A 64,405-nucleotide genomic window follows, 5' to 3' on the forward strand; every position below is an offset into this window, starting at 1 on the left:
TTCCAAATGCTGGCTGAGATCTTTTGGCACGGCACCCAGTGTGCCCATCACCACCGGGACCACCTGCACTGGTTTCTGCCAGAGTATTTGAAGTTCAATCTTGAGGTCCTGATAGCGGCTGAGTTTTTCCTGTTGTTTTTCGTTAATGCAACTGTCACCTGGGATGGCAACATCAGTGATCCAAACCTTTTTCTTTTCCACAACTGTGATGTCTGGTGTGTTGTGTTCCAGAACTTTGTCACTCTGGATTCAGAAGTCCCACAGTATCTTTGCGTGCTCATTTTCCAATACTTTTGCAGGTATTGGAAAATATTATTATTATTATTATTATTATTATTATTATTATTATTATTATTACCTGCCTCTCCCTGTGGCTCGAGGCAGGATACAACGTCAACAAGAGCTAAAGCACTATTAAAACACGTGCAACAAGAATCTATAATATTTAAAAAAAACAATTAGAATGTGCAAATAATCCATTTCTGCGATGTTTTGCAGATGGAATACTGATGGGATGGGGCAAACATCATATGATAAGACCCATTCAAAATCGTTCTCAAACAATTTCATAAACAGTATTTCCTAATGTGATACGGTCATGGTCCTGCTTCAATGTTGGTTTGCCATCTCTACACCATATAGTCCTTATTTAGCTTTTATAGTGTATGGGTACAGATTTAGAAAACATCCACAAATTCAGCATCAAGATTTCATATTTACTTCATAATTTATCCATACATTTAAAAACATTTTAAACTACAGGCAATGCATTTCACCTGCTTTATCATTTGTGAGATATGTTTATTTTCCCATGGAGATTATGATTCCATGAGAATTATGATTTTAAGGCCTCCTCTCACATTCTTGGTTTAATTTTTTTTAACTGTTGTTGTACTTTTCTTAGTTGAGCTGATTTGGGGCTAAGCATATAAAATATTTAATAAGCAACTGAGCAGAGAAAAGAAGTCTAAGAACTCTCCCTGCTAGTACTTTGTCGATTGATAGAGCACTAACATTGGACACAATGCAGTGTAATACACATTTTAACTCTAGTGTTCATATTCAAATCAGAAAGGCTCAAATGTGGTTAATTTTGGAATATTGCCCCCATGTTTTGTATGTGTAATTTTGTAATGGCTTGCCAGTACATGTTTTCAGTTTGCACAATGCAAATTGTTCAATACGAAATTGGTTTCCCATTCTAATTTATACAAGTAATAGAAATTTACAGGTATAGAGGAATCGTAGCTTAGGGCTTTGGGGTGATTTTTTTAATTAGTCTGCAGCTGAAAACAAAATTTTTAACGGCTGGTTCATTTCTGCTATTAACACAATAAGTCACTATGGGCGCATCAACCTATTCGGGATGTAGAGCACAGCTCCTGTAGATAACAAAGAGAATTGAATCCCATCTCTGCCCATGAATTCATTGTGAGAATCTTTCTGAAACCAAATTGGTTCTGACTGAGAATAATGTTTGCACCTTATCTTCCTTCTCTTACATGATTCCTTCGTTGTATGGAAACACTCGAGGTGATGCTATTAATAGAGGGAGTTGGTGTATGTGGGAAAAAAAACCTTTCCTTTTTCCTCACTTCAGTTTTGCTGTATAAACAAGGAAATGCAAACTTTTTGAAAGTTTTCTATTGTTTTTAGAGTTGAGGGTTGAACTTTCAAAAGTTCTTTAGAAAGCTCTATAGAATGCACAAAGCTGCTAGTCAACGTACGTATGGCTGTAGTCTCTTAATTCTTGGTCTGAAGAGGAAAATCTACCACAGACAGATACTGAATCAAAATGAGAAGCATGCAAACAATTTGAGGACCTTTAGCATGCTGGAACAAGTTGACAGTGCCAAGTAATGACCCTAGAACCAATTCAAGATAAGTAGCCTAAGAGCCTGCAATTGTATCCTCTTTCAAGAGCCAGTGTCCTTAGCTCTTGACTTCATCACATGAGGCAGGCAAACTGGCTTTTCAGCCAGACCATCACCTTTGGTAACTATCACATCACACCATATGCATTCTACTACTACTTTATCTCCTTCCCATACTTCTCCCATCCCTAGCTATTGATGGATATAGTCTGCCAATGGCTTCCCATCCTACTACATTCCCACTACCTCTCTTAGGACTCTGTTCCACTAGACATCACCCCTAATCCCCCCAATCTCCCATTCCTTCTCAAATACCTTCTTTCCCCCTTCTTCTTCAAAAGCACAACACATTTAGAGGAGAAAATGGGGCAACAATGTATTAGTAGCCCACAGGTGACTTGGGAATATGAAATGGGCCCATGCACAGTTGCCCACATCTGTTTTAAAGGGCAGAGGATAATGCTTCACGATATTTGTTTCCCTTTGCTATTGCATTAGAAGCTATCTGCCAAAACCTCAACAGCTATCCTGCCTCTGCCACTCTCCTAACTTCCAACATCACACAATACATTCAGGGTGCTTCTACACTGTAGAATGAATGTATTTTGACACCACTTTAATTGCTATAACTCAATGCCATGGAATCATGGGAGTTGCAGATTTACTTCAGCCTCATCAAATCACAACTCTAAGGTTGCCTTGGCATTCAGCCATGGAAGTTAAGCTGCATTAATTCTACAGTGTAGATGCACCCTCAGTTGCAATTTGGAAGCAATATATTACAAGTAGTGCCATTATCCATAGCACATTATTTTGAAGAATAACAAATGTGCTTTCACAAAAAATAACATTTGCCTCTTATTGGTTTAGAAATTATAGTTTCTTGCTAGAACAATGAGTAACAGGAATCCAAAAAATAACACAGGTTATTGAGCAACACAGGTTATTTTTTAAAGTTGTTGATTTTTCTGGGTTACAAAACAAAATATTTTTCCAAACTGCACACTATCCTAGCCTGTATGGTAATATAGGGGCTAAACATCACAATTTGCAATATCTTCTTTTAGTGTTCCAATATTGGCACTTACTTATTTCCTCCTGCTTGGATTCAGATCCTTACTTTGTTTTTCAATCATGCCAATCAGTTGCTGTTTGATATTATATTTTAATATAAAAGGGCAGGTTTTATCACACTGAATATGCACTCAACAGTTGGTGTAAGTGGAAGAAACATGTTCAGAAGAAGGAAAATGTGAGCATACGTTTTGCTTCATTTACATTTTTGGATAATTATTATGCTATCAAACCTGTCAAAAACTGTACACCAGTGTCAGCTGCACACGCCTCAGTGGATAACTTTACATTGTGGTGATGATATTCTTGGCAAGTTATTTCTCAACAAGCTCGTAATGCAAATAAATTCATTTGTCATGCGCTTAACATTATTTGTAACTTTGCTATTACAGGGATAGATTTGCTAATATATTACCTTCCAAGATTATTCTCCTGTATGAAAACATTGGAAAGAGTACTTTATTCTGTGTTGACTTTGATAAGTCTTTTCCTCAGCCTCCCAAGGGGAAAATGCATCATACATTGCAGTACAATTAATTCATGACCATACTCATTCCTAATCATTCTTCTATATATAATCATGGCATTTATCAGTGTTTCTTTGCAGTGTTCATTCATAATTATTAACACTGCTAGTTAAACAGCCTTTCTTTGTCTTCACCTCTTATTCTATTTTATCTTATTTGCAGCTTCTTCCAAGCCATGTAGCTATTCTGAAAACATGTCTAGATATTTCTTAATCTTTTACATGTGGTTGCCAAGATAGGAGGAAAGGAAGTGAAGATATTTGCCCCAAATGCGCTGCAAAGCAAAAGGTCACTTGATTTGACTCTTGTATCTTCTATTGACTTTGGTCCTGCCGTGTAGTTTGAGAAACCAACATATGCATGGATCTTTGGAGATGAGGTGGGGAAAATACAACCAGCACACCCTGGACTATGCTGTGGAGACTCCCAAAGCCCTTCGAGGAGAGTCATAGTCCCATTCTATTCTGCTTTGGTCGGACTTAACCTGGAATACTGTATCCAGCTCTGGGCACCACAATTCAAGAATGATATTGAAGAGCTAAAAGGACCACCTGAATGATCAAAGGTTTGGAAGGCAAGCCCTACAAGGAGCAGCTTAGGGAGCTGTTTAGCCTGAAGACTGGAAGGTTGAGAAGAGACATGATAGCCATGTTTAAGTATTTGAACGGATGTCACATTAAGGAAGAAGCAAGCTTGTTTGCTGAGTCTCTGCTGCTCTAGAGACTCAGACATGGAGCAATGGATTCAAATTGCCAGAAAAGAGATTCTACCTAAACATTAGGAAGATCTTCCTGATGATAAGAGCTGTTGGGCAGTGGACTATGCACCTCATCACAAAGGCTCCTGGATTTGCCATGTCTTGTGGCAAATCCATGGGTTCCCGGCAAGGGGGGGGGGGGAGAACCCATCGCTCCATGTCCTGCATCGTGTGACTTGCCTTTGCCCCATCCCTCAAGAGTAGGATCGCCTCCAGGTCCCCCCCCCCCCCATTGCTGGGAAGGCAACATTGCTCTCCCACTTCTGGACAAAGCCCGGTCAGAAGTCGTGTAATGGGTTCCACCCTGAAAGGGGAGAACAAGCCTTCAATCTGCTCAACCAGAGGTCTTGGGCCTCACCAAACTACAAATCCCAGAATTCTGCAGGAGGCAACAACTGGATTTAAAGTGGATAGATGCACTTGTGCAGTGTTTCTCAAACTCTTCTCCTCCAGGTGTATTCGACTTCAGCTCCCAGAAATCCCAGTCATCTTACCAGCTGTTAGGAATTGTGAGAGCTAAAGTCCAAAACATCTGGAGGAGTAGAGTCTGAGAAATATTGCTCTAGTGCAGTGGTTCTCAACCTGGGGTCCCCAGATGTTTTTGGCCTTCAACTCCCAGAAATCCTAACAGCTGGTAAACTGGCTGGGATTTCTGGGAGTTGTAGGCCAAAAACATCTGGGGATCCCAGGTTTAGCACCAATGCTCTAGTGTGATGACATACTTGAAACATGGTGAAGTCTTCTCTGGAGATTTTTAAGGAGGAGCTGGATTGCCATCTGTCAGGAGCGCTTTGATTACCGGTATGTGTTCCTATATGGCAGGGGGTTAGACTAGATGGGCCTTGTGATCTCTTCCAACTCTATGCTTCTATGAGCTCTCCCAAGCCACTGCTCCCATTAAAAAAAATCAGTGCCATTTACCAAGGGACTTTTATCTACAAATTGTAGCCAACTCCCTCTCAAATGCATGCAAATATACAAAAACACCTTCAGAAATCACTGGACTGCCCTCAAAACCCATAGCTCTCTCAAGGACACAGTTTCCATTTTGCGTGACCCTTAAAATGAGAACAAAAGTGACATACCACAACTTCTGGAGATGATTTTGAAGTTGAAATTGAGGGTGTATTTGAAGAGAGGGCCCAGGGGTGGAATATGGTCCGTGTGTCGTTGCTCAGTCCTGTTGTAGAGAGTAGAAGCACGTCACACTGATGTCACACCTGTCCCCAAATAAACCCTGTATACATCCTCAGTAAAACCTTGTGAATCATCTGACATTTTCTTCTGCTTTTCCCCCCACTGAAAATAGACACTAGCATGCATTCAAGTTGCAGATAGAAAATGCCAACTGGATTTTCAGTTGTAGATTTTTTTAGGATCATTTCTTTTCTATTTAAAAATTCTGCTTTTTACCTCACAGATGGAAAGATAAAGATAACTTCATCACAAGATAATTTTGGATGCAAAAAACAGCTAAAAGGAAAAAGGTTAAGCAGTGTCTCTCTGCCACCACCCAGCAGTTTCCTCCACTAAAAAAAACTTTGGGAAGCTGCTCTAAGAAAGGAAGGAAGGAAAGAAAAAGGTACACAGTGGATTTGTTTGACATCTAGCTTAGCTCTCAGTATTGTCAGGTCCTTTATGGCTTAAATTACAAGATACTCAGAAAGAATAGCATTTTCTCTTCCTTTTGCATTCCAATGCAACATAAGACCTGCAACTAAAAGAAGAAATAGGGACAAACGTTTCAGGAGATTGTGGTATTTGCTACTGTAGTTCTGGGTCTTTTTGAACCTATATCTAAACAACATTTCTGTTCTCCTGGACTATTTTCTGGTAATTCCTGTTTTTCCCTGTTCACAATGTCAAATCTTTTGCTTCAATAGAAGCAAATGGACTTCTTCACCTGAGAACAAGGTGAAAGGTTTGTCTGACACAACTTCCATTGCCTCAACATCTGGCATGCTGCTATTAAAAGCTACTTTCCAACTTATTGAATTTCCAAAAGCAGCATTAAAAACATGTTATCACAGCCTAGATACTAGAAATCTTTGATTAATTTTGCAAAAATCCTTTGAGAAGGGTGACACTGAGAAAAACAGCTTTTCATTTACTAATTACTCAAAGAAAACCAGACAGAGGTTGGTCGGCAATTTCCTCTAATGGGCCATCAAGGTAGCAGGTGTGCAAAAACCAGGCTGCCTGGAGCTGATAAGATGACATAAAGGCAACTAGTGTTAACTCTGTAGATTTGTCATTAGTTCCATTCTATTTTTAAACAAGAGTAAATCATGTGGTATTCATTCATACTTCAGGAAACTGGAGGTCCTTTGTAAATATTCTGTAGTTTACCTAAAAGGAGGACAAACATCATAATCTTGGGAACTAAAGGATACTGACCTTGTTTGAAGTTCTCCATTTCACAATAATCAGAGGCAATTGCCAGCACGGATGGGGTAAATAATAGTATGGTATTGAATAATTGCTTTTTTAATTAAAAAAAGCAGCTAACTTTAATTGTATGCAACTGACAGTTTTACCTTATAGTGAAAAGGTTAAAATAATGAATTAAGAACCTTCCTGTGGTCATTCGAAGGTGTATTACACAGCAAGATCAGCTTGCCCATGTAAACAGGCTCCCAACTTCCATGTTTCAAAGGAAGCACATCCACGGCTGACCGAAAATAATGAGAGAAATCAACCCCTAGGAAGGGAAATTCATTCCTGGAAGAGTTATGGTGGGAAAAAGGTATATCCACTGAAACTTTATTACATATCTTTGTTTCCACAACAAGTACATTTTCTCAAATTCCAATTATCACAGGGACAGAAAGTAAAGTGAAATCTTCTAAACAGGGGCACACACATCAAAACCCTTCCCTATGCTAAAGAATATGCCATTTTTGATCCAGAATGACATTTCTTCTGTGCTTTAGATTTAGGGCTGTTGATTCATTCACCATACAGTTTCATGACTTTTTAGAACTATGAATACCCTGCAGTTGGGGTTGATTCAACCTTGAAGCCCATTCAGGTCAAGCAGTGCAAAGTGTAGGAGATATTACTTGTGTTGTTCTTCCACACTCCCACTGCTGCCTGGGGCAGTGTTTTTATTCTTCTCTGGAGAGCTGCCACTGGTGATAGTTGTACAGAATCTGCTTTTTAAAAAAACTGTTTTGAAATGGTTCTTGTTACCAAGGTACTATATGGGGCATGGGGAAATAGGAACATCTCCTGTGCTGCAGCAGAAGCAATTTTCCTAGCCATGCCACCCATAAAATCTTGGCCCTGCAGATTTTGCCAAGCGAAGTCTTTCAAAAATAGCTGGCTCAAAGTAAAATTAGTATCCATGCCATCTCTACAGATATATTTGCACTGCAGATACCTGGGCCTCCAGGTTCAGCGCTGAACCCAAGAGAAATCACTGTGTCTTCAGGGGGAGTGTGACCCATCCAGCACAGACTGGATCCCTATTTCTTGATCTGCCTTACGACTGACCAGGAGTACCTCTGTCTTGTCTGGACTGGTCTGTGGCGCAGGCTGTTGAGCAGCTGCAATAAATCACTCTAACCATGAGGTCATGAGTTCGAGGCCAGCCCGTGGCAGGGTGAGCACCCATCAATTAAAAATAAAAAATAGCCCCTGCTCGTTGCTGACCTAGCAACCCGAAATATAGTTGCATCTATCAAGTAGGAAATAAGGTACTACTTATAAAGTGGGGAGGCAAGTTTAACTAATTTACGACCTGGAATGAGGAAGTGCCGTCAGAGTGGATGATGAAGCAGTTGCTCCCCCCTGTGGCCAGAATCGAACATCCCCTCAGAAGAAGGTTAAATTGCCTCTACGTCTGTCTGTCTCGGTCTCTGTTTGATGTGTTTATGGGCATTGAATGTTTGCCCTATGTGTGTATAATGTGATCCGCCCTGAGTCCCCTTCTGGGTGAGAAGGGCGGAATATAAATACTGTAAATAAATAAATAATAAATAAATAAAGTTCCAGTTTGTTTGCCCTCATCTAGTCCATTACTGAAGTTAGGCACAGGTTAAGGGGCAGGGCATTTTCCTTGGCATTTGGTGGAAAGGAGTAGTAGAGTTGGGTGTCATCCATATATAGGTGACCTTTCCCAGTGGTTTCATGTATATGTTAACCAGCATGGGGGACAAAATGGAACCCTGAACAACCCCACAGGTCAATGGCCAGGGATTTGAACAGGAGTTCCCCAGCACCACCTTCTGGGTACAGGCCTCCAAGAAGGACTTGCACCACTGTAAAACAGTGCCTCCCAGTCCCATCCCAGCAAGATGACCCAGAAGGATACCAAAGCCAATGGTATCGAAAGCCACTGAGAGATCCAGGAGAACCAACAGTGAGACAAGCTTCTGAAGAAAAAGTCTGTTTTTTTCTGCATTCTAAACAAGTCTGACATCGTCAGAAGTTATGGAAGATGCTTCTTACAAACTTGCAAATTTCGTTTTAGAATAAATTCATTATGTTGCTCATTACAGTGTTTTGTACAGTAGCCCACTGCTGTTACTCATTATAATAGGATAGTGTTGCACCACTCATTACTTATCTATTACATTTCCATCATTTTCTATTAGTGTTCTAAGAGGGAAAGGGCTTATGATTGATAAGATGAAATAACTTGAAAAAATTGGAAAAGTTTATATAAAAGTGTCTTTAATCAACTTTTGAAAGTACAGTAATAAGAAAGCATTGCTGATTATACCAGTGCAGTAATTCTGCTCACTCATTTTTTAAAGCATCATTCAACTTCTTATTTGTAATTCACTACTTTTGAGCTGTGGTTCTGCTTCATCACCAGTTCAGCTAAAAGTGCAGCTGGTGTTAGCACACAGAAATGAAGGAGGCACCATCTTGTTATTCCATTTCAGGGAGACAAGAGTCCTGCAAATTGTCGTATATGATTCCCTAGGTCAGTGGTGCTCAACCTGTGGGTCCCCAAATGTTTTGGCCTTCAACTCCCAGAAATCCTAACAACTGGTAAATTGGCTAGGAGGTATGGGGGTTGTAAGCCAAAACACCTGGGGACCCACAGGTTGAGAACAACTGCCCTAAGTTTATTTAGGAACCTGAAGCAGAAAATCCCCCAAATGCTTTCTCCTGCTCTGTTTCTAGTAGGAAAGTTGCTGTAATAATAACACTTAACGCTATAGTGCCCATTTAAATAGACAGAAAAAGCATCCTATGGCAGTAATCTGACTCTGTATAGTAGCAGGGGCAAAAATGAATCTATCCCTGATAACAATGCACCAGAACCAGCAAAGAATATCCATGAAATGTGCACGTAAAGTTTTACATAGCTGAACCTTTGTGACTCTGGATGTCAGAGGCTTAATGCGTTACTCATATTTAACACATTAAAAGATCATTTCCTTGCCAAAACTCTCAATAAAGACCAATGATTATTTTTCTTTTCAAAATCTGAGACTTTACTTGCACTTCAGCCACTTTCTCACTAACCTCACAACAGATTGTTACAGTACAATTGAATGGAAGCAATGTGATAGATTCATGCTATGTCCCTGAGAACATACGGTATTCTTGAAAATACAGTATCTTGAAAAAAACAATAAAAGCTGAAATATTCTATATATATAAAACCTCAACTGAAAAGAGTTTTTTTTAGAATCTATTTTTAGAAACTCAAAAGAGAAAACTTCAGCATCCAAACAGTCCATCTTTTGTTTATACTGTAAAAGCCAAGCAATGGGACGCCATAGTGCTATTTCCTCACTGTATTATTTTACTGGCTATCCTATAAACATAAGTGAACCTGAGCTTAGTTATTTCAGTATACAGTTTGCCCTTAGTATCCATTGGGGTTTGGTTACAGGACTCCCCATGAATACTAGAATCCATGGACACTCAAGTTAAATATACAATGGGGTAGTAAAATAGTTTTGTGGGTATAAAATGGCAAAATAAAGGTTTTCTTTATGGATTTTTAATATATATTTTCAAACTGTGGATAGTTGAACCCCTGGACTGATTGTGTTCATCACAAGATCAAACCGATAGTATGCAAGAACATCCATAAGTGATTTTCACATATATAGAATAGGTTGGAACCTCCGGTGACTCAGTGTGTTAAAGCGCTGAGCTGCTGAACTTGCAGACCGAAAGGTCCCAGGTTCAAACCCGGGGAGTGGAATGAGCACCCGCTGTTAGCTCCAGCTTCTGCCAACCTAGCAGTTCGAAAACATGGAAATGTGAGTAGATCAATAGGTACCGCTCCAGCGGGGAAGTAATGGCGTTCCATGCAGTCATGCTGGCCACATGACCTTGGAGGTATCTACGAACAACGCCGGCTCTTTGGCTTAGAAATGGAGATGAGCACCAACCCCCAGAATCGGACATGACTAGACTTAATGTCAATAGGAAATAGGTTTTACCTAGAATAGGCTGGCTATTCAATTTATAACCAAAGTATAAGAATGTAAAATATTGATGAAGATGAGTGTGGTTGTGATGATGAACATTAAGAAGTTCTTTACGCAAAAAGAAAGAAAGAAAATGTGTGCAAGATAACACTGCTTTAAGCAAAGAGGATGTTTTGACTGAGATGTCAGGAGATGTTTTTGACTGCGATGATTAAGAGGTTTTGACTGAGAAAGCACTTCTCAGAGAAAGCACTGAAGTTGCACAAATAAGTGGTAAAATTAACAAGCTGAAGAGATCGCGGATTTTTATGGTCTTACAAAAAAACACGTTCAGACACTAAACTGAAATTATGTCTCATTATATGAATCTACTGGAGACCATTTTATAGCCTCACTAAACACAGCAGTCAAGTTTTGTGACCCCTTGTGTATACTGCATCTCTATGAATAATTAAGACCCTGATCCTCAGCATGTTGGCCAGAATAGTCCACATCTAAACTGTTAGATCTACACATCTACTGCATGGACAGTGACAGCTGGTGCTTAGAGGAGCTGGTGGGGCAGAGGGCAGGGTCAATGGGGTCTCTTCCCATTACATTTATGCTGGGACTTTAACCCAATGCTTTTAAACTGTTTTTAGAGCACTTACATTTCAACTACATTGATTTCAACTGCAATTCTCATTGTTAAAAGAAACGTAACTCTTGAACTGTTAGGTGAAACAGTAGACAGGGCTCCCTTTAAGTGGTTCTCCAGAAGAGGGAATTTCAAGAGGCATTGCTCATGTGTCAAGAAATAACGGTTAAAAATCCCTCTTCTATATAAATATTAAAGATACAGAGGCCTTGCCAGTTTTTCACATAGCCTCCCAATCTGACTTCAGTGTGTAAACACTAGTCTTCACATTTTAGTTCAACTTACTCAAAGTCTGAAGAAACCTGCGCATAATAGCCAAAATCTTGTTGGTGATATATGAACATGTATTCTTGTTTTAAATGCATGTATGCTCTTTTTTGGATGCTCTAGAAATAATTATTAAGTACATTCTTGTGAACCATGTTTTGACATCACCCTAAGCAGCCGTCATGTCCATTTACTGGTTGGGAGGTGGAAGACATCTAGCTAGCACCCAGTTACAGTACTGCTGCTTGAGGACCTCCTGCTCTCTCCCCTTTCTCAGGCTAGAAAGAGGCTACAGAAGTATTCCCTCGACATTCAGAAGGAGAGACAAAGACCTGCACAAAGAAAGGGTTACTCCTTTCCACATAATTTAATCTGCTGGCCAGTAATTTCCCAAGTAAGTACAGGAGAATCTGAGGCTTCACACAGTAATTACATGCCAACTAGGGTTCCCAGGCTCCCCTCTTGTACAGAGTGCTCTATATTTATGGAATTACATTCTGATCCTATAGGGAGGTCATATGGGATGCCCCAAATTCTGTATTTCTTCATCCAATGAGAGTGTGTGCCACCCACATTCCCAACAGCCTGATCACTGAACATTTGTGTGAAATAAAATAACCTCAACATATACAAGTAATGAATCACTTGCCATCCACCAATAGCAATAACCGTCGTCGTCGTCTCACTCGTTCAGTCGTTTTCGACTCTTCATGACCTCATGGACCAGTCCACGCCAGAGCTCCCTGTCGGCCGTCACCGCCCCCAGATCCTTCAAGGTCAACCCAGTCACTTCAAGGATACCGTCCATCCATCTTGCCCTTGGTCGGCCTCTCTTCCTTTTTCCTTCCATTTTCCCCAGCATTGTGATCTTTTCCAAGCTTTCCTGTTTCCTCATGATGTGGCCAAAATACTTCAACTTTGCCTCTAATATCCTTACCTCCAGTGAGCAGCCATTGGGCATTATTTCCTGGAGGATGGACTGGTTGGATCTTCTTGCGGTCCAAGGCACTCTCAGGATTTTCCTCCAGCACCAGAGTTCAAAAGCATCTATCTTCCTTCGCTCAGCCTTCCTTATGGTCCAGCTCTCACATCCATAGGTTACTATGGGGAATACCAGTGCTTTCACTATGCGGACCTTCGTTGCCAGTGTGAGGTCTCTGCTCTTCACTATTTTGTCAAGGTTGGCCATTGCTCTCCTCCCAAGAAGTAGACGTCTTCTGCTTTCCTGGCTGCAGTCTGCATCTGCAGTGATCTTCGCGCCTAGAAATATAAAGTCTGTCACTGCCTCCACGTTTTCTCCCTCTATTTGCCAGTTGTCAATTGGTCTGGTTGCCATGATCTTGGTTTTCTTGACGTTTAACTGCAACCCAGCTTTTGCACTTTCTTCTTTCACCTTGGTGATAAGGCTCCTCAGCTCTTCCTCACTTTCAGCCATCAGGGTGGTATCATCTGCATACCTAAGGTTGTTAATGTTTCTTCCAGAAATTTTAACTTCCAGAAATTTTAACCACTACCCACTTTTACAAGAGCAAAAACTCCCACTTTCAAAATCACCAGTAACCATCATGAGCCTTTTCTGTGCTTGGTGATTCCTGTGAAATTTGTGATCTTTAAGGAACCAGTGAGCTCATTAGAGGTTCTTTTTTGCGAGATTTGGGACACCCGACCTCACATGTTCCTCGCCAGCCTTGAGTGGGCAACAGACTGCCGTATATATATATATATATATATATATATATATATATATATCCTAGCCACTATAATTGTCAGCACAAGGGTTGTGCTGTCAACTTCTATACAGGAAGCAGTTGTGCACAATTATGTATTGGTAGATTTTGAAGTACAGGAGCTCATCGCGAGTCTCCTGTGGCCAGGGCCGGCCCCACTCATGCGGCAGCTGACGCCGCCGCCTCGGGCGCAGGCCCGGGGGGGCGCCGTCAGGCTGGGCGGGAGGCGGGGCACCGCCCTGACGGTGCCCCGCCTCCCGCCCAGTGCGCCCTGGCCCGTCTGGCCTGCTAGAAAAGGCCAGACGGGCGAGCGGGAGTAGCGTGGGAGGCGGGGCCAGCTCTGACGCCGCTCCCCCCCCCCGCCCAGCGTGCCTTGGCCCTGCCTCCCACGCAGCGTGGGAGGCGGGGCCAAGGCACGCTGGGCGGGGGGGGGAGCGGCGTCAGAGCTGGCCCCGCCTCCCACGCTACTCCCGCTCGCCCGTCTGGCCTTTTGTAGCAGGCCAGACTCAGCGGAGGTTTCTCCAGGCCGCGATTGCGGCCTGGAGGAACCTCCGCTGAGTCTGGCCTGCTACACAAGGCCAGACGGGCGAGCGGGGGTAACGTGGGAGGCGGGGCCAGCTCTGACGCCGCCCCCCCCGCCCAGCGTGCCCTGGCCCCGCCTCCCACGTTGCGTGGGAGGCAGGGCCAAGGCACGCTGGGGGGGGGGGGGAGCGGCGTCAGAGCTGGCCCCGCCTCCCACGTTACCCCCGCTCGCCCGTCTGGCCTTGTGTAGCAGGCCAGACTTAGCGGAGGTTCCTCCAGGCCGCAATCGCGGCCTGGAGAAACCTCCGCTAAGTCTGGCCTGCTACACAAGGCCAGACGGGCGAGCGGGGGTAACGTGGGAGGCGGGGCCAGCTCTGACGCCGCCCCCCCCGCCCAGCGTGCCCTGGCCCCGCCTCCCACGTTGCGTGGGAGGCAGGGCCAAGGCACGCTGGGCGGGGGGGGGGGGGAGCGGCGTCAGAGCTGGCCCCGCCTCCCACGTTACCCCCGCTCGCCCGTCTGGCCTTTTGTAGCAGGCCAGACTCAGCGGAGGTTCCTCCAGGCCGCAATCGCGGCCTGGAGAAACCTCCGCTAAGTCTGGCCTGCTACACAAGGCCAGACGGGCGAGCGGGGGTAACGTGGGAGGCGGGGCCAGCTCTGACGCCACCCCCCCGCCCAGCGTGCCCTGGCCCCGCCTCCCACGTTGCGTGGGAGGCAGGGCCAAGGCACGCTGGGCGGGGGGGGGGAGCGGCGTCAGAGCTGGCCCCACCTCCCACGTTACCCCCGCTCGCCCGTCTGGCCTTGTGTAGCAGGCCAGACTTAGCGGAGGTTCCTCCAGGCCGCAATCGCGGCCTGGAGAAACCTCCGCTAAGTCTGGCCTGCTACACAAGGCCAGACGGGCGAGCGGGGGTAACGTGGGAGGCGGGGCCAGCTCTGACGCCGCCCCCCCCGCCCAGCGTGCCCTGGCCCCGCCTCCCACGTTGCGTGGGAGGCAGGGCCAAGGCACGCTGGGCGGGGGGGGGAGCGGCGTCAGAGCTGGCCCCGCCTCCCACGTTACCCCCGCTCGCCCGTCTGGCCTTTTGTAGCAGGCCAGACTCAGCGGAGGTTCCTCCAGGCCGCAATCGCGGCCTGGAGAAACCTCCGCTGAGTCTGGCCTGCTACAAAAGGCCAGACGGGCGAGCGGGGGTAGCGTGGGAGGCGGGGCCAACTCTGGCCCCGCCCCCCCGCCCAGCGTGCCCTGGCCCCGCCTCCCACGCTGCGTGGGAGGCGGGGCCAGGGCACGGGGGGCGGGGCCAACTCTGGCCCCGCCCCCTCACTATTCGCCCTGGCCCCGCCTCCCACGCAGCGTGGGAGGCGGGGCCAGGGCACGCTGGGCGGGGCCAGGGCGCCGGTGGCGGGGGCGCTTTTCAGCACCCCCGCTTTACATCAAAAAATATCTCCGGCCGGCCCTGCCTGTGGCCATGTTCCCAAGGTGAATTCAATAATGTAGGCAGCTGTGTTGATTACCAGGTGCACGTCTCTGTGGAAGCTAATGGGTCCTAATTGTGATTCAAGCCCAAGCATCCCAAAATGTTTGGCACTGCAACAGAGATAGCTCATAACAATATAGTTGCTGAGGAAATGGATTCTCTCTCCACTACCTCCACCATCATGGTGAAGAAGCTCACAGGGAAAAGGGAGGGTAGGGAAAGAAGATAACATTGTTCCTGCTAATAAAAAAGTGCTAACAGAAAATGAAACAACCTCAGGGTCTTCAATAGCACTGGCTCTGCACTTACACAAAGAGGGCACATTTATCACTTGTCTGCTCAAGTGATATCCCACACACATCATCACTAGCATTATCAGTTTATTCCATCCACAGTTTCTGGTGTGTCAGACCAAAATAGTATCCAGATCATGCTCATCTATCTTGAACTTCAATTTAAAAATAAAATGATGAAGCTTAATAATGAAAACCTTGCTATAAAATATTGATTATTCTTAGGAGACATTAACAGGGGTCCAGAAGAAACAATACCGAAAAATAAGACTGACCAACACACATTTTGGTGCCTCAAATATTAGCCCTGCTTCTGGGTATATTTAACCTGCTGGTTCCAAAAATGGCACCTGTTTTTTTCACTCTCAGGTCTAGTTTTTGGGATACAGACATATGCTATCTACCAGTTGCCATCTGCTTGCTATCTGCTATGATAACCATATCTAGGAAACTAGAGCCGATGTTATCTATCCAATGCAGTTTTCTGAACCAGCACTCCAGATATCTCCAGAAACAGGCCTAAAAACCAAGACCATTATTTTTGTTGTTGTTGAGCTATGTAATCATAGCCACTATGAATTTGTCCCATATTGCAGCTGTTTGCTCTACATTGCTCCATTAGTCACCCCATGTGCATAGCTGACCCACTTTGCTTTGTAAGGCAAAGGACCAAATGGAACCCATTCCAAAGTCCACATATTGGGTCGACTGGCACTTGAATGTCATTTCCTCCACCACACCTAGCCAGTGCAGTAGTTTAGATTAAACTGTGAAGCATATCTTGTTGCTTATTTCATTTGCATCCCATGTTTCACCCAGCAACAGAGCCGAGGCAGAGTACAGGTAGGTAAAAACCAGATACAACTAAATAATAGTGATACAAATGTTTTTAAATGACTAAATTACTTAGGTAAAAATAACCATAATTTTACACTCCCTGTGATAATGAACTCTCTCAACATCATCCTAATGTTTAAGTAGAATCTCTTTTACTTTAGTTTAGTGGAGTCCCCGGTGACGCAGGGGGTTGAACTCTTGTGCTGGCATGACTGCTGACTTGAAAGTTGGGTTGCTGACCTGAAGGTTGTTGGTCTGAATCCAACCTAGGGAGAGCGCGGATGAGCTCCCTCTATCAGCTCCAGCTCCATGCAGGGACATGAGAGAAGCCTCCCACAAGGATGGTAAAAACATCAAAACATCCAGGCATCCCCTGGGAAAAGTCATTGCACACAACCAATTCTCTCACACCAGAAGCTACTCAAGTCGCTTCTGACATGAAAAAAAACCTTTAGTTTAAATCCAGTTCATCATGTCCTAGTCTCTGGAGCAGCAGAAAACAAGTTGGCTTCATCTTCATGTGGCATCCTTTAAAAATCTTTAAATATGTCCATCATTTCACTTCTTAACGTTCTGTTAGTAATGGTGGCAATGGACAGAACTGAGGGGAGTAAGAGCTCATTACATCCCCATGCATAGTTCTTTTCTCTGATAGAGGAGGGCAGCTGAGATGCTGATGAGAAAACAGCTGGGATTCTACCATTTGTGCTAGAGGAAGTTGCATTGCTTTGCCTAATGACAGAACCAGCCCTGTTCATTTAAGAATTGACAGAAAGGGAACGAGCAGAACTCCAAACTTTCTGAATACATTACTGATATGTGCTCTGTAAGACACAGTTGGCTTCATAGTTACTGTTCTCAGTTGAGGTTCTCATCAGGGTGAATAAGATTTCAGATCTGGTCCTAATTACCTTGCCTTGAGGCAGCCTCCTACATGTCTTTCTCAGTATTTTGTGCTGATGTTGTCATCTTCTTCAGCTTGTGATTTCTTACTCTAATTTGTGGCCTCGTTATTTGTACATATGATTACTGCACTGCGAAACTCCAGTGACTGTGGTGCCATTGTGAATGAGCCATCTGAAAAACAAAATGTAAGTTACAGTTAATACATATAATCAGAGCTGGGTTTTGCCTTGACAAATTTAACTTTTTTACAATTACTCTACATTTTGAACATGTAAAGTACTTGTCTTATTAAACTCTTATTAAACATGCTTTTATTAAACTATTATACGAATACGTTCTTGCCAAATTACAAAAAGTATTACACAAGTTTTAATGTAATGCTGAATTACATTTTAAAAAATTATATGTGTAAGGAATGCACATTTAAGGCATGCACAAAATTATATTATTAATTCTGAAACAAGGCATGTCCTTGTTCTGATTTTTCAGGAGCCAATTTTCTGCATATTTACAAGAAACATTTTGTTCTTTTGGTGCTTTGTAGTATCTGCCATATATTGAAACCCCAAATTTTGTTATGTATCTCTGGAAGCTATTTGGCATTGACATACTGTATATACTCGAGTATAAGCCTAGTTTTTTTAGCCCTTTTTTAAGACTGAAAAAGCCCCCCTCGGCTTATACTCGGGTGAGGATCCTGGTTGGCTTATATTTGGGTCAGCTAATAATCGAGAATATATGGTACATTTATTATTTTTCTCTATTATTATTGGTATTACTACATCTATTATTTTTCTCTATTATTATTACATTTATTATTTTTCTCTGTTATTGTTGCTACTATTACATTTATTTTACTCTATTTTATTTTATTATTAATACATTTATTATTTCACTCTGATCTTATTATTATTATTATTATTATTATTATTACATGTATTATTTAACTCTATTATTATTAAAAGGATACATAAGCCCATTTACATTGAAGAAGATGGGAATAATTATTTAATCAGAGTTAGACAGTCTTATCTTAAATTAGAGCTTGATGTAAATATTCAAAAAGATTTAACCTACTGATGCCTCAATTAATTTAATTTTTTGATATCTATTTTTATTTCTGAAATTTCCCACCCTCGGCTTATACTTGAATCAATGATTTCCCAGTTTTGGGGTTTTTTTGTGGTAAAATTAGGTGCCTCAGCTTATATTCGGGTCGGCTTATATTCGAGTATATAGGGTACATCTTTTACTACATTGTTGCACTTTCAGCAATGTTTTCCTGCTGGGATCCCACAGTTTCTGTCTCCGCCTTCACCCCCAACCATCTCCAAATGAAGTTATGTTATAAGAAGGAGCTAACTCTTTGTAGTACAATGCTATCCTTGTGAAAATGGTTCTCACTTTTTGTACTTGGGATCCCCTTCTAAAACAGAGGAATATACCAAGCACACTATCAAATTACTCCGTCATGACCAGTTACTCCCCTGGGAGGAAAGCAGTATATAAATTAAATAAAGAAATAAATAAATATTGTCAACTGTGATTGGCAATAACCCTTCCAGATATATTTGGACATCCCTAATATTCTCTGGTGGACTATTGTTAAAATATAATCAAGCCTGATCCTGTCTGGGTTCTAAAAACAGTTGTGACCTATAGCCTGTTAGTGCCACCTAAATAGACTCTTTCAATCAGCTGTTGAAAGGTGAGTCAAAATACCTTTTCATTTATTCTGTAGGTCAACTTTAGCTGGAAATAGCAATGGGATTCATACCACAATCAGCATGACACGGTTGAAAAATGTCTACCTCTTTCCCTTTTCCTTTCCCACATGGAAAAACTGTGTTGCTTGCTAATTATTTTATATTGTTTGTTTTTCGCAAGTGCATCCCAGTTGGTTTTCAAAGAAATCATTTGGTCTTGGTGCAGTGATTTCCAAGGTGAAACAGCTTCCACATTCAAAATCTCCCACTCACTTTGGTGTGGAAATTTTTAAGTCTTTCTGTTTTTCTTACAATATGTCCTCTTCTCCCACCATCCTCTGTCCTACAAGTGTTGAATTCAATTCCAATTAAGCAGTTTTTGACATCAGTTTTATGATCTAATTAATATTTCTGATGATTCTTTATCAAGTCAAAGGACATAATGCATCAATCTTCTATTCTAGAAAGCTCCTATCTGATTTTCTGATATATCAGTAAGAATTTAGGATATAATTCATGTGCTATAAGACCAGATAAATCCACAGATGCTCAGTGCGGGATTTGGTTTATTTGGTATTTATTAAAATGTGACTGGAGATAAGATATAGATATATAGATATAGATGATAGATGATAGATACATAGATAAATGGTTATATATATATATATATATCCATTTAAACAGCCACAGTAGTTTTCTAGATACGAAATGTTAGGAGATGACATGCTCAAGTACTTCCCATTACTCTAACTATGTAAATAAACAATGGTAATAGCTATGTTATACACATTTATTTTCTTCACATCTTTTCAGCTTTCAGTCTACTATATCACAGCCAATTTTAGATTAGTAATACACATACATTTGTATAAAAGACAAATGTTACAAGTCTTCCTTCCACATACATTACTCGTATTTGCCTTCAAATCAGCTTCAATTTATGGCAGTCTTAAGAATGAGAGATCCAAGATCCCAGTCATCAACTGCCCTCTTCAGGTCTTGCACACTCAAGGCTGTGGCTTCCTTGATTGAATCAATCCACCTGTTGTGTTGCTATCTTTTTTTCCTAGTGTTTTCAACTTTACTAAGCATTATAAGTTTTCCAGTGAGTCACATCATTTCATCATATGCCCAACATACAACAGCCTCAGTTTAGTAATCTTCATTTTGTAATCTTCACTTCAGGATCTTATCTAGTTCTTTTCCCACTCTTAGCTTTTTGATTTCTTGACTAGTTTCTATTTTTGTTAATGACTGAGCCAAGGAATAGGGAAGCTTTAACTATTTCAATATAATCGCCCACTTTAAAATTGTGATACTACTTTCTAATCATTATTTCGCTTTCCTAATATGCAGCTATAATCCTACTTTTGCATTTTCCTCCTTAACTTTCATCATCTAACTTTCATTTAACTTGTTTAAATGATTTAAAATGCATAAGTTTTATGTTTTATTTTATAGATAGTTTTATTTGTTATACAGTAGAGTCTCACTTATCCAACACTCGCTTATCCAACATTCTGGATTATCCAATGCATTTTTGTAGTCAGTGTTTTTAATACATTTTGATATTTTGGTGCTAAATTTGTAAATACAGTAATTACTACATAGCATTACTGTGTACTGAACTACTTTTTCTGTAAAATTTGTTGTATAACATGATGTTTTGGTGCTTAATTTGTAAAATCATAACCTAATTTGATGTTTAATAGTCTTTTCCTTAATCTCTCCTTATTATCTAACATATTCGCTTCTCCAACGTTCTGCCATCCCGTTTACGTTGGATAAGCGAGACTCTACTGTATATGCTGTTTGATTTGTACTGTTTTAATATGTTGTGAGCTGCTTTGGGTACCATTTTGGGAGAAAAATGAGATATAAATAAAGATTTATTATCATCATCATCATCATCATCATAAATTGTGCCAAATCTGCAAGTATTATAGTATCATTTGCATACCTTAAATCCTGGTGTTCAGTATCACTGCATGCTGTGTGTGTGCCTTTAAGTTACCTTTTGATTTATGGCAGGCAAGGAATATTCAGAGATAGTCTTGCAAGTTCTTTCCTTTGAAATATAGTCTAGATCACCTGGCATATATTGGCAGTCTCGCATTCACATATAGGCAGTCCCTGAGTCACAAATATCTGACTTACAAATGACTCATAGTTAAGAACGGGGATGGAACAATAGGAAGTGAAAGAAATCTACCCCTAGGAAGATAAATTAATTCCTGAAAATGTTATCATGGGGAAAAGGTGTCTCCATTGAAGCTTTATCACCAATTCTTGTTTCCACAACAAACCACGTTTTTCAAAATCCAGTTATCACAGGGACAGAAAATTAGGTGAACAGGGACAAAGACAGCAAAACAAATACCACAGGGGTGTTAACCCTTCACTGTGCTATCCAAGAAGAATTATCATGGGGAAAAAGTGTCTCCACTGAAGCTTTATCACCTATCCTTGTTTCCACAACAAGAGGATTGCCTGTACTAACCCGGGCTGACCTTGCTTAGCTTCCATGATCATACAGAAGCAGGTGCCTTTAGGAGATAGAGGCCGTCTCACTATCATTATCCAGTCTGATTTTTTTATTTAAGTGTTAAATCTAAAAATCCTAAGAAGACTTTATGTATTTTTTTCTTCCTCTACTGGGGAACATTTCTCCTTGAAAAAGTATACATTTGGGAATTGTGTGGCTCAGTTGTCTTTTAATGTAATTGCCCCCACCATCAGAGTTCTATCAGGAAGAGAGTGCCAGTGGATGTAGGATAAATTGCCTAATAATGTATGTTGTAGAGTTAGGTGTCCCCAAACTTAGGCCCGCAGCCCTCCAAGATCGTTTACACATCCCCTGCTCATAACATTAGACTTAGGGTTGGCCTAAGTCTGAAACAACTTGAAGGCACACAACAAAAACAGTCCTAATTAACTTGACTATCTCATCAAGCAGGCCCACACTTTCCATTGATGCACTAGTAAGTTTATGTTGGTTATATTGTTCTTCATTTTAAATATTGTATTATTATTTCATTGATTTTTTTTTTTGCACTACCAGTAAGATATGTGCAGTGTGTAGAGGAATTTGTTCATGTTTTTTCAAACTAAAGTCTGGCTCCGCAACAGTCTGAAGGAACATGAACCGGCCCTTCTTTAAAACTTTGAGGATCCCTGGTGTAGAGAGTCACTAGAAAACCTAACTCAGTCATTATATTGTGATCAGGAAATAGTAGATGGTGTGTCACATGAGCACCAGTTACTCATCCCTAGTTGTGTGTCAGGAGCGATTTGAAAAACTGCAAGTCACTTTGGTATGAGAGAATTGGCCATCTGCAAGGACGTTGCCCAAGGTACACCCAGATGTTTGATGTTTTACCATCTTGTGGGAGGCTTCTCTCATGTCCCCGCATAGGGAGCTAGAGCTGACAGATGGGAGCTCACACCGCTCCCTGGATTCAAACTGCTGATCTTTCAGTCAGCATTCCTGCCGGCACAAGTGTCTAACCCATTGTGCCACCGGCAGCTCCCTAATCCCTAGTGAGCTTCTAAGAAAACAAGAAACAACTGTAGTCAACTAATAGGGTACTGGTCCCTGGAGAACTGAGACAGGAGGAAAGATTGTTCCATCTCCACCTGGGAGCTTGAAAAATATTAATGGATCGTATTCGTTCAATTTTCTGCCTTCCCCCTATCCAGGCAACATTCATTTCTGGTTTTATTTATTTCCAGATTTTCAAAGTAAATATATTTGTCTGTTCCAACAAAAATAAGAAAGGGTCCTATAGAATGATAAAAGACTAACAAATGCATGGCAATAGTCCCAACTGTGGTTAAAAATCAATCAAAAATTTTCATTGTAGACATCGTATGGATTGCCTGTATGGATTGCCCAGGTTTTCTTTGAATTGACATGCTCATAATTGATTTATATGTCAATAAATCATCAAGCGGCCTCCGAGCATGCAAATCAGCCTTAAATTGCATTTTCAATCCCAAAATTGTACCTTCAGTACTTTTGTGTAAATATTTCTAGGAGCAGTTCCCTCAAGCTTTCTTTATTTCAGCAGCCCCAGGTGGTGCAAATAAAAGGACCTTTCTGTTATTCTTGTTAAACATTTGGAAATTAGGTATCAAGAAATATATTGATCACATCGCAGATCACATAGTGATTTACAGTCAGTGTACCTCCAGCCTGTGGATCCTAACATTGATTCTGCCCATTTCCACAGACTTTAACAAGAGGTTCTGAGTCATGAGGCTACTAGAGTGCCAATGCCAGGCATTGATTTGTTCATCTTGCGCTAACAAAACTGTTCTGCCATAGGCAGGAAAAAAAGAATAAAGTGTGTGTGATGTGTTTACTGAATTGCTATTTGGGGCACCTCTACATTGTAGAATGAAGGAGTTTGACACCGCTTTAACTGTTATGACGCAATGCTATGGAATCATGGGAGTTGTAGTTTTCCAAGATTTTTAGCCCTTTCAAACAGTGCTGGTGTATAACCCAACTACAACCCCATGATTCCACAAATTACGCCATGACAGTTAAAATGGCATCAAACTGCATTAATTCTACATGTAGATGGATGCACCTTTGATAACTATACAATCTACATAATATGTACCTTCTGACCTTAGGAATCGTTGATTCAGTAACATATGCACTCTTTGGTATGCCTGTTCACATATTATATTTTGAAAACAGTGCTCTGTGATCCTGCTGCTCCAATGCCAGTGTGAGAGTGTTTTTGGAAAGCATGACTGATGAAAAAAATTCTGCTGCCTAAGGCTGCTATAATAATAATAATGATAATAATAATAATAATAATAATAATAATAATAATAATAATAATATAACAACAACAACAAAAACAACTTTATTCTTATACCCTGCCTCCATCTCCCCAAAGGGACTTGGGGCGGCTTACGTGGGGCCAAACCCAGATAAAAACAGCAAACAAGATAAAACACATCAAAAGAAATACAGACACAACAATAAAATTTTACACATTGACATAGTAAAATTAACGTAATGACCATAATAACACATGAGTTAGACACTTGAATAGAGGTCATAAAAACAAACTGGGTAAAGTGCACCTAGTGAGGTAGTTGGCTAAAGTGCTACAATCAATGAGAGAGTAACTTGGTGTGGGGTGGACCCTGTGGCTATATCAGACTGGTGGAGCCATATAAAGTGCAACAGATAAGGAAATGGTCGCGGGTACAGGAACTATCATGGGGATGGGGAATTCATTCTCCAAAAGCTTGTTGGAAGAACCAAGTTTTTAAGCTGTTCCTGAATGCTAGCAGGATGGGGGCTTTCCTAATCTCCCTGGGGAGCGAGTTCCAGAGCTGGGGGGCCACCACGGAGAAGGCCCTCTCTCTTGTCCCCACCATCCATGCTTGTGATGGAGGTGGAAGCGAGAAGAGGGCCTCCCCCGACAAACGAGGAGATCGTGCAGGTTCGAAAGGGGAAATGCGGTCACAAAGGTAGGCGGGGCCCAAACAATTCAGGGCTTTGTAGGTGATCACCTGAACCTTGAATTGGCCCTGGAAGGTGAACGGCAGCCAATGGAGCTCCTTAAACAGGGGGGTTGACCACTCCCTGGAATTTGCTCCTTTAGGCTATCCCTCAATAATGGTTTTCGTTCAAACACATTGTGGGGAGGGAAATAATATTTCTGGCTTTTAAAAGTTAAGATGTAGAGCACCTAATAATAGACTACACTTTAATTAGAGTTAGTATGCTGTAAATGTAATCTTCAGCATAAGCTGCTACTGCCCTCTTGAGGCTTATAAAACCTGCACAATATTACATTTCCAGTTCTGCACAAACATATCTGGGAGAAGGTTCTACTGAAATGGAGGTAAAGATCAATTTTAAAGACAGCAGTGGGAATCATACTAAGGATTTAAATCTTAATAAATGGATTTGTGTCTGCAGGGATTAGAAGTAGGCAGTTCCATAACATCTGTACCCAGGAAAGGACTGCCGTTGTGTTATTATATACAGGAGCCAATGAACTGACTGATGTGCAAAGGGACCAATACAGAATAAGACTAATGTGCACCAGTCCCATTGAACATTGATCCTGTTGTGCATCAGGATGCCGGCTTAGAGAGTGCCATTGTGCATTGGGACAGTCTTGCTGGTGTCCCGTTACATGTTTTGCAATTAACTAACAATATTTCTTAGTACTTTTGCTATGTATCTAAATATATGTATAGTTACATAATGTGGCTAATGTGTTATGGTGTTAGTTTCTTTAAAGACAAATCTGCCCCAAAGCATCAAAGAGTCCTGCCATAGTAACATTTATGAAACCATAAATGCCTACAGTTCACTTCTTCAGATGTAGAAAGTGTGATCCCATATTTTATGTATGTACACAATACATATAGGTAGAATTGTAGACTGTGAGGTTAGAGCAGTGGTTCTCAACCTGGGGTCCCCAGATGTTTTTGGCCTACAACTCCCAGAAATCCCAGCCAGTTTACCAACTGTTAGGATTTCTGGGAGTTGAAGGCCAAAAACATCTGGGGACCCCAGGTTGAGAACCACTGGGTTAGGGGAAAATTAATCATGGGTGATCTCTCACGTCCGTGTATGATTGCCTTCCAAGTGTAGAGTCTTGGTGGTGGGTCCATAGGTGATTGTACATTTCTATTCTTGATTTGCATGTTATTTCGCAGTGAAGATGTTAATTTCCAGATGGAAGGCGGTCCTGGTCAGGGTTGGTTTGATGTACCTTCCTCTTGACACGTTTCTCCCTCTTGATCTCCATTTGTGCCTCTTTGAATTACACAACACTGTTGGTAACAGCTGACCTCAACGCTCAAGGGCCAGGGCTTCCCAGTTCTCAGTGTCTATGCTACAGTTTTTAAGGTTAGCTTTAAGCCCATCTTTAAATCTCTTTTCCTGTCCACCAACATTCCATTTTCCATTCTTGAGATGAGCGTATAATAACTGCTTTGGGAGAGGGTGATCAAGCATTCAGACAACATGGCCAGTCTAGCAAAGTTGATGGCAAAATATCATTGCTTAAATGTTGATGGTCTTTGCATCTTCCAGAACATTGACATTTGTTCGCCTGTCTTCCCAAGAGATTTGCAGAATTTTTCAGAGGCAATGCTAATGGAATTGTTCCAGAACTTGGGTGTGACATCTGTAGATGGTCTACATTTTGCAGGCGTATAACAGGGTTGAGAGGACAGACTACATTATCATCAGTATATTGGAGTTCTCACCCACTCTTTCCTGTTCTGTCGCCACTCTTCAAATTATTTGGTGTATTCAATACACTATTTTAGGTTTCACCCAAACCTTTCTAATCATATACATCTGTATAAATAGAGATGGTTGAAAATGATTTTCTACCACCTATCAGCTACTTCACTTTTAATAAGTGGTGCCCTGTAGATAAGTCACACAGCAGTGTTTGGGCATTATTATTTTTTGGACTATAATGTACTACAATTGGACTACAGTAGCCATGCTAGGTGGGGAATTCAAAATTGGAAATTTAAAAAAATTAACTCATCAGATACACAATACTTTTTGCACTGTACAATTACAGCACTGATTTCACTTTCAACTGCCATGGTCCCAATTGCAAATTTCAGAGTATACTGTTTTCATAGAATCATAAAATTAGAAGGTATCCTGGAATCAGCCCAGTTAATGCAGGCTTTGCAAGGATGTAAAGATGGAAGTACCTCCAGTGAAGAACGCACAAAGACTTTTCTTCTGCCAAACAGCTCTCATGGTTTAGAAGAGCAGAAAGCTTTTTACGTAAAGGATTTTCAGATATTTGAAGTAAACATTTCTCCACTTAATATTTTCTTCACCAAGATATAAATACCCAGCTCAAACACTTCCTCACAGAATTCTACCCATCCCCAAAAGATCTTGACTTTTTTATACTGGATAATATAGTACTCAATGCAAGACCCAACACAGACAATATGACTTAATGCAAACAAAGCAGAACTATTTTCCTTCTAAGATTTAGCACTATCTCTTTGATGCAGATCAAGACCATAGAACAACCTGCCAGAAGAGTCCCAACAGCTAAATGAGCTGTCAAAATTTGAAAACCACCTAAAGGCCTCTCTCTTTCGGCAGGCCTACCCAGCCAGTTTTAATCATGAATTTTAAACTTGTATCTGGTGTTTTAATGTCTGTGTTCTGTGTATTTTAATATGTATTTTGTAGCAAGATGTTTTGGTGTGTATCTTTTGTAGAAATACATTTAATGTGTGTATTTATAGAATCTTTGTGGTGTTTGTGTGTTTTAACTATGCTGTAACCTGCCTTGAGCCACGAGGAGAAGCGGGTAAGAAATAAAATTATTATTACTACTACTACTACTACTACTACTAGCTGTATCTGGCCAGATGTTGTTGTGGCCCAGTCTGGTTCAATGGAAATGAAAGGATAGAGAAAGAGTAGATTTCAGATATATGTGTTTTCACTATGCTTGTGGGTAGGCAATATTTGTGGTGGTTCCATTGTCTGTGCAGATATGGAAACTGTCTGGTTTGGCGACTCTGGAACACAGAACATATTACTATCCACGTGATAAGCAATCGGTGTCCTGATGTAAAGCGTAGAATTCTAAAGATTGCATCTGAGTGTAAACATAGATAGATGGATAGATTTAGATCTCTTTCTCTGCCCTCCCCTTGGGGAGAATGACTGGCGGCATAGCTTTCTCATTGGCCACACCCCCTGTTATTTTCTTGCTGGGAGAGGCCAGTGCCTCCTCCTCCCTATTATTGAAAATCTGGTACCAGTATTTAAAAACTCTAAATCAGGACAGTAAATAAAGAACACCACTCAGAAAACAGAGGAATACCAGACATGAAACAATCAGGGCCAGCTAACACCTCCCAACAAAGGATTCCCCCAGGCAGGAAGAAGCCTGCAAGGCTTTCAATGCTAAACAAGCTGGCCAATTGCAACATTCACACTTGGCTCAAGCAGAAAATAATTCTTTCTCCCACCCTGGACCTTCCACAGATATATAAAGAGAAGCCTCCCACAGGATGGTAAAACATCCAGGCGTCAAACTGACCGGCAAGGAGGTGGGCCTAACCATCCCTTGCAACCCCACCCATGCCAGTTGCTAAAGGGAGGAGACTGCTTGGCCATTGCTAGCCCCGCTGCTAAAGGGAAGAGCCGTCTGGTACGACGGTTGCTAAGGGAGGAGACTGACTGGCCACTGCTAAGGGGCATGGTTTTATCTAAGGTGTGACAGGTTTGTGATGGTAGGTATGTGAATACCTTAAAACACTCATTAGTTCAAATGCTACATTGTGTCCAAATTTTGTAGCAATCGGTGTAGTAGTTTGGGAGATATATTGCATTATTATATTGCATTACCCTTTTTTGGGAGCTACATCCTATCACTAGCTCCATTTCAGCTTGTCTCAATTCATGTCCTCTTTCTCTTTACAGATGGAACTTACACTAATACGAAACAACCTACAAGGTGGGCTCATATATTCTGTAAGTAGATGCCTTTTACGAAGCCACAACATAAAATTGAGGTTTTGATTTAAGCAGTAACAGTTTTCTTCATTGACCAAATGGGTGAGTCATCAAACCCATGTAGTGTGGGAAGAAACAGCTTTGACGATGAAACGATCAGTTCTGTACTTAAAAACTTTATTATTAAAAGGTGAATTTGCTTGTTTTTAAGGAAACACATCTCAACTGAGCATTACCAGATTTATTACAATTGCAGTATGTACGGTGTAATACTGTTTTAACGAGAATCGCAAACTGCATAATTTATAACAAAACAGAAACCAAACCAAACAAGAACCACACAATGTCATAATAGTATATGGCTATCATAAAAAGTCTTCCTTACTTGTGGAAAGAGGCAGCAATATGCTTTTAGTTTATGGTATTGTAGTGTGTGTATTTCCCCATAACTATACTCTCCTGACAGGTGCAGGATTTCAATTTTTATCTGTTCTGAAAGCAGCCAGATATAATAGTGTTTCAACTAACTATCACTTACAAACTTTGCCAGAGATTATCAAGAGAATGTAAAATCTGAATAACTAGCAAGTCTTCATCCATTTTTGTTTGTTCAGCTTCTTTAGTTAGAAACGAATTCTCAATCCAAACACAAGAACAAAAAAATCCTCTTATTAAACCATCAATGTATAGCTGATTACAGAAAATAAATACTTTCAGATTTCCAAAAATATGGATTTATCGTCTTTTATAGTCAGTTTCTTTGTTCTTTTCTAGCCCAAGGGAATAAGGATGAAAAATAACATCAGGGAAAATCACAGTAGCCCAGAGATGACAATGGACCTTTTTAAACATTATGTTTGCAATGTCTTTGCAGTGCAAGCCAGAATAAGATTGTGCACCATTAAGATATAAAAGATAGTACAAAATTATAATCAGCAAACTAAAACAAATTACAATATAATCTTTGAAACCACAAAAACTTTTGTCTGATTAAATCCCAATTCATTTTGCTTTTCAAAACTGTTGCTTGTACTTAGGCCTTTTATAATAAATGGGCTCTCTTGAAAATTATGTAGCTTTAAGATGTAGCTAGGCAGCTCGCACACATCAGAGCATCCATTTTGCAATTACATAAAATGTAAAATGTAGCTGAAACAGTAATTCAGATATTGTCAGTATCACTAGCACTCCACACACTCCTTTAGGCAGCACTTGATACAGCAAGTTTCTTCAAATGGTCCATGAATACTTGCAGACTGACATCATCTGTAAGAATGGGTGCTCCAGATTCCTATAACGAAAGAGATTTTTTTAAAGATCTAATGCCACATTCACGGATTATGAAGACCTAGAATATTTCATGTGAATATATACTATGGAATCCAAAGTCAGATGAATACTGTATAGGGTTAAAATATCCAATATATCTTCACATTTCCCTTGATTTGATACCTGACTGATGGGTGAACCCAAGGTTTACTGTAGTATCAGTCCTGTTACCACTACAACTGATCCAAGAAATCATAAACAAGATATCAAGGACACAGGCATTACCCATTTTAGCACAGCTTAAGCTGGAATATAGTATAATGCATTTGCCATGTAAATCACTGGCCTATTGACAACCAGCACTGTAGTGTTAAGCAGCAACAATTCTCCATCAGGCATTCAGTGCTGTTGTGTCCTGGACAGCCAGTGCTCCTATAATGGCTGCATATAATTAGACAGAACATTATGCACAGTTCCCTTCCCTTCTACTCCTTGTCTAATAGACTGCAACCCATCTCTCTCACAAATGAACAAAGTACTAGGTGTTAGAAAGGAAAGGAGAAAATGGATGAGCTACTGCCAAGAAGGATAGAGCAGTTGCACCTTTGCATGCTTGCTCCGGCTTCAACATTTTAATTTCATTGCACAAACTGCCCCTCTCCCTCCCCATTTATTTATATATTGCCTTTTGTACAATAAAACTGTTAATTGCAAAAATACTTTTATATTTGTTTTTATATATAGGAAAAGTCTTGAAACCAAGCTATGAATGAGAATTATTTCTGAGGATAGCAAAAAGCATTTCTATAACTTGGACTGTAAACTATGGTATACTATATTGTTTAACATTAATTTTAAGTATCTTTGTTTCTATGTTAAGGGGGAAAAAACAGATTTGACATAAACAGCAGCATACTTCTATTGTCAGGGTTTCACTAACCATACTGAAACTTACCTGTCCCCAGGCATACATATTGTTATGTGTCTGAGATGGGTTAACTTTGGAAAGCAGAAAACGGGCCTTTGGAGAGAAAAAATAAAATAAAATTATTCTTCTGAATAATTATTACACTCACCATTTACATGTCAACATGAAAATGTTATGGCTTCATATGGTAGGAATGATTATATTTCTGGCCTGCTGTTTGCACACTGCCTTGAAGAAGCTGTTTAAGTAGCCTGCAGTAAGTGACTGCCAGGTTATATTTTTTAAAATACTTTGAGCCTATATTTAGATTGAAAACACTGGCCACCATACATTTCTGTGTCTCAAATGTTAGACTTGTTTCTGGGTATATTTGACCTGCTGGATTACTGCAATGCACTCTATGTGGGGTTGCTAACTGGAGCTAGTTATAGGGAGTCGATGATGCCTCTAACTAAAGCAGCTCCATTGGCTGCCGATAGGTTTCTGGTCCTAATTCAAAGTGCAGGTTATTACCTACAAAGCCCTAAACAGTTTGGGCTCTGCCTATCTTTGCAACCATATTTTCCCCTATGAACTGGCATGGGCTCCAAGATCTTCCGGGGAGGCCCTTCTCTCGCTCCCGCTACCATCACAAGCAAAGTTGGTGGGGACGAGAGAGAGGGCTTTCTTGGTGGTGGCCCCCCAGCTCTGGAACTCCCTCCCCAGGGAGATTAGATTAGCCCCCATTCTGTCCACCTTCTGCAAGTACTTGAAAACCTGGATGTTCCAGTGTTACTGAATGACAGTTTTAGTCCCTGATCAGGTCTGCCTAGCCCTAATTTATTCGGTTTTTTTAAGCACTATACTCCCAGCCTGGCCCTATAGTCTGCGTTTTGCACAAGTCCTTGCCCCACCCTCTCGAATCTGATCATGCCCACCATGTCCTGTTTACTGTTTGTTGATGTTGGTTGATGTATTTTTTGATGTTTTTACTCTGCTGTTTTTAATTATTTTAATTAGATTGTTTATGTGTTATTATGTTTTTAATTGTGTTTTAGCATATAATCTTTGTTTATGCTGGTCTTGGTTCCCATGTATGCTGCCCCTAATCCCTTCGGGGAGATCGTGGTGGGATATAAAAATAAAGTTGTTGTTGTTGTTGTTATTATTATTAAATAGTATTTTAAGAAGTAAATCAGAGTGGTTTCTGTCCGCATTTGCTTGCATGACAACGTTGCTGGGGTATGCAATGTCTCCCCTTCCTCTCCCCCATTCTCCTGTTTCAGTGGGGAAGGTGAGATCCTTTGAGTCTTAAGGGGTTTGCATCTGTCCTTTTTCTTTCTAAAAAAGCATTTCTCAACTTCACACAGTTGATAAATCCCCAGGGACATCCCAGTGCTCAGCCAGCAAGGCCATTTTTGATGTAGTCTTACTTGTTTTAGCAGCATGTTTCTATAATTTTAAACTAGCATTAATTTACCTGACTACCACCATGCTCTGTATCAATGTAACGTGGCATTGGAAATCTGGAATGAAGAATTTCCTGTGCATCATCGGATGGAGCCTGGAGCAAGTGACGGAAGTTTTCATACTCGGGCATGTCTTGATAGCCTGACTTGCGCCATTGAGCTATAGTCTGTAGAATAATAATTTAAGAATAAAGTTTTATTATTTCAAGAACAAGCTGTATATTACTAAGAATTTAGATTGGAAAGTAGAAATCTCAGGGAAGAAGTCAGTTAATTTATGTTTTACCAGTAATTATCAGTTACTGAAGGAATTAATCAAAAATGATATTCCAGTATGAAATAACAATCACATAATTTTTCCAAAAGTTTTCAAGCAACAGTTCTCTTACTCTCTGTGTTTCATATGCTTGTCTTCCATTATATTTGATGCCTGGTCTCAATGTCAATGTCAATGATTTATTTGTAATGTTTGTTTGCCTTCGATTGTTTTTCACTTATGGTAACCCTAAGAAGAACCTAACATGGAATTTTCTTGGCAAGATTTGTTTAAAAAAAAGTTTACCACTGCCTTCCTTTGAGGCTGAGAGAATGTGCCATGCCCGGGGATCACCCAGTGGGTTTCTATGGCTGAGCAGTGATCCAGACTCTAGTTTCCGAAAAGTCCTAGTTCAACACTCAAACTACTACACCACACAACTTACAATCAGTTACATTATCCACATTAACTAAAATTGTTTAAGAATATGCATTATTTATTGACAACTGAACATACTTCCATGACTACAGCTGGTAAAAATGTATTAGCTGTCCAGAATTCACATTTCAAGTATTTAAGCAAAATCTTTGATAGATTGTTCAAGAACAGAAGTAGGCATCCTGCCACAATAATCTTGATGCTATGCGGCCCTTACCTACAAATGTATTTTGTAAGAGACTAGCGGAGAAAAGCAAAGTAGAGGACACAGCTCATCCATGGTGTAAAACAAAAGCCCAGAGAAGTCTGTAAAATGATCAGACTGAGGTACAATAGAGTCTCACTTATCCAAGCTTCACTTATCCAAGGTTCTGTATTATCCAAGGCAGTCTGCCTTTTAGTAGTCAATGTTTTTGTAGTAAATGTTGCAATGTTTTGGTGCTAAATTCGTAAATACAGTAATTACTACATAACATTACTGTGTATTGAACTGCCTTTTCTGTCAATTTATTGTAAAACATGGTGTTTTGATGCTTAATTTGTAAAATCATAACCTAATTTGATGTTTAATAGGCTTTTTTCTTAATCCCTCCTTATTATCCAACATTTTCGCTTATCCAAGGTTCTGCCGGCCCGTTTATCTTGGATAAGTGAGACTCGACTGTATATTCAGAAAAAATTTGTAAAAAGTTCCACACACCTAACAAGCCTGTTCGCCCCCCTTTTCCAGAAACAAGTAGTCTTAACAACCTATTTTTAAATATTGACACTGCACTGGAAATTATCTGATATATTCCTGTCTGCACATGTGGGGGTTACATTTATTTATTCTTAATAAATATATCCCAAAATCAAAATACGGAAATTGGTGATTTGATCTTACCTCTCCATGATAAATAAGGATCTGGAAAAAGGTGTCCATGAGCAGAATGCGATCAGGCAAAATACTACTACTGTCTAAAAGAACAGGCTAACAGAAAGAAGAACAAATGTCAAATAATCATGCAGAATAATCAAATTATGTTTAAAAACTCAGTCATGTCAGATATATTTAAAACTTATACAACATTTAGAAGTGATTATAATTTCCCAACCACAAAGCTCAAATGTGAACCTTATACAAAGACTTCCAAATTGAGTGAGGCATCTCCCTCTGGTGGCCACCCGCCTTCTCCCAGGTTCAAAGTATAGACTGAGGTAGGCAGGCTGCTTTGGACAGCGGTGTTGTGTCATGTTCAAGAAACACAATTCTCATGTAAAACAAAGGGTGTGAGCACTGTGTATCTTGTTTTTGTCAAACACCCCCATCGTCTTTTGGAATGGAAATCTCTAATCTGTGGCCAACAGCTCAGTCATTTTTTGGTTGGCTCGATTATAGGATCTTTCAGTTGGCAGAAGAAGAGGGTAATAGGATTCCGTTAAGTGAGTTTCCTGAGAAAAGGAGTTTAATTGGAGAGAACTGGGAAAAGATCGCTCTCAGGTTTAGGCATGACTTTTAGGGATTTAGCATAAGGGAGAAAATCCCTTGAAATGGCTATATACTCATAATCGATAGCAACTGTAGCTAGAGCAACTTGTTACAGCTGAAATGCTACTAGACTTGTAATTCGCCCCTCCCGTCCCCTTTAGTGTACCTCCCCGGTCTCCCCCCCCCCCCCACCTCTGTTCCATACCTGCTATATTAATCTGTGTTTTTATACTGTGATTTCAAACTATTTTCTAATCTGTTCTTTTATAACTGCTTAATAGGGAACTGTGTTTTCCCCTTCCCAGGGCGTTTGTGCCCCACTTTGTGCTGGTCATGGACCATAATGAAGAAAGACTGATTGACCGCTAATCATTTTCAGATTTGCCTTTTGACATGTATTAGTTTCTTAATTGTTCTATTTTTTTTTAAAAATGACTGCTGCTTTGGTTGTGGCCAAAAATGGGCAATCTGTTTGTTCCCCCTCCTCAATATACACAAATGATACAGGTATAAGCAAAAACAGTCCCCTTTGCTTTCTTCTGACTAATTTGGCACTGGCATACCTCTGGGGGTCCATTGAAAGAATAGGCGTAGAGGATTGGCTGAACCATTATAAGTGATTGAGTCAGATCCTGTCGCATGAAATGATGTCGATAATAGGAACTTTCATCAGGACTGTTGTTGAAAACTTGTAAGAAAGGCGATCTTCTTAAATGGAACATAAACTGTAAAATAGAAAGTCAAAGAACAACCATGAGGAAACAGTGCAACAAGTGAAAATTTAAATTATTCCAAAATGCCAGAATGCACCAAGATTTTCTATGCAATAAGTTTTCTTTTATGGAAACCCTATTTTGCATGAAAATTATGCACTTTTGGTGCCATCACCAGCCACGTCCAAATTAGACTGTGTATAATACAGCCATCTATATTTCAAAATACAAAAAACTTACACCTAAGAAGCGGATTCTTAAATACAATGGAATTCCAATGGCTCACTAAAAGAAAGCTGTTACGTTGCCAATACATTTTACTACTATTTACTCTGAAAGGAGATGCAAGACCAATGTTCACAAAAGGTACATTTGTCCTCCCAGACTGAATCCTCTGTATTGACAAAAGACAAAACCAGAAAATGCACAGATCGTTTGAGAGCACATGATCCCAAGTCTTGATTTGCATGTTTTTAAAAGTAAGTAACAATGTATTTGTACCCATCAAGGGCATTTAGCATTATGCAATGAAGATTCAATTAAATATGAATATTCTCTATTTCAATTCCTTCCTACCTGTGGATAAAGAGAGAATGTTTCTGAAAATCTGAAGGAGCTTGGATCATCCTTGTGATACTCTCCAAATTTCTGACACTGAAAATTGAAAAAAAAAATGCCAAGAGCTTAGTGTGGCACTTTTGTTATTGTTACAAGATATTCAGAAATAGTATATACATGTTTCTTTTAAGTCGGCAATAAGTAGCATGTGGTCTTCTATATGTTGTTGGACTACAACTTTCATTATCCTAGCTAATACCTATGTGCCCAGAACTAGTGAGAACTACAGCCCAACAATCCTTGAAAACTCGGTACTTAAGCACCATATCAAGAAATTGACAGATCCAGGGAACTAATTTGGGTCAGGAACTACGTGCCTATTTGAAATATAAGTAAGGTTTTCATCAGCATTAATGGATATTTCCTTCTACTACAAACAGCAGGCTTTGGACAGAATAATAGTTTTCAAGACAGACACAAAAACCAGATCAAGACTGTTACAAGAGATTAAGAGTAAAAAGGGCCGTGGGCCAAGAGATGAGGGCGTTCCACCAGCTATTAACTTTCAAAAATAAATCATTTATCCAATGTCTAATTGCACAAATGGCATCGTATCAACAACCTAACCAGGTCAGACACAGAGTGTCTCCCAGCTTTCTGTCTGTGTTCATCTATTTATATTTTAGAAAGAGAATTCAAGAGATCTTCCGGGAGAGTGTGTAGGTTAAAAGCCCACTTTTTATCTTTCTAAAGGAAATTTCTAGGACAAAAGGTAAATGACACCAAACATATCTAAGCTTAGAAAGAAAACTAATTTAAAGCATTTCTACAGCCTTACCAGTCTGATAAGCTGTCTGTCCAACCACCGAAGCACATCAGGTCCTTCCTCAGTCTCGGCCCGATACACTGCCAGTCTGGCCATAAGGATGGCAGCTGCCTCCTGGTCAAAAGAAGCAGCGATGTTTTGAATCTGTGTCTGGGCATCTGCCCAACTGCAAAACAATAGCAATTATTTTATCACATTTCAGAAGATACTTAGCAATTCAACAGCAATTCAAATACAGATTGCTTTCCCAAATCTTTAAAATTAAAAAAAAAATCCTCACACAACTGAAGTATAAAATACTGAGAGAGCACATTACATAGCAAATGCAAGCGTTTGAACCCCATGCCATGAATAATTCATCCTTCTTTAGAAGAAATAACAACCAAGGTAAGTCACTGCTTGCATTATCTCCCACTCTGGTAACTTAATATTTGTTTTTTTTAAAAAAAAAATAGGACATATTAATTCTAAGAACTTGTAATTTTGCCATAATGTACAAGCAATAGATTGCTCTATTGGATGTTTTCTCAAGCATAGCAAAACTTAATCTTACAGTAATAGCTTTGCTCAAGGTAATATAATGTAAATTAATAATATAGAATGTCATATATAATACAACGTGGTGTAACATACATAGTATATATTTGTTGCTGTGCATCTTCAAATGGTTTCTAACTTATGGCAACCCTATCACAGCATTTTCTTGGCAAGATCTATTCAGAGGGTTGCCTTTGACTCCTGAGACTGATTTAGTTTGACTTTCCCCAGTGGGTTCCCATAGCTAAGCAGGGGATTGAATTCTGGTCTTCAAAGTCCAATCCTCAAACCACTACATTATGCTGCTCCAGACATAACATATACATACATAAAATCGACATTGGTCTAGCAGAAACACTTCCACTTGGTCAAGACTAGATACCTGATTTTCATTCATATCCATAACCCATCACCTCCCTTTGCATTATAACCAGTATTATCCCAGAATGTTTCCCAAGTCTTTAGGAGCAGCTTTTGAGGGGATATAGGGGCTGCCATGTTGAGAGGAAAGTAGCAAAATTTGGAGGTCCGGCTTTACAGAAACTGAAATACAGAAAGCACTATTGCATACTAATACGATACTATTGAAATCTGTATTTAAATTAAAATAAAATATAGTTGCTTAGATGGTGTGCTTATTCTAGATCAATACATCAGAACCTAAAACTTACTTTCTGGCAATAGTAGTGACTCTAATACGCCTCTGCCCACTTGAATGCTGGTATTGAGTCACAAACTGAATGGCGCCCCGTCCACCCTGAGGAATTGGAGCATTGTGCTATTTGAAAGGGAAAAGGCCAGTAAATTAAATGAAGAAAAACAATAGAACATTGTTCAGAATTATCATCAGATACAGTTCTTCATCACTGCCAATCTTTTTTTAAAGGTGAAAATCATCTGACAAATTGATTTGAAAAGTGCTCTGTAGGGTGCAAATGTCATTTATACAAAAAGGTAAGTGAGGTTTCTGTCCAGCTTCTGGAAACAGCTTTCTGGCAATAGATTCCCAGAAAGAACACTTTAGGAAAAGGGAGAAGGGGAGATCCAAATATTAATATGGAAGATTCTGAATATTAAAATCAGGTTTAGTATAATTAAGTAATGTATTATGCTTCTCTCTAAATAGCAATAGCTAAAGTAAATGCATCCATTTGAATAGTAACACAACTGACCATTAGACTACCTTCACTTGAAACAAAAATATTTTTGGAGCTCTTAAAAGTAAAGTTGTAAGAGGTACCACAATCTGTTATTCTGTTCTAAACCATGTGTTCTATCAAATGTTTCTCTTACCTGATTAACCACCTCAAAATACAATCCTAGAGTTGTGTGAGGATGAAGTCCACAAATCTTCCACTGACATGTACCTCCTGTTCCTATTTCCTAGAGAAAAAAATTAAAAAACACACAAGCAAAAGTTTGAGATGTGTGACAATAACTACTAGAAGCCCCTGACTGAGTTATTAGGCTACAATAGATTTATTTATTTTTGACAGATTGTCACTCTCTGTAATGAGATGACAAAATTTGCAGCAGCTGCTCACCAGTGACACCAGGAGGAGGAAAACAGAAGGAAATTACAGGATTCTTTGTCGAACGCTTTCATAGCCGGGATTACAGGGTATTCTCTCCTGACGTTTCGCCCACATCTATGGGAGGCATCCTGCCATAGATGTGGGCGAAACGTAAGGAGATAATACTTCTGAAACATGGCCATACAGACCAGAAAACATAAAACAACCCTTACATGATTCTCTTTTTACAAACCTGTGTGGCAAAGGGTGCTTCTCTATACAGATTCAAGGCAGTAGCTGTATTACAGTCTAATCCAATGCATGTTCATTCTGATGTTTACACTTAATTTGGTTAAGAATGCTAAGATTGGTGCATTCATTTCATAAAATAAAAAACTGTAGCATCTATAAGTTAACGAACTTTTCAATATAACAGTTAGATGTTATTACCACACATTCAAGAAAAAGACCAAACTCTCTCCTGCAAGATGGCAATCTAATGACTAGATATGTGATTGTGTAAGCAAGGAATTACCACAAGGGATCAAATAATCCCTATTTAATAAACTCTAAAGCATCTTACCCCTCACCAAAGTATTTGTCAGTTTGACAATGCATTGGTTGAAGATATATATTGCATTTTTATCTAATATGATACGCTACAACCAACAAGATAAGATTGTAATGACACAATGTTTAACAAGAGCAGTATAGGTTGTGTCTCCGTTATCTGATCAGAAGTTTTTTGGATTTTTTTTCAGATTGTGGAATAGGACTATTTGAATTATGAATGGGGGAAACTATGTTACTCACACATCTAGTGCCTTTCAAGCTTCACCTTCAAGGAGCCCATTCCACCAATGGAGTAGAAACCCAATAACAGTCCTCACTTTCCTTGTTTACTGTGAAAGGACTAATTGAAGGAAAACCTCAGCAGGCACTGGACATGTCACTAGCCCCCTGTCCCCAAACATAGAATTGGTGGGTGGCAGCAAAAAGGTTTACGATTGAAATAATTCAGATTTGGGATTTCCAAGTAAAGGCAATTCACCCTGTATCTAGAGGATTTCTACATAAGAAAAGACTTTGATTAAAAAGGGCATCAGATTTTGTAAACCAGCCACACAATTTGAAGTCTGGAGGACTTTGGAAAACTTTACATTTGAAAATAACCACATACTAGTTTATACAAGATTTCAGGAGGAAAGTTATATTGCACGGTATTGTATTAATTGATTTATACTATACCTTTTCCCAAGGATGGTACTGAAGGTGGCTTAAATTTTACCAGCAGCATAATTTCTATAGCACATTGTGAAGGGAAGAGTTAAGGAAATCTGGTTGGTGCCAGCCAAACACAGGTCAGGGAATACTGTAAAAGGGGGACTATAGGGAAGAAAAGATACAAAACTAAGGTTTCTCTGAGAGAGGGCAGATAGGTAAAATATGGCTTAGAGACAAGGAAAAGCTGCATTAGAGACAGGACATTCAGCCAGGAGGAGAAGCTGGGTAGAGTTTTAGAGAGCTGTGAATAATTAAATCATTCAGGGCTTAATGTGTGGTATAAATGTGTCTCAATAAACTACCGCTTGTTGATTTTTTTCATAACTGTGTCTGGCTGTTCCTATTTTTTACAGAGTCTGATCACTGTAATAAAATTTTGATTAGTCAACTTACATTTTCTGACACACAAGGTCCTTTAGAATTGAGTGATACACAGGGTCCAATAGCTCCAGATATCTTTATTTCTCTTGAGGTCTACACAAATCAAAAAAAGAACAATAAAATCAACATCTTCCTATAAAATGCAGATAATCTTATAGCCTGGCATACCTATAATTTCATTTTTCCAATAATAGCAGTGCTAGCAGTAGCTGAGCTGAAAGAAAGTGATGCAATCTGCTCACAGAGTAGAACATAACTAGACAGTATTTCTTTTAGTGAAACAGCTTCTAGGATACTGCTGAACAATTGATTGTCATTCCTTTTCTTATCTCCATTCTCACGTGAAGCATAAGGTTCTTTAATGGCACAGGGCTTCAGGAGCTGCAGGTGAATTCCTTGCATTATTGTGTCTTTGTGCCAGGCTAGGAATCCATATGTTGCAATTCTACAAATGACTCCTTTGAATCCATTTGCTCCCACTAAGTATATATAGAAGTGCACTCTTAAACCATTCAATTGATCAGCCAAATGTCACCAATGTACACCTTCTTAAATGCATTCCTTCCATTAAAAACATTTCTGGCATTTATATGCCCTGTTCCTTCTAAATGTTTGTTGTTTGCTATTCAGTTTTTAGCTTCATACCCTCTCTTCAGGGAAGAAAATGATGGGCCACCTCCTAAAGGAGGAATCTAATCTAGAACACCTGCAAATATATTCCATCTCTATAATTCTGCAGACTGGAATATACAGAATTAGAAACTAAACATTTTGCTGACTCAGATTGTCAGTCTAATTTCAACTGTTGGTGTTTCTATATCAGAAGAACAAAAATAGCAATTTATACCAGCTATTAACAGTATAGTCAATGATAGAAAATGATAGTAGTTGCAATCCAAAAACATCTGGAAGACCACATGTTCCCCACCACTGCTCTACAGGGTGATGTATTTTTCTGAAAAGATTGCAGAAATTAGTTGACTTATTTGCATGGCAAAATGTGTAGCTCCTTTAAACGATGGTTCCACTCCATTATTAGCTTGCTTCTCAAGGTGCTTCCAGCAGCATAGCATACAGATGAAAATATATCATACTATTCTCTTGATCTTGTATTGTGCTTCCCAAGTGTGATACTGGCAGGAAGAAATTATATAGCATGTGCAGTACTGTTTCCCTATTCCAGCAAAAGAGAAAGCTTTCTATTGAGCATGCAACAGGTACTGTGAGTAGAATCTATCAGACCTAGCTATAGCATGCCACAGCATGCTAGAAGATAAGCTATGCCTGCTAAGTGATCCAAAATACACCCAGTTACCTATTGTGTACATTAGACAGTAGAAACAAGAAAACATGAACACTCCTGCTAAGCAATGAATGCAAGATCACAGTCATTCTAAATTCAAAAGCTTATTTTCACGATAAAATCTAGGGCTAAAGGTCTGAACTGGAATGGCAACTTACTGTTAGCAATATTAAATATCTTACGGCAACAGTTTTGTTGTGATATAGAACAGCAGGTATTTTAAAATATTTGTAGTAAATGCCAAATCTTACCTTAATTTCTAAGGTGCCTCCAAATCCCATCTTGAATTGCCCCTGCACATCTTTGGTAAACACACGCTGAAAAGTTTGTTTGAACAAGGATGTATTGAAAGAATCTCCCATTACCATGTAACCCCTACATGAAGATAACAAAAAACTGTAAGAGTCGCAAAATAGAGCAGTTATACTGCAACTCAGGCCTAGACATTAAAATGTCGGACGGCACTATTTCTATATGTTCTCACACTTGTTCTGTGAAGTCCTCCACTGCACCTTATATCCTTATGATACTGCCCATGAGCACACTATTTTTATAAATGGCCAACACATTTAAACAAATACTGTTGTAATTTATGAAAGCAGCTAATGTATTAATCTGCATTCTAAGTCTTCTTCTGGTCAGTCATGAACATGAAATAATAATGGCGTAATAAAGAACTGACAGCATGATTGAAGAACCATTCACAAACTCTATGGCTTTTGTATAACAACAGCTCAAAGGCATTACAAAAGGCTTGTACACAACAACAGAAGGGAGATCAGTGGAAGATCATATCCTGGTAGTCCCCTCAAAAGGCTTCCTTGAGGACCACAGAACCATCCTAAGAAAGGAGACTGTAACATGAACTGCTCAGGGGCTTGCCAAAAGCTGGGCAGAGTCACCTGCTATACTGCCCCTTGTCCCTCAGCCCCTGAAGCTACAAGCCAGGTCCTTCTCATGGGTCCTAAATATTCAGAAAAGACTGGAGATGTCAAACAGCTGTTCAGCAACTATTTTGCAGGCTTCTAAGGTTCTAAGTGAACTGTTTCAATTCAGAAAAAAATTAATTATATGTGGAATACTTGATAGGAATGCAAGACATGGCCCTGGGCTTTGAAAATCCCTTTCTAGACACATTAGGATGCCTCCTTCCTTGCCATTTTTTCAATGGGAATTAAAGATCTTTGAATCCCAATGGTTTTTGGGAACTGATTGGTTTACAAGATATGCAATTTCTTAGCTTATTGTGTATTATTGATTTTATCCTTAATTTTTAAAGGAGCATGTTTTAATTGTATGGATAGTTTAACAGCATTTTAAACATGATTTTTGCATATTTTTCTGCATTGTACTTGTATGTCTTTTGTATCCTGTAAATCTGAGAAAAAGGCAGGGTACAAATAAATAGCAATACAATGCTGGTTTAACAAAATAAAAAAATCATTTTTCTCTATAGACTCACCAAACTCTCATAAAATTGAACTATTATGCATCAACTACTCTTTCCTGGATGGGAACTACTTTCTATCTTATTCAGTAAGACTTCAGGAAAACCCATCAATATAACCATAATCCAAGGTGACTGGAATGCAAAAATGAATCACAGATTGTAGAAAATAATTGCCCTATGATCAAGAAGTTCTATTCTCTCTGTAGGAGACCAGGAGTAAACAATAGCACTGATTATGAGTTACTAAATGAGCTCTAAATGACCCACCCAATATAATATAGGAAACATATCACACATTTCCAAATACAGTACATCATTCTATGGCAAGTGTTCATGTGCAATTTACTTTTAAAATTGCCTTCTAAAATAGCAACATACAATAAAGAGATCTCAAAACAGGATTTTGCAAAGTAAGCCCATGAAGTATTAGAAATTAGTCCTCTTGTGGAAAAAAAAAACTGTCACTTTCACAAATTACTTTTCCTGAAACAAATTTAGCAACAACTTTGCTTTCATGTAAAGACTGGTGTAAATAATATATACAAACTCACACAATATTTAGCTATTTTTCCTGGCAGGTTTATTTCAGCAGCATTTCCCAAGTACACAAAAATACTGTTTTGCCTTATAGCCCTTCATATATAATCTTAACCGGGGATCACATACCCTGTGAAGTTAGGACAGCATTTCATCTCCAGGAGACCAGTCTGATCCAGTGCACATGCATAGATGTCAATAACATGGCCTGTTGTAGCAGCACGATTTGCCAGACCTTCAAAATGCTAGACACAGAAAATGTTAACACAATAAATAGGTTGCTTAAATATCATATACAGCCATTTCATAACAAGTTTTCTGGGCAACCCATAGAAATATACAGATAAATCAATTCATATCCCATATTAGAGATGCTAAAAAAATTTCTTTGAAGATGAAATGTATTTGCTAAATTGAATTTTAATAGCTAGCTGGAGTAAATGCAAAATGTATACCGCATGTTTTAATTCATAATAGGTATTTTAATCTCACCTTTCAGTAGAAAAGGATTTCAAAATAGCTTACATACAACAATAAAAAACATTTATTAAATGAATTTCCGCTAAAAATAGATATACCAGACATCATTAGTAGCTGTATTCTGCATTAATCCATGTGGAAAATTGCCCTGAGTTATACATTGGAAGAAAGGCATAAATGATAAAATAAACCTTGTCTGAATATTTTTGTCCAAACTTAAAAAGTCAATGAACTGAAATCTACAGAAAAAAATTGAATCTAATAATACCTAAAAGGTGTAATTCTAGGAAATTTAGGGAAAGTATTGCATTTACATAGAATATGCACTCAGAAGTACTTAATCAACTGTTCTCCTATTATGCTTTTTAATGAATTATAAATGAAACCATACATATCAATCCCATCTGCATATTTCTAATACCTTCAACATTTTCCCACATTTCAAAAATAGTATGTTTTCTACAAGTCACAACAAATTGCAAATTTGATAAATGTAGGTTTCATATTTAATTTTTAAAAAAAATCCTGAAATAATAAAACAAAACAATGACTACATTTAACAAAATCATTAGTAGCATGGCCATGAAAAACAATAAAAAAAGCTTTTTGAATGTGTTAGCTCTGTTCTTAAAAACTTGACATCAGTTGCAATTTATTATTATTATTAATAATAATAATACCCTGCTTTATCTCCCCAAAGGGGACTCAAAGTGGCTTGACATAAAGCATTACTATACAATTTAAAATATACAAATATGCAACCATTAAAACAGAATTAAACACAAACAGCACTAAAAAATTAGAGTTAAAATCCATCAAAGCCTATTCAAAGTTTAAAACCACAGCACCTCCCAACTAAATCTTAAATACCTTCATCTTTAAAAGCATGTTTGAATAGAACCTGTTGCCAGAAGGATAGCAGGGAGGAGGCCATTCTGGCTTCCCTGGGCAGGAAGTTCCACAGTTGCAGGGCAGCCACCGACAAGGCGCTCTCTCGTTCCCACCAACCAGACTTGAGATGGGGGTGGGACCAAGAGAAGGGCCTCTCCGGAAGATCTCATGACTCGAGCAGGTTCATACAAGGGAAAGCAGTCAGCCAAATAGCCTGGACTTGAAGTTCTCAAGGAACTTAGCTCCATGGGTCTCTAGCCCCTACTTGTCAAGTTTGAAATAGTAGCATCCCCACCCCTTGCCTCTCCTTATGAATACATGGAACAAGAAGCATCACTGAGAAGGAAACTTTCTTCTGATTCAATGTCCATACTACTCAAAGCCCTAAAAGAGTCGAAACAACATTTTGAACTACTGATTTCACAAATTTCCCGTATTTACTCAAATCCAATGCACCATCAAATTTAATGCGCACCTCAATTTTCAAAGCCCTGAAACCACAAAAAGTATTTGCTGTTGAATGTAATGTGCAGTGGTAAAAAGGTGTGCTCTTTGTAATCTGGCCAAAAAAAGGTATGCATTATTGTTGCTGCCTGCTTAGAATTCCTTCATTATAAATAATTGTGTTAAAACACCAAAGTTTCCAGAGATGGCAAAGAAAACCTTGGAGTGCATCTCTGCAGTAGAATGAATACACTTTAATGCCCTTGGTTCAATGCTATCGAATCCTGGGGCTGTAGTTTGACAAAGTTTTGAGCCTTCTCAGTCAAAGAATGCTAGTGCTTCACTAAATGGCAAATCCCAGGATTGCATAGCATTGCGCCCTGGCCATTTAATTAGAGATAATGAGCTCTCCCAGAGCTCCAATTTTGACAAGGTCATTTAGCCAAAAAAGGTGAGCATTAGATTCGATTAAATAAGGTATTTGGACTCTCAGCCCAATGATTGTCAATGTCCTGGCTATTGTATTCTGGACCAAATGCAGTTTCAGAAAAATAAAGTAGTCCAGAACAAAGAGAAACTTATTACAGTGGCCAGAGTCTTCTTAAAGAAAAGCCATAGCAGATGCAATCTAATTGCTATTTTCAGAATAGTCCTATTATTTGTCATATGCCTAACATCTTCTGGACTATGTAAAAACCACCCAAATCCAATATTCTTCTACAGTTAAAGAAAATATATCCATTGACTTTTATTTATTTTAAATTAAAGTAAAAGTATTTTTAAAATTTCAAAAGTATGGCTCTGATAAAAATTAAATTCACACTCCAGATCACTTTACAAATACAACATTAAAATTACATAACCAAAAAAAAATCAAGTCATCTTACCTTAGTAGCCTTTTTGACATATTTGGCATTGTCTTTCTCAATGTCATGCCAAGACCTAATAGGGAGCTTAAGTTCATCCCCTACAACCATTCCAGGCCCTTGCGTTGCTGGTCCACCAATAAACATCATTATCCGGGCACCAGTATTGGGAAAAGTACCCTGCAAGACAATAAATATTTAGAATTCATTATTCCTATTCTAAAATATATTACAGGGTGATGACGAACTAAGGTAAGTTATGAACATCTGTAATCAATTGGAATTGGTGACTATGATTACTTTTCTACAACTACAAACAATAACAGCTGGATCAAAAAAGCTTCAGAAAAGACAGCTTCTCTCCAATTCCAACTGAAGAGATACATTTGCAAAATTATCCAGTTTTGAGTCTAGCTCGCACTGGTTTATTTCTTAAAGACAGAAAGATCTGTAACCCTTTATCCCAATTTAGATAAAGAGAGAAATTATTACCTCTAGCAGGCCTACAGCAATGGAAAGCGCCACTCCAGAAGACCTTAAAGGTCTCTTCCCCTGAGGAACAGGCCATGGATCACGCTGCAGTTCACCCAGAAGATCTGTGAGATTCATGTCAATTTTCTGTACTGGCTGTAAGAACCTGGAGTCAACAAGAAGAATAAGTTAAATAGAGATTATTTTATATCGTATTCCTCCAAATCCAACAAATATATCGTGAAGTTGCAATATTTCTTGGGTTTCTCATGGGTTTTTAAAATATCCAATCATGTTTCAGTTGTTGTGTTTTCTGAAAATCCCAGCACCTACTGCAACATTTTATTCCAATCAAGGAAGTTTCTTTTTTAATTCTGTCACATATCAGCATTTTTGCACTATAATTTTATGGAAATATTTGTTTTAATTCAGATAGAATAAAATGTGTCCTTCAAATTATAGGAGCAGCTAAGCAAATATGATCCAGTTTAATAAAAACTTTGGAAGTATCTAATGCAAATCTAAGAAACTGGTACAAACAGTCCCTTAAAGGAATAGAATTAGTGGACAGAGAAGTGATAACAAATATCAAAAACCCAAACATTTGTACTGCAAGAACTCACGCTGTTTTAGATCAATGCAAAAAAGTCTATAGTATTTTCAAATGATCCTAAACCATTTAAATATGTGAAAACCACTGAAACCCAGTAGCAATGTACAGTCAATAGAATGTATTAATTTGCTTTTAATGGTGCAACTCACTTTATAGATTTTTAAATCTTCGATGTTTCAGAAAATATGAAATATACAGTTCCACAATTTGCATTTCTTTAGTTTGGAGTTGATATCTTATGAAGTTAGCATGTTGTAATTTTGGAAGTACCAGTTGAGTATCCCATACTTTGCATTCCAAAACCTGAAATATTCCAAAATCTGAAACTACCAGATTGTCCACATGAGTGACTGTGATAGTGACACCTTTGCTTTCTAATGGCTTTATGTACACAAACTTTATTTCATGCACAAAATTATTATAAATATTTGTTCAAAATTACCATCAGACTGTGGACTGTGTGTAAAAAGTGTCTATAAAAAAGAAAGGAATTTGGTTTAGACTTGGGTCTCATCTCCAAGATCTCGCTCTCTCTCTCTCTCTCTCTCTCAATCTATATATATGCAAATATTCCAAAATCTTGGGGGGAGGGATCCAAAATCCAAAACACTTCTGGTCCCAAGCCTTTCAGGTAAGGTATACTCACTACTGAGTGTGGTGAGTATTAGGTGAAATTTTCAAAGCTCTGCACATTCAAGAAAGAAGAGACACAAACAAACTTTCAGGTTTTAGCCATTCTCTAACAGCAACACTGGCTTCTTGCAATCTATTGGCAATCCTACCAAGATATTCATAAACAGTATTTTCTTTAAAAAAATTAGTTCATAGTAACATGCACTATAAATTTGACAGGTGAAATATGTATAGTTCTCTATAGAGCTCTAGCCTTTAAGAAGTACTTTGACTAAAAATTATAGAACAATGCTTTAGCCATTTTTCATTCATTCATTCATTCATATTTGTAGGCTGCTGTTTCTTCTAAAAGTCTCAAAGGAGAAAAAAAAGATTGCAACTCCAGCTCTGATAAAATCTGAAAGCTGTGCCTGTCTCCTTGAAAGCAATAGCTGAAGTAACAAAATGAGGGTAAGTGCAAAGAAAATTATTCTTATAATTTTAATAAGAAACTGAATACCTGTTAGATGGTGGTGGTTGCTGTACCTGAGGACCACGACCCACTTGTGAAACATTCATTTTTGTCAGTCCTAACATTTCCTGTGAAGTGTATTTTACAAAATAAAATTAATTATATGCTATATGTTCAGCATATCCACAATTATGACATTTTAAGTACCCTATTTGTTATTCAGTTAAAGCTTTTAAAACAAAATCAGTTTTTTAAGAAGTTAGAAATGTATCCATCTTTAAATATGATAAATATGGAAATACTTGAACTGTACAGGGTCTGATCAATATTAGCAGGGAGACTTTTTGGTTTCCACTTCAAATACAGAGCAGGTTAACAAGACCATTTTAATATTAATTTTATATTTACCTGAAGCTGTTTTGCAGACAAATCTTTTGTCCCTCTGAAGACATAACTTTTGGAAATCCCTTCACAGCCAAGCTCATGGACTTGCACCATTCTCCCAAATGTAATCAACCCCACCAAAGCAGTTGGAGGTAGGAGACTTAAGGACATTTGCATGGATTCCTTCAAGGCTTGTAAGTCTTCATCTTCCATACACGTGTCAACCACATAAAGAAATATCAAAGGCATCTGAGGTCCACGCTTAAATAAAAGTGAACAACATTGTAGCATTATTACTTCAGAAAGTCATGAAACATACTTGTTAAGACCAAAGACAATCAGTGCTGTTCCTGCAAAACCAATTTCAGAGTGGCTGCAGTCAAAATAACCAAAATGAAAATAGATGGATCTAATACTACACAAAATCATATGTGCTGATTTCTGCAAACAGAACTTAACTTTGCCATGCTACTACATCGCCTAACAATCTGATTAGAATATCTAATGCCTGCATTTCCAGTTCTGTAATTGCCAGAATATATGCAGAATTCCATCTAAGGAACACCCATGCTCCTCTATTTCTCAGCTACACAACAGCTCTGTATTACATTACAACAGAGTATTTCTGAAGGCCTAATTCTAGCCTATCCTACTAAACTAACAAGACGCCACAGAGCCTTCACAGTTAGTCCATCCTAGATGCTAATTTCCTGACTCCACACTCTAATTACTCTGATTGTAATTATGATAGTTACCTGTACTACATATTCAATACTAGAAAACTGAGGTAAGAGTTCTGCAGGCTGGTTCATCTCAGATATGCCAGCATACGTAGGAGGAAACTAGAAAAGAAAAATGATTGAATTAGAAGAAATTTTTGAACACATTTTGAAACCCAGTTATCTATACTCATATTTGTATATCCTTCCCCCATGTGTTAATGTTGCTATAACTCATAATTTAATCTTAAAATGTATTAATCAGAAATAAAGTTTATATAAAATTGATCTTACCTGATTTCTCTGGTAACAAAAATTGCAAGCCCATAGTTTTGCTCGGTAATCCACTTGGCTACAAAATAAAATGCAAAACACTTTAGTAAATTATGAATGCAAATCAGACATATTCAGGAAGCTTCATGTTCAACACGAACACATAAAATCTTGTTTCATCACTGCTTGCATCCGCTCTAGTTATAAAAGTCTTTCTGCTCCAATGAATTTATTTTAGCTGCTCCTTTTGCCACCCTACTATTTATTCAATGACTTTATTGAAAAGTAAGATTACAATTAACCAGAAAGTTAATAATTTATTATTCATAATTTGTTTTATTATTATTAGTGTAAATCCCTCCAAACATATATATTAGAAAAGTGAAATATCACTATTTTTAAAATAAATATGTATATTGTACCTTTCCATATATATACAGTGGAAGAAGGAGGAAGATCACTTAGTAAAACAAATTAGACTACTTAACTGAGCTACTGCAGGTTAGATATGGGATGTAGAATGTTGATACTTCGACAAAATCTAAGCAGTTTTAATATAAGCTATTTTATATGTATTTTTTCAGTCTGTCACCAGAAGCATCTGTGTATGAGTCTTTAAAGTCCTTGAGCCCATTTTAAAAGAAATCACAATCCTAAAGATCTGAGTACTAGTGCATCTGTGAAGCTGTTTTTAAATTCTAAATCCAGTGGCATACTACAGATAGCACTACAGTGTCCATGCAACAGAACTTCACCACTTCTTACCTCTTTCCTCCTGGAAACTCTCACAGCTCTAAAACTGACTACAGCTTTCAATAGTTTTTGCAAAATTCCAGAGCAAGAGCTTTCAACATGAAGCAGAACCTGTCCACTTCCACTGGATTCTACTGTTCCACCAATGCATGACCAAGTTAGATCTTACACTTTGGCATCAAAATAGCCATTATGTGCAGGAAACCAAAACCATGTACTAGTCCCCAAAACAACTTTTAAAAAATCATAACCATGTACCAATGTGCAAACAAGACTTAGAATTTATTGGGATTACCATAATGGATTTAGTACAGCACGACAGGTAGTTCTACTGCACAAGACTGGCTCATACTGAATGGGTGGTAAGTCGGGTCGCTCTTTTAATGGAGTAAACAAACAGGCCACTGGGACCACCATTCTTGTGGCTTCAAGTCGACTGGAAGGCCATACATTCCAACTGAATCTAACGCCATCTCTGTCTTCATTCTGCTGAATGAACTCCAAGAAGGTTGTCATTATTGTTGTTTTATTTCTGGGGGGGATGAAAGAAAGAAAGAAAAACAGACAGAAAGAAAGTCAAAATATTAAATGCAAGCTGGAGACCAAGTTTGATATTAAAAATAAAAAATGCTTTTGCTTATCTGTCCTTTAAGTCATGTAACTATCTGCATAACAAGCTCATTTGGAAATGCATGAGACCAATTTCCATTTATCATAGAGTGGAGAAAACAAAGAATGGTAGTTAAGAATTTCTCATTTGTTTGCAGCATGGAGGGACTGTTGTATCTCCAATGTAATTATATAAATGGGAGTGAGCAGGTGTGTGAGCACACCTGTCTCAAGAGAGCATAACACTTAAAAACATAGCAACAGATGATGAAGAGAAAGCTCTGGAACATGTTTACCTGTAAAGTGACTTTGTCTTAAGAAGTATTATCTTAACACAATAGTATAATGATTACCACTCCCATTCATTTAAAAATGACTTCCAAAGAAGAATACATTCACTCATCCATAATTAACAAGTTCATACTAGCTTCCACTGTATTATACACCACAGGCTCATCTGTGCTTACTATTGACGGTTGCTATACTACATGTAACTTGGTAATCACTTATTACAAGTTGCAATGGTTATTGCTACAGAAAGTATCATCTATAGCCCTTCTTTGGACAACATAAAATGGGAGAAAAGTAGCTAAGATAATATGCCAGTCCTGCCTATCGCATTAATAAAATATTCATTTTTTTAAAAAAATCAAAACCACAATTCAGAGTGGAAGAAAGAAAAGATTAAAAAAACTAAGCATACACAGGTGCTTCCAAGATTACTGACACCTGTTGTATCTTTAGTAAAAGCTCCAAGACATGTCCACTCACATCCCAGTCAGCAGCAACTATTCAACTGCCTTTGCAGTTTTCTCTGTTACTCTCCAAGAACCAATCCAAACATTCCTCACATAGTCTGGTTTACATTTGCTATTTCAATATCATAACATTCTCAATAGTAACAACTGAAGCTGTGCTTATAAACATCAAGTAAAAGCTGTTATTATAACATTGAAATTGAGAGACCACCACCAAAGAACTTAAGAAGAACATATATATCATCATACACCTATTATTGCAATAGAATTTTCCCTATAGATTTTGCGTATGTTAAACCAACAGCTCTTCTTTAACTATTTTAGCTTTTATCTGTGAAATGCTTTTGAATTTAATTCAAAAATGCTTTACGGTTGTTAGCAGCTGTGTAGTTCATATGAACTAAGCTATAAATGAAACCACTATAGAAAATAGTGTGTTGTAAGTGAAGAACATCTCAAGATGATACAAATGTAAAGATAATGTGACAAACTCAATTGTAATCATATAAATTATCACAAATGGAGTAAGATTCTCAGCATCAGGTATTTCAGCAGTTAAGACTTCAAATCACCCCTGAAGATCATTGAAATACTGTATATAAGAAGTCAAAATCTATCAGGCTTTCCCCAAAATAATATAATATCCACTGAGCACTTGAAGATATGTCTCTTTTTTTCTTGAAAACTACCAACCAGCTGCAAACATGTGCTGGCATAGGAAGGATCCCTAAGAGAATAACAGTAGTGCAACTGCCAATTTTTTTTTTTTAGATGATACTAGACTCTTTTCAGACTGGGTTCAAGACTGAAATAATCTTGCTTGAACTTCCAGCAAACATTTATAGCATCAACCATAGTATCCTTCTGGATCACATCAGTGGGGTGGTACCCTGGTACACTGTACTTCAGTGGCTGTACTCCTACCTAAAGGATTTAGCACTGAGAACTGCACTGGGAGATGATATTTTAGCTCTAACAATTGTCATATGGGTGCTTAAGGGTACCATATTGTCCCTGGTGCTATTGATGAACTAATTGGAGTAGGCATCAGGAGATTTGGACCAAAGTGGCAACAATATGCTGGTGACAACCTAGTCTACCTCTCAGTCAGATTGAAACCACATGCAGTCATTCAAATTCTGAACTAGCCCCTGCTTGAAATATGGGACTGGTGAGAACCAATAAATTTGAAAGGTAAGGACCTTTTTACTAAATACTCCCAATGGCAGCGAGATAAGCTACTTGTTTTGAATGGAATTGCACTCGTTGTGAAGGATCAGGTTTGTAGCCTGGAGACACTACTAGATCCATTTTCATCTCTGTAAGTACAAGTCACTGCAGTTCAGAGTGTCTTTTACATGTCTTGACTGTATGCCAAATATGGCTGTTCTTGACTACAGTGCTCTAGGCATGGACAATCTCAACCAGTAGGTTGCAATGAACTCTGTATAGGGCTTTCCTCTGACTGGTTTGAAAACTGTAGCAGATGCAGGACACTTCAGCCTGGTTTCTCAATGGGTGAGTTTATGAGAAACACATAACATCTCTGCTGAAAGAACTGGACCAGCCACCTATCTAATACTGGAACATATTTAGATATTTGTTATTAGTTTATAAACTCTTATACAACATAAGAAGTGTGTTGTTGAAGGCTTTCATGGCCGGGATCACAGGCTGATAGACCAACTTCTCCCTTATAGACTCATTTAATTATCTGAGATTATTTGGAAGGGCCCTTCTAATGCCCATCTGAAGAAAGATATTTAGAACAGTGACACCGATAATGTGGAAAGATTTTCCATCATAAATTCAGTATGTTACAGTTGTTTTTAGTTTCTATTGGTTGTTCAATAATATATTTATTTAAATTTAGCACAAACTTATATCTCCTTTTTGGACTTAATAAAGAATCTACATCAGTGATTCCCAAAGTTGGCGCTACCGCCCCCTGGTGGGCGCTGCAGCAATCCAGGGGGCGGTGATGGCACCTATTAGTACACGGGGGTGGGGTCAGGGGAGGGGCGGAGCCTCTTCCCCAGTGCCAGAGACAGGGCTGAGCCCTGAGGCGCCTGTTAGGACACAGGGGCTGGAGCTAGAGGACATGGCTTCTTCCCAAGAGCCCGAGACAGAGCTGAGCCTCTATACCTCTCCTGAGAGGCCTTTTAGGACTAAAGGGCAGGGCTAGGGGCGGGGGCCTCTTCCCAAGAGCGCGAGACAGGGCTTAGCCTCTGTATACCCCTGACTCACTTGTTAGAACACAGGGGCGGGGTATAGAGGTTCAGCCCCGTCAGGCACTTGGGAAGAGGCCCCGCCCCCCTGTGTCCTGGCAGGCACTGCAGGACACGGATAGAAGCTCAGCCCTGCCTCAGAGCTTGTAACTCCACCCACCCCAGTCCTGGCTGCCCATTTGTGGCCCCGCCCACCTCCCCCTCCCCCTCCCAGCCCACCTCCCCCTCCCAGCCCTGCATCTTGGACTAGGGGAGAGGCTCAGCAGCGCCCTCTTGAGCAAGAGCCACGCCCACCCCTCTAAGCCATGCCCCCCTTGGTATACACCACTTTGACAGCTTTGGCTCTAAGCAGTATATATAGTGATTAGTACATAAATATAAAAACTATTAAAGTATAAGACCCAAAGTAAGTGTGCATATGAGAAGCAGGGCTTTGGAAAAAGAGGAAAACAAATGCTAATGATAAGATACTACATGCATGAGAAAAAAAAGTTAAGGACTTTGACAAAAAGGTTGAAGAGTTGTCAGGCACCCTATGGCTTTTAGCAAGAATATCTATTAAGGAAATTCTTTGGGTACATGATGTCGCATTAAATGAAACTAGGGAAGTTGGACATACTTCTCAGGATCCATTTGTTCTCAATGTTGTGGATTATTTTTATCGATATGTATGCCTTCCATAAATATTTTACCGTTAGCTATAAGAACAGCAAGACTACAACAATTCTCTAAAATATGAGAAATTCTTGCTTTAGAAAAACAATACATGTCAATTAACTTGCCGAATAGAATGTGTTTGGCAGATCTGCATTTACTTGTATAATCTTATGGTCCATAACTGTATTTGTGGTCAGTTTTTACCCCCGCAATAGGCCACTATACCATTCCATTTTCAGCAGAAAATGACTTCCATTGCAATTTGCAAGTTTGAGGGGATCTTGGAGGGTTTGCCAATTGAAATGCTTAGATATTGTGTTTTTATGATTATGTTTAAATGCGGCATTGAATCTTGCCGGAGTCTGTAAGCCGCCTTGAGTCCCCTGCTTGATGAGAAAGGTGGGTTATAAATGAAGTAAATAAATATTGTAGAGACTTTGGGGATCAAAGCAAATCTGGGTGCCACAAAAAGGGTGGTGGCTGCATGCAGCCCATATTTTCCCCATATTATTGCTGCTGCTAAAGTATTTTTTAAACAAACATTGTGGATATGTACCCATAAGCTTGTAATAATGTGATTTGGTCCTTATGACCTTCAGCAAGGTCCTTATCTTGGACTAACCTGATATAACTTAACCACAATTTTCACAAATACAGATTTCATATGTCAGCATATGGCCTAGATCTGAAAACTGTAATACTGTTATCACATAAAAAAGAAAAAAAATGTACATCTATTTATTGTACTTTGATATAACTCCCCATGCTGATCAATTACTTGAGGTTTTTATGATAGCATCAAGAAGGTCAATGCTATCTTTATCCATGTTTTCTTATTTAACTTACAATGCTTGGGTCATAGATCAAATCAAAATTTAAATTATGATGGAAAGCTTTCTCCTATAAAAACTGATAGGAATAATGAGAGCCCTGTCATTTTTATCTAACAGGACATAAAACCATTAAATTAACTGATTTGAATATACTCCAAAACATATAAGACAACTTTTGCTTGTTCTTTCCAAGATGCTATATCAACTTCATTTTTATAGACAAATTTGATCATATCTAGATGTTATTTTTTCAACTGTATAAATAAGACTTACCTTACTTATTGTTAAGTAAAATTAGTTATTTTGTGAGTTCTGTAACTGTTTCTTTTACAAATCTCATAATGCTAACATTTAATCTCAGTGAATTAAAATGTAATTTAAAATCAAGGCTCTTGGTGTCATTAAGAGATACTGTGTACCTATATTTTTTTTCCTAAGCGAATTTGTTTCTGGTAAGCAAAAGATGAAAGTAATGGTGGGAAAACATAAGAAAGTCACACTGCCCAGGCCCTCGCCTTAATATTCTAAATTAGATGCAGAATAAAAATGTGATGTGGGGAAGCATCCCCAGACAGTTTTAAAAACACTGGCATTTCCACTAGTACTTTAATATAACAAAAATGTTGGAATATCTCACAAAACTAAGCAAATTTTAACAAAAATATTCACTTATGATGGTAAGTCATACTACTGTACTTAAACAAATACTATGCATGCATGGTTTACGCTTTTTGAAGTGATTGCACATTGTTTTATTGCCTACTTAATGTTCTACAAAGAGTAAGGTACACATGATGTGTTGATTAGAAGATTAGCGTTCAGCCTTTTAAGAAATGAGATTCACCTTTAACCCCAATCTATCATACAGAAACCCATGTTTTTATTCACTTATTTGACACATTCTTTACCTTTCTGCAAACCTACCCAAAAGCAAATCTAGTGCATTACTGAGTGTTCAGCAATACTTATATGGTAATTACACACTAATTTTACATACACACATTAAAGATATCAAATCAACATGTTGTTGTACTATAACTCATCCTTCAATATTAGATCTACATCTGACATAATATATTATTATTATTATTATTATTATTCAATGCACACCAACTTGGTTTCATACACAAAAATATTACAAATATTGGATGTGTGTAAGGTGTGCATGAAAACAAATGATTTTCATGCTTAGATTTGGATCCCATCTCCAAGATCTCTTCTCATTATGTATATGCTTGATGTTGGCATGTGCCTTCAAGTCATTTCTGAGTTACAGTGAGCCTTATCCGGAGTTTTTCTTGTCCAGATTTGTTCAGAGGGGTTTGGCTTTTGCCTTTCTCTGAAGCTGATGGAGTAGGACTTGCTCAAAGTGACCCACGGCCAAGGATTTAAATCCTGGTCTTCACAAACCTAGGGTGCATCTGTACTGTAGAAGGCAGTATGATGCCACTTTAACTGCCATGGCTCAGTGCTGTCACTGCTGTGGAATCATGGGAGCTGCCAAAGAGTGCTGGAGCCTCACCAAACTACAAAGTACAGTGTAAATCAGTGGTTCTCAACTTGTGGGTCCCCAGGTGTTTTGGCCCACAACTCCCAGAAATCCCAGCCAGTTTACCGGCTGTTAGGATTTCTGAGATTTGAAGACCAAAACATCTGGGGACCCACAGGTTGAGAACCACTGGTGTAGATGCACCCAAAGTTACTTTTGGTCTCTCAAGGCGTCCAGGACGGACAAAGAGAAAAGATGGAGGAGTGGTGGTGGTATTATTATTATTATTAGCATTTATAGAGACGGTGTGAGGGGCACACCTACACTATAGAATCAATTCAGTTTGATATGACTTCAATAGAATAGAAAAGCTTTATTTGTCATTGTGCTATTGCACAATGAAATTACATGCCTTCCCCTGCACACACCACAAAACAACACACCCATCCCTCCACAACCTCCACACAGTCCCTCAAATATATCTATTCTCGAATATTTTTTATGCACGGAGGAGTGGAAGGTAAATCTTCTTTCATTACCCCTTATTATTCTCCAAACGTCTATGAATCCCTCCTTAGTTATTACCTTATTAAGTTCTGTTATATTTCTTTTCCCCTTTTCTTCTTTCGTGGGGTGCGATTTATCTAATTTTCTGTCCATAATTCCACTGAAGTCCCCTCCTATCATTACATATCCCTTTTAAATTTCTTCTATTTCTTTACAAAGCAATTCACAAAATTCCTTCTGTTTTGTATTCAGTGCATAAACACTAACCAAAGTATAAGCCTCCCCTCGCATAGAGACCTGAATCATCGCATAGCTTTCCATTTCATATTTTTTTAACTTGAGTTCAACATAGCCACAGCTCAAGGGGCCCCTCCACACAACCATATAACCCAGAATATCAAGGCAGAACATCCCACAATATCTGCTTTGAACTGGGGCCCCTTCCACACAGCTGAATAACATCCCACATTATCTGCTTTGAACTGGGATATATGGCAGTGTGGACTCAGAGCCATTCCACACAGCCATATAAACCAGAATATCAAGGAAGATAATCCACAATAGCTGCTTTGCATTGGATTTTCTGAGTCCACACTGCCGTATAATCCAATTCAATGTGGATTTTATACAGCTGTACGGAAGGGGCCTCAGATAACCCAATTCAAAGCGCATATTGTGGGATTGTCTTCCTTGATATTCTGTGTTATATGGCTGCATGGAAGGGCCCTGGGTTATCTGAAGGCCGTTCCACACAGCTATATAACCCAGAATATCAAGGCAGAAAATCCCACAATATCTGCTTTGAATTGGATTTTCCGAGTCCACACTGCCATATAATCCAGTTCAATGTGGATTTTATACAACTGTACGGAAGGGGCCTCAGATAACCCAGTTCAAAGCACATATTGTGGGATTTTCTGCTTTGATATTCTGGGTTATATGGCTGCGTGGAAGGGCCCTGGGTTATCTGAAGACCCTTCCACACAGCCATATAATTCAGAATATCAAGGCAGAAAATCCCAAAATATCTGCTTTGAACTGAGTCCACACTGCCATATATTCTACTTCAAAGCAGATAATGTGGGATGTTATTCAGCGGTGTGGAAGGGTCCTAGGATTAAAAACTGTTTGTCCTTGTCTTTGTCACCCTTTACCATCTGCCAGATAGCAATAATTAAAAAAATTTATGCCAGGTGAAATGGATCTCCAAAATTACTCTGAGGGCCCTTCCACACAGCCCTATATCCCAGAAAATCAAGGCAGAAAATCCCACCATATCTGCTTTGAACTGGGTTATCTGAGTGTGGACTTTTCTGCCTTATATTGTGGGATATAGGGCTGTGCGTATGGGCCCTGATAGCAACTGCCATGGCTCAATGCTGTGGGATAATGGGAGGACGTTGTAGTTTGATGAGTAACAAGAGGAGGCTAAAGACTTTGATAAACTACAACTCCCCTAACCACATAGCCTTGAGCGAAGGCAGTTAGAGCGGTGCCCAAAAAACATCAATTCTACCGGTCTCTTCGGGCACCGAAAAGGAGGCGTGGTGTTCAATCCTTCCTCTTCTTTGCACTGACAGAACTGAAAACACAACTCTCGGGACTCCACAGCCTTGAGCCAGGGCAGTTCAAGGGGTGTCAATAGTCACGAATCCTACCGTGTAAGCTGAGGAGGAGAAAGAATTGCTTCCCTCCTCCTCCTGACAGGAATCAATACGCCAAAAGACAGGAGAGCAACTTACCTCAGCCCCACCAAGTCGATGCCTCAGTGGCCGCCGACGCAAACAAACATGGCTGATGGGGAAGCCGGTGCCACGTCGGAGGCAGAGCGGAGGAGGAGGCCGAGGAGGCGGGGAGAGAGGTAGGCCCCGCCTCAGAGACAGAGAGAGACAGGAGGAGGAGGAGAGGATACACTCTGCTATATGTATATCCCATTTACAGGTATGGGCAAACTTGGGGGCTCCAGGCGTTTGGGACTTCAACTCCCACCATTCCTCACAGCCTCAGGCCCTTTCCTTTTCCCCCTCAGCCGCTTAAGCGGCTGAGGGGGAAAAGGAAAGGGCCTGAGGCTGTGAGGAATGGTGGGAGTTGAAGTCCCAAACGCCTGGAGCCCCCAAGTTTGCCCATGCCTGCAACTCGTTGTAGCAATAGTGATGGTTTCCACAACAAGCCACATTTTTCAAAATCCAGTTCTCACAGGGACGGAAAATGAAATAATAATCATAATAATAACTTGATTTATATTCCGGCCTATCTCCCTGAGGGGACTCCCAACAAACAAAAACAGAAAGGCAAACGCTCAATGCCTTAAGGCAGCCATGGCCCAACCCAAATCCCAAAGTAACCCGACATCAAACCACAAATTATCAACACGACACCTAAGGTCCTGTAATTAATGAAACAATAAAATTATCTCAACGTAAGGAACACGAACCTCAATTTATAAAACCACTAAAGGTTTGTTAAAATATGTAAAATTAATTCTATTAATTATATACAGTAGAGTCTCACTTATCCAAGCTAAATGCTTATCAAAGCTAAAATAAGCTTTGTTATTTTAAAGCTAAGGGTATTGTTTTAATCTATTTCTGTAAACCGCTCCAAGCCAAACTGGGAGTAGCACTATACAAGTCTAATAAATAAATAAATAAAATATCTTGGATAATAAGGAGGGATTGGGGCCGGGCTGTGGCGCAGCTGTTGAGCAGCTGCCTTAAATCACTCTGACCATGAGGTCATGAGTTCGAGACCAGCCCGTGGCGGGGTGAGCACCCGTCAATTAAAAATAAAAAATAGCCCCTGCTCGTTGCTGACCTAGCAACCCGAAAGATAGTTGCATCTATCAAGTAGGAGATAAGGTACCACTTATAAAGTGGGGAGGCAAGATTAACTAATTTACGACCTGGAATGAGGAAGTGCCGTCAGTGTGGATGATGAAGCAGCTGCTCCCCCCTGTGGCCAGAATCGAACATCCCCTCAGGAGAAGGTTAACTTGCCTCTGCGTGTGTCTCTCAGTCTCTGTTTGATGTGTTTATGGGCATTGAATGTTTGCCCTATGTGTGTTATAATGTGATCCGCCCTGAGTCCCCTTCGGGGTGAGAAGGGCGGAATATAAATACTGTAAATAAAAATAAATAAATAAATAAATTAAGGAAACGCCTATTAAACATCAAATTAGGTTATGATTTTACAAATTAAGCACCAAAACATCATGTTATACAACAAATTTGACAGAAAAAGTAGTTCAATATGCAGTAATGTTATGCTGTAATTACTGTATTTACGAATTTAGCACCAAAATATCATGATATATTGAAAATACTGACTACAAAAATGGCTTGGACAATCCAGAAGCTTGGATAAGCGAGGCTTGGATAAGTGAGACTCTACTGTAGTAATAATGAGCCCCTGGTGACGCAGCGTGTGAAAGCACTGAACTGCTGAACCTGCGGACCGAAAGGTCGCAGGTTCGAATCCGAGGAGCGAAGTGAGTGCCTACTGTTAGACCCAGCTTCTGCCAACCTCGCAGTTCGAAAACATGCAAATGTGTGTAGATCAATAGATACAGCTTCTGCTGGAAGGTAACGGTGGTCCATGCAGTCATGCTGGCCACATGACCTTGGAGGTGTCTACGGACAACGCTGGGTCTTCGGCTTAGAAATGGAGATGAGCACCAACCCCCAGAGTCAGACACGACTGGGCATTAAGTCAGGGGAAAACCTTTACCTTTAATATCCACAGCGTCAGCCGAGCCGACAAGGCCAGAATGCAATGGTGATATCGAGTCAGTTGACTGAAATCTTCTGAACAGGGGCACAGATAGCAAAACAAACACCACAGGGGTGTTAACTCTTCCCTATGCTATCCAAAGCATGCATGCACATATAGGTAAAATCTTCTGAAATCACACATACACACACACATACATATATATGGAGTTACACTTTTAAAATGTACCTGTTCTGACTTGCAAACAAAGTCAACATAAGAACAAATCTACAGAAACCTATCTTGTTCATAACTTGGGAAATGCTCGTATTTGTAAAACTCAGGCTGGATCTACACTGCCATATAATCCAGTTTCTGAATCCAGTTTCTGCTTTGGACTGGTTTACATAAGTCTCTACACTACCATATAATCCAGTTCAATAATCTGGATTCAGAAACTGAATTGTATGGCAGTGCCAATGGGGCCTCATTGCACTGCCAAGTCTCCAAAATGATAAGCCCTCACCTAACAGCCACAAGGCTCAATGCTGTTTGAATCATGAGAAGGGAACCTTTTCTAGCCCCCTCCCCATATGGGGTGAGCAGAGTGGATCCTAAAAAGGGTAGCTCAGTTGTGGATACAGCTGCCGAACTACTCAACTGCCTCAGAAGGACTGAATCCATTCGGTGAAGACTGTATTAATCAGCTGTGCACTGACCTCCACACATAAAACAAACTCATGCACAGCTACCCACCAAGAAAAACAAAATAAAACCAACAAAAGTCCCGTGCTGATCAGTGAGTGCCGATTGGGCAGGACTGTGAAATCTGGAAGCCCCAAGCCACAGACTGACAAAAGGGTGGTGCATATGGATTCAGTCGTTCTACCTCAAGGTCCGAAGCAGTTGAACAGTTCAGCAGCTGTATCCATGACTGAGCAGCCCTTTTTAGGATCCACTATGCTCGCCCCATATGGGGAGGAGGCTAGAAATGGTGCTCTAAACATTGTAGACCTCTCTTATCCCTGACTGAAGTGGGGTCCACACCTTGCGGTCAAAAAAGAAAAAAGAATTTAGGAACATACAGATATTGTTGGATAACACAGACAATGAATGCCCTGAATGCAGGACTGCTATCATTGCAAGGGAGCTGGGGTGCCTCTAACATCACTATAGCAGCACTTCAAGAGACCCAAAGAGCAGGAAAGGGACAGCTAAAGGAAGAAAATGGGGGCTACACCTTCTTCTGGAAGGGACTGCCTGAATATGAACACTGTCTGAGCTCTGCGAGTGCAGTATTTTCCAAATGAAGCAGAGAGTATTTGAGGATCGAGACATTTGTAGAGATTCTAAGATGCATGTTTGTTTATAAAATTATTGTCTTCCCAACCCTGTTATACATCTGCAAAACGTGGACCGTCTACAAATGTCACTCTCAACTTCTGGAATGATTCCATCAGTGTTGCCTCCGAAAAATCCTGCAAATCTCTTGGGAAGATATGCAGACAAATGTCAGCATTCTGGAAAAAGCAAACACCACCAGCATTGAAGTGATGATCCTTCGCCATCAATTTCACTGGACTGGCCACATTGTCCAAATGCCCAATCACCATCTCCCAAAGCAGTTAGTATACTCTCAACTCAAGAATGGAAAATGAAATGTTGGTGGACAGGAAAAGAGATTTAAAGATGGGCTTAAAACCAACCTTAAAAACTGTGGCATAGACCTCAAACTAGAGGTCAGCTGTTACCAAAAGTGCTGTAGAATATGAAGAGGCACGAATGGAGGAGAGAGGGAGAAACATGTCAAGAGGAAAGTGCATCAAACCAACCCTTGTTGGGACCACCTTACATCTGGAAACCAATGTCCTCACTGCGAAAGAACATGCAGATCCAGAATAGGTCTCTACAGTCACATACGGATCCACCGCCAAGACCCTACACTTGGAGGGCAATCATACTTGGACACAAGTGATAGCATGTGATAAAATAGGCTAAAAACACAAGATCTCATTTATTTATTTATTTACAGCATTTTTACCCTGCCTTTTTCACTCGAGGGGTCTAAAGGCAGCTTACATAAATTGGCAAAATTCAATGCCCAAAACAATTTTCTAAAATCAACAGCACATACAAATCAAATAACAATACAGAATAAAAACACATTATACAAAATTTAAAAACATATGTATATTTAAATCCATTCATCCAATAACTTCATGCGTAAATCTTAGTTCAGACCATGTCAAATCGTTGTACTTACTCATTAAATGCTTGCGCACATAACCATGTCTCTAGGGTTTTCCTAAAGCCCAGCAGAGTTGGGGCCTGCCAAATGTTGCTGGGGAAGGCGTTCCGCAGCCAAGGAGCCACCACTGATAAGGCCCTGTCCCTCGTTCCCACCAGCCGTGCCTGCGAGGCAGGTGAGACTGAGATCAGGGCCTCCTGGAAGTTAAGCAAGGTTAGCCCTGGTGTTGGTACTTGAATGGTAATTGCCAATAGATATCTGGTGCTATAGGCTTTTTTTTCCAGAGGAAGGAACTGGCAAAACCACCTCTGAGATTCCTTGCCTAAAATAACCCGATTAAATTCAGGGTGTTGCCATAAGTTGTCATACAACTTGAAGGCACACACAGAGTATCACCTGGGTGGTGCAAACAACACTAGATTGACCCTAAAATTACTCTTTAAAATGTTTGTGCAAGTGTTTCAACAGAAATGTTGTTTTCTTGGGGTTTTTTTAATCCTATTGTTAGATGTAACACATTTTTCATAAGCCCAGTTTACATGTCCCATGGCAGTATACATGCAAGGCTAAAATGAACTCTGCTCATTTACTCTGGAAACCTCTGACTGTTCATACTCTCCGGTCAAAGTTTTCATTGGCCTCATCTACATGGCCAATTCTCTCACACCAGAAGCGACTTGCAGTTTCTCAAGTCGCTCCTGACACGAAAAAAAAAATCTACACTGCCCATCTAATGCTGGCTTCAAAAGTTGGCTTCAAACTGGGGCAGCCAGACAACAAATTCCTGCAAAAACACCACAAAAGAAAGCCCTTGATCCACATCAGTGCTCTGCAGTTTTTATAATCACCATCCGTGCCTCAAACCAGTTCTAAGAATTTCCTGTGTGATCATCTGCACAGCCAAACCACTTCCTTCAAAAAGTGGTTTGAAACTGCATTAAATGGTCAGTGTAGAGGGGGCCGTTTCATTTATCTGCCAGTGTAACA

General features: G+C 39.5%; 1 protein-coding gene across 1 annotated transcript; it reads right to left on the reverse strand.

Moving 5' to 3' along the window:
• Positions 1-28,653: 28,653 nt before the first annotated feature.
• sec23a (SEC23 homolog A, COPII coat complex component) lies at positions 28,654-59,360 on the reverse strand. The gene is made up of 20 exons (XM_008125926.3): positions 59,205-59,360; positions 50,677-50,913; positions 49,650-49,707; positions 49,392-49,478; positions 48,661-48,897; positions 48,301-48,380; positions 46,577-46,721; positions 46,106-46,264; positions 43,533-43,648; positions 41,668-41,791; positions 40,126-40,206; positions 38,228-38,317; positions 37,606-37,712; positions 36,410-36,563; positions 35,590-35,667; positions 34,864-35,025; positions 33,716-33,802; positions 32,150-32,305; positions 30,718-30,783; positions 28,654-29,784 (listed from the first exon to the last, which is right to left on the reverse strand). The coding sequence occupies exons 2-20, from the start codon at positions 50,895-50,897 to the stop codon at positions 29,695-29,697; spliced, it is 2,298 nt and encodes a 765-aa protein (XP_008124133.1). The 5' UTR covers positions 50,898-50,913; positions 59,205-59,360; the 3' UTR covers positions 28,654-29,694.
• Between the last annotated feature and the right edge of the window lie 5,045 nt (positions 59,361-64,405).

The sequence above is a fragment of the Anolis carolinensis genome, chromosome 1, assembly GCF_035594765.1.
Source record: "Anolis carolinensis isolate JA03-04 chromosome 1, rAnoCar3.1.pri, whole genome shotgun sequence".
In the NCBI taxonomy this organism is placed as follows: Eukaryota; Metazoa; Chordata; class Lepidosauria; order Squamata; family Dactyloidae; genus Anolis; species Anolis carolinensis.

Excerpts from the sequence above, each read along its gene's own strand:
- sec23a (XM_008125926.3), bottom strand. The coding sequence starts at position 50,897 with ATGACAACCTTCTTGGAGTTCATTCAGCAGAATGAAGACAGAGATGGC. Across the intron at positions 48,898-49,391 it reads GTATTGAATATGTAGTACAG|CGTGGACCTCAGATGCCTTT; the intron begins GTAACTATCATA and ends CTTTTATTTAAG. Across the intron at positions 46,722-48,300 it reads CAACCACCACCATCTAACAG|GTTCTTACAGCCAGTACAGA; the intron begins GTATTCAGTTTC and ends TGTTGACTCCAG.